Source organism: Aethalodelphis obliquidens, unplaced genomic scaffold, assembly GCF_003676395.1.
Source record: "Aethalodelphis obliquidens isolate GAN/ISIS:26980383/991018 unplaced genomic scaffold, ASM367639v1 scaffold8, whole genome shotgun sequence".
Classification (NCBI taxonomy): Eukaryota; Metazoa; Chordata; class Mammalia; order Artiodactyla; family Delphinidae; genus Aethalodelphis; species Aethalodelphis obliquidens.
The window spans coordinates 1,563,833-1,624,780 of NW_020837952.1; the positions used below are offsets into that span (position 1 = coordinate 1,563,833).

Sequence of the window (60,948 nt, forward strand, 5' to 3'; positions counted from 1 at the left end):
CCACTACTTCCTTCATAATTCTGAGAGTCTTCTAATTTGACCTAGACAAGATGTGTCTAAATTGTCCCATTAAATTGTCTCTGCAGGTGATAAAATGATGGCTCACTCTCTCCCTTTAGCTCTAGAGAATAAGGCAATCATCAATGAGACTGAGTGAAAACATTCCTTAGCTTGATTTCCCAATACTAAATCTCAAGTAATCTTTTTAGGTTTATATATAGTTGTAATAATAGCTTGATAGTGTATCTTTGTAACAAATTTTCATGTGACTAACAAACCTACAACAATTTCCTATTCTCTAGAAGTGTCTAAAAATAATAAAATGTATTACATGATCTTGCCCCATCTGGCCAAGGCTAACAGACCCAAAGGAGAAATTCTAACCCCAACTGGGCCAGTCAGATCATCACTGCCAGAAATTTGATATTTGTGACAATTAAATATAGGGATAGAGTTTTTAGATCTGAGTAATATGATACACAGCCTCTAAGATGGGGCATCCATTGTACCCCTTCTTCTAGTATTCATGTCCTGTGTTCTCCCCTTGACAGTAGGTTGGGCCTAGTGAGTCACTTCTAACAGACTACAGCAAAAGTAATAAGATGTTGTTTCTGAGGTTAGTTTGGAAAAAGACTGTGGGTTCTGTTTTAAGGGCTCTCTTTTTCTCCCTTGCTCCCTTGCTCTGAGGGAAGCCAATTGCCAGGTTGTGCTGCCCTTTGAAGAGGCCCATGTGTCAAGGAACTGCATGCAGGAGGTCTCCAGCTAACAGGCAGCAAGGAACTGAGGCCCTCGATTGAACAGCTGTCCAGATACTAAATTCTGCCAACAACCATGGGAGTGAGCTTGGAATAGAATTCTCCCTCAGTTGAGTCTTCAGATTAGACAGCAGCCCTGGCCAACAGCATGACTGAAACCTCATGAGAGATCTCTTCTGGTAGAACCTATCTTGGCTGCACCCATATTCCTGACCCTCACTTCATCTCTTCAACTGCTTGTTGCTCTAATCTTTCCATTACGGCATTACAACTGATCAGCTTCCTTGGTTCTCACCTTGTTTTCTTGTGTTTCCTTCATCAAGGGTTTCCCCATGAGTTCCAGTATGTAACTCATTTGGTTTGCTTTCTTGTATATTGTCACTGGGCTGGGTCATTCCTTCTGTGATATGCTGCAGCAAGGATTTCTATGAATGCCACCCAGAGTCCTGGGTTTGTCCTTCCTCTCTAGGTCAGACCTTGGATATCTTGGCCTTCAACATCCTGGACACTTAAAGGAACATTTAGCTGTTGTTTCCCTAAATAATGCCTAGTATGGGAGCCAATCTGCCTAGCAGGCCTTGCCTGGGTCCCTGATGTATTCTCTTTGAACTATCTGGGTACCTCACCTGATCTCTTCAAGCTCCTTTTTCCAGGGTTAGCTTCTCTTTGCCGTACTACCTTGGACCCTTCTGATTCATTATGCCTGTTACTCGATAGGAACTAGCTGTCTACAGTATTATCATTATCCTTCCAACCCTCTTCTCTACCCCACCCCATTTATCAGATGGAAGCCATGCCCTATGTCTCAGTCATTTTTTATCCAGACTTTACCCAGGTAGATTGTAGCTCAGGTTCAAATCACACTCACTTCCCACCATGGGTGCACTATTTATGATTACAGTTGAATACATTCAGCTGGTTTATGTATGCAACTATATTTTTACGACATTTTATGGTGTAGAACTTTGGGGATTTTTTTGTTCATTCCTCTGCATATAATTTTTGTGTGTATACTTTCACATGTTCATATGTATATTTTTTTTGTGAAGAGTTTTGAAGAACCTTCAAATACTACGTAAACTTGCTTCAGAGTAGAGGAGGGATGGTCCAGTAAGTTTTCTCATTTTTCGCCTTAGGTTGTCAGTTGCATTAGATTGCTAAAGCATATGACCTTTCATTCAATTGCCAAATTCAGTAGCTATAGTCTACTTACTTAGGGCAAAAGATTATAATCTTAAGCACATTGCTGCTAATATCTATCAAAAACACTGAAAAAACAGAATAATTATCAGCTGTTTCCTAAGGAATATTCAGTATTTCATTCCTCTAGTGGTTTTAATTGTTTTGGAGGATCTAATGAAAACTGTAAGGACTTCCCTGGTGGTGCAGTGGTTAAGAATCCACCTGCCATTGCAGGGGACATGGGTTTGAGCCCTGGTCTGGGAAGATCCCACTTGCCGTGGAGCAACTAAGCCTATGCACCACAACTACTGAGCCTGTGCTCTAGAGCCCACAAGCCACAACTACTGAGCCCACATGCCACAACTACTGAAGCCCGTGAGCCTAGAGCCCGTGCTCCACAACAAGAGAAGCCACCACAATGAGAAGCCTGTGCACCGCAACAAAGAGTAGGCCCCGCTTGCTGCAACTAAAGAAAGCCTGTGTGCAGCAACGAAGACCCAACACAGCCAAAAAAAATAAAAACAAACAAAAAAACTGTATATTTTCTCTCCAGATGTGTGGGTAAGCCCTGTATCAGATATCTATTGCTGTGTAACAAACTACCCCAAAACTTATTGACTTAAAACAACAATTATTTTTTTTTATGGTTACGTGGGTTATGGACAGTTCTGTACCATGTGATGTCATCTGGTTAACTCATGTAATTGCATTCAGCTGGGATTTCAGCTGGTGCTGCAATGCCTAGGACAGTCACATTCCCATGTTTGGGGTCTTTGTGCTCGCTGTTGAATGGGGTGTCCTGGTTTTTTTCCACATGACCTCTCTGAATGAAAACAAGCTGCCAGACTTCTTAAGGGCTTGACCTAGATCTGGTGTAGCTTCTCTTCTGTCACATCCTATTAGTCAAAGCAGTCATAAGGCCAACTGAGTTTTAAGGAGAGAGGAATAGACTCCACCTCTTGATGGGAGACATAGCATGTACCTACAGGGATGAGAGAAACAGTTAGTGGCTATCTTTGGCGATGGTCTACCATGAGTGTATTCACACAGAATTTTGCAAACAACATCAGGGAGTTCACCAACCCATGAGAATCCTTTATGAAGTACCTATGTTTTGTTTGTTCGTTTTTTGCTTTGTTTTTTTTTTTGTGGTACGTGGGCCTCTCACTGTTGTGGCCTCTCCCATTGAGGAGCACAGGCTCCGGACGCGCAGGCTCAGCGGCCATGGCTCACAGGCCCAGCCGCTCCGCAGCATGTGGGATCCTCCCGGACCGGGGCACGAACCTGCGTCCCCCGCATCGGCAGGCGGACTCTCAACCACTGCACCACCAGGGAAGCCCCTGTTCGTTTGTTTTTTTGTTTCTAAAATATTTATTTATTTATTTGGCTGCAATGGGTCTTAGTTGTGACACACGGGATCTTCATTGCCGCATGCAGAATCTTTAGTTGCGGCATGCGGACTCTTAGTTGAGGCATGTGGGATCTAGTTCCTTGACCAGGGATTGAACCCAGGCCCCCTGCATTGGGAGCACGGAGTCTTAGCCACAGGACCGTCAGGCAAGTCCCTAAAATATCTATGTTTTCCAGAGTCCTAGGTTAAGAATCTCAGCTTTAAAATATAAACCAAGGGCTTCCCTGGTGGCGCAGTGGTTGAGAGTCCGCCTGCCGATGCAGGGGACATGGGTTCGTGCCCCGGTCCGGGAGGATCCCACATGCCGCGGAGCAGCTGGGCCCGTGAGCCATGGCCGCTGAGCCTGTGCGTCCGGAGCTTCTGCTCCGCAGTGGGAGAGGCCATAACGGTGAGAGGCCCAGGTACAGAAAAAGAAAAAAAAAAAAAAAAAATATATATATATATATATATATATATATATATAAACCAAGTATAGTGTATCCCAGAAATGCAAGGTTGGTTTCATATTCAAAAGGCAATGAACCCAGTTTACCATATTAGTAGGATAAAGGGAAAAAACCCATGTGATCATTTCAGAAAAAATTTTTGACAAAATCCAATATCTACTTATAAAAATAAAACTTCTCAGCAAATTAGGAATAGAAAGAAACTTTAACCTGATAAAGAGCATATATGAAAAACTGACAGCTAACTTCATGCCTAATAGTAAACATTCTCTAAGATTGGAAACAAGACAAGGATATCTGCTCTCACTACCTGTAGTCATTGAGAATGACCTCCTGCTTTAGATACTCTAAGTTCTAACTCTGAATTAAGCTAGGTTATCAAAGGCCTACTTACCTGGACTGCACGATAGGCTTTTGGTGGAATTACATTTTTTTTCCCTGGAATGTACTCTAGTGTGATGTACAGTCTATATTGAAAAATACATAATATGACTCATATGGTTTTTTTTTCTTCTTAGATTCTACTTTATTTGGCAAAACTCGGAAACTAATAACCAATTCACTTCCCCCTACCTCCTCTTTGAAGAAGGCAATTCTCCAGAGATAAAAATTCTGTGGCTTGGGGATTATCCACCATCTCCAGGCTTTAGACTCAGGCAGCTTATGGCCTGGTGGTCAGGCCTCCAGACCCAAAGCTCTCAGAGGCAATAGAAGAAAGTAAAAGGAAACTCTCATTTCAAAGACAGTGAAGCCTTCCCATTCCTCCTTCCCCCTGCCCACAACCTCCCACACTCCCAACCTAAATAGAAAGATAGTAGAGGACAATGTATGAGTGTGAGAGATACTCACACACAGACCTTCCTTTTAGCTAAAAAGCTGCAAAATCCCTCCCTGGAAGGAGGACAATTAGAAACACCAATCAAGGTTTGGTGGCACAAGGTGATAGTTGGAAACACGTGAGACTGGTAAAAATCCAGGGAGAAAATATTTCACCTTCAGCCCATTCTCAGGAATCTAGTGAACTTATATTAAAAATAATATAAAACTCCAAAACATTGCTGGTGGGAGTGAAAATTCACATCATCAGATAGAATCTGGTAGCACATTAGAAGAATGAATAATCACCATGACCAAGATTTTTGTATTGGAAATGCAGTGATGACTCAGCATTAGAAAAGCTTTTAGAATAATTCATTATAATGTGCTGAAGGAGAAAAATCATGTCAGCCTCCAAATATTACTGGAAACACATTTAATAAAATTCAATATCCATTCTGATAAAAATTCTTAACATTATATAAATAAGATAGAAATTCTTACATTGAGATATATCCTTTCCATACATTTGATTAAAAAAAGTACAAAACATATGTTGTCTCAAGGCCAAGAGTTACATTCCAATTAAAGATAGAGAAAAGGATAGGATGAGCACCATACTTTTTAATATGAAGAAATTGTTACATACAATATAATTATAAAATTTATATAATGGTCTCAAAATATTCTTTTGCTGTCAATTTTTTACATTTTGATTTTCTCAAGTTTATTATAACCTCATAGATTAAATAGCAAGATAAATGTGGTTTTTAAAAAATATTTATTTATCTATTTGGTTGCACTGCATCATGGGGGCTCCTTAGTTGCGGCTTGTGGGCTCCTTAGTTGTGGCATGCGAACTCTTAGTTGAGGCGTGCATGTGGGATCTAGTTCCCTGACCAGGGATCGAACCTGAGCCCCTTGCATTGGGAGCTCAGAGTCTTAACCACTGCACCATCAGGGAAGTTCCAAGATAAATGTGTGTTTTTTTTTTAATTAATTAATTAATTAATTAATTAATTTTTGACTGTGTTGGGTCTTTGCTGCCGCACCAAGGCTTTCTGCAGTTGCAGTGAGTGGGGGCTACTCTTTGCTGTGGTGCGCGGGCTTCTCATTGCAGTGGCTTCTCTTGCTGTGGAGCACAGGGTCTAGGCATGTGGGCTTCAGTAGCTGTGGCATGCGGGCTCAGTAGTTGTGGCTCATGGGCTCTAGAGTGCAGGCTCAGTAGTTGTGGCACACGGGCTTAGTTGCTCCACGACATGTGGGTATCTTCCCAGACTAGGGCTTGAACCTGTGTCCCTTGCATTGGCAGGTGGATTCTTAACCACTCTGCCACCAGGGAAGTCCCAATAAATGTGTTTTAATACTAACAACACAATTTAAGAGTGAGCAAAGGACTTGAATAGACATTTCTCCAAAGAAGATACCAAAATGGCCAATAAGTACATTAAGAGATGCTAAACATCAGTAATCATTTGGGAAATGCAAATCAAAACCACAGTGAGATACCACCTAACACCCACTAGAATGGCTACTGTAAAAAAAAAAAAAAAGAAAAACAAGGGGAGTTCTCTGGTGGTCTAGTGGTTAGGATTCCATACTTTCACTGCTGTGGCCCAGGTTCAATCCCTGGTCAGGGAACTGAGATTTTGCAAGCCGTGCAGTGCAACCAAAAAAAAAAAAAAAAAAGAAAAGAAAACAAAAACAAAATAGAAAATAACAAGTGTTAGCAAGGATACATATAGAAAATGGAAATTTTATACACTGTTGGTGGGAATGTAAAATGGTTTAGTCTCTATGGAAAATAGTGTGGCAATTCCTCAAAAAAAATTAAACATAGAATTACCATATATTATGATCCAGCAAATCCACTTCTGGGTATAAAACTCAAAAAATTGAAATCAGGGTCTGGAAGAGATATTATATACCCATTTCATGACAGCATTATTCACAATAGCCAAAATGTGGAAGCAACCCTAATGTCCATCAATGAATGAATGGATAAACAAAATGTAGTTTATACATATAATGGAATATTATTCAGCCTTAAAAAGGAAGGAAATTTTGAAAAGGAAGGAAATGTTGACTATATTATAACATGGACGAACCCTGAGGTTGTTATGCTAAGTGAAATAAGCTATTCACAAAAAGACAAATACTGTCTTATTCTATTATTTGAGGTACTTAGAATAGAAAAATTAAGAGACAGAAAGTGGAATAAATGGTGTTACTGAGTCTAAGCTTATACTACTTACCATACCACAGGCCAATAAATCAAGAGACACTTTGGTGCAAGGAATAGCGACTTTATTCAGAAAGCCAGCAGACTGAGAAGATGGTGGACGAGTGTCCCAAAGAACCACTTTCCCCCAGTTAGAATTCAAGCTTCTTTTTTACTAAAAGGGGAGGGGGTGTGGTTGGTTGCTGCAAACTTCTCGGTGCCAGAATCCTTTGTTGTTGCAACTGTCCACATAGGTCTGGTCACAATTTTCCTATAAACCTCTGACAAGACAAATATTATTCCTCTGTTATGCAACTTTTTAATTGAAGTATAGGTGATTTACAATGTTGTGTTAGTTTCTGGTGTACAGCAAGTAATTCAGTTATATGTATATATTCTTTTTCATAATGGTTTATTATGGGATACTGAATATAGTTCCCTGTGCTATATAGAGTAGGACCTCGTTGTTTATCTATTTTATATGTAATAGTTTGTATCTGCCAACCCCAAACTCCTAATTTATCACTCCCCCACCTCCTTTCCCCTTTGGTAACCATCAGTTTGCTTTCTATGTCTGTAAGTCTGTTTCTGTTTCATAAATAACTTCATTTGTATCATATTTTAGATTCCACATATAAGTGACATCACATGGTTTTTGTGTTTCTCTTTTTTATTTTTTTTTTCGCTTTTTTTTAAAACTGTTTTTATTTTTGGCCATGCCACATGGCATGTGGGATCTTAGTTCCCTGACCAGGGATCAAACCTGGACCCTCGGCCGTGGAAGCACAGAGTCCTAACCAATGGACGGCCAGGGAATTCCCCTGTCTTTCTCTTTCTGACTTAACATCTCTTAGTATGATAATATCTAGGTCCATCCATGTTGCTGCAAATGACACTATTTCATTCTTTTTTTATGGCTGAGTAGTATTCCACTGTGTGTATATACACCATATCTTCTTTATCCATTCGTCTGTCAATGGACATTTAGCTTGCTTCCATGCCTTGGCTATTGTAAATAGTGTGGCTATGAACATTGCAGTGTGTGTGTCTTTTTGAATTAGAGTTTTCTCCAGATATATGCTCAGGAGTGGGATTGCTGGATTGTATGGCACCTCTATTTTTAGTTTTTTAAGGACCCTCCGTACTGTTTTCCATAGTGACTGTACCAATTTACATTCCCACCAACAGCATAGGAGGGTTCCCTTTTCTTCACGCCCTCTCCAGCATTTGTTATTTGTAAACTTTTTAATGGTGGCCATTCTGACTGGTGTGAGGTGGTACCTCATTGTAGTTTTGACTTACATTTCTCTAATAATTAGTGATGTTGAGCATCTTTTCATGTGCCTATTGACCGTCTGTATGTCTTCTTTGGAGAAATGTCTATTTAGGTCTTCTGCCCATTTTTTGGTTTTTTTGTTTTTTTTTTTTTGCGGTACACGGGCCTCTCACTGTTGTGGCCTCTCCCATTGCGGAGCACAGGCTCCGGACGCGCAGGCTCAGCGGCCATGGCTCACGGGCCCAGCCGCTCCACGGCATGTGGGATCTTCCCAGACCAGGGCACGAACCCGTGTCCCCTGCATCGGCAGGCGGACTCTCAATCACTGCGCCACCAGGGAAGCCCTTCTGCCCATTTTTTGATTCGATTGTTTTTGATTTTTGTTATTGAGTTGTATGAACTATTTGTATATTTTGTTCTGAAACTTTTTATCTCTATAGGAATAGAAAAGATTTATACCTTTGAAAGTAAGAGCATTGAGAATGGGCTATCCTGTATATTTCAGGCTATAGGCAACATTCTTTTTTTTGTTTGTTTGTTTGTGGGATCTTAGTTCTCTGACTAGGGATCGAACCCATGCCCTTGGCAGTGAAAGTGCAGAGTCCTAACCACTGGACAGCCAGGGAAGTCCCGCAACATTTTTTTTTTTTTTGGCTGCGTTGGGTCTTTGTTGCTGCACATGGGCTTTTCTCTAGTTGCGGCGAGTGGGGTCTACTCTTCATTGTGGTGCGCAGGCTTCTCACTGGGTGGCTTCTCTTGTTGCAGAGCACAGGCTCTAGGCGCGCGGGCTTCAGTAGTTGTGGCTTGCGGGCTCTACAGTGCAGGCTCAGTAGTTGTGGCACACAGGCTTAGTTGCTCCACGGCATGTGGGATCTTCCCAGACCAGGGATCGAACCCATGTCCCCTGCATTAGCAGGCGGATTCTTAACCACTGCGCCACCAGGGAAGCCCAACATTCTTAACTTATAGAAAAAATAATATAATACAAAGGATAAAGTAAAAGAAACAGATCCAATATGGAGTCAGGTTTGTTCTCTATTACAGTGGTTGCCAGAGGGTAGGAGAGGGTGGAGTGGGGAATTATTGTTCAATGGGTATAGAGTTTTAGTTTTTCAAGGTGAAAAGAATTCAGGAGATTGGTCGCACAACAATGTGAATGCACTTAACACTACTGAACTGTAAACTTAAATAATGGTTAAGATAGTAAATTTTATTCTATGCGTATTTTACCACAATTAAAAATAAAGTAAAACAGGGAATTCCCTGGTGGTTCAATCCTGGTTGGGGAAGTAAGATCCCACAAGCTGTGTGGCAAAAAATAAAATTAAATTAAAATTTTAAAAATAAAGTAAAATAAATGATATATTAAAAAAGTGTTTTACAGTTATTTAAATTCTAATCCTAAAAATATTTCCTTATAAATTTATAAAATTTATTTTAAATTTATTTGTAGCAGTGTATTTTATGTTGAAAGTAGTTTGTAATTGAGAAAATATAAAAGCCAAAAGTTTAAAATCTGGGCTTCCCTGGTGGTGCAGTGATTGAGAGTCCACCTGCCGATGCAGGGGACGCGGGTTTGTGCCCCGGTCCAGGAGGATCCCACATGCCGCAGAGCGGCTGGGCCCGTGAGCCATGGCCGCTGAGCCTGCGCGTCCGGAGCCTGTGCCCCGCAACGGGGGGGGCCACAACAGTGAGAGGCCCCCGGAAAAAAAAAAAAAAAAAAAAAAAAACAAAAAACATGCTGTGTCATCATCAATGTGCTCCTGCTTACATTCTATTTAGTATCCATATATTTGTTCATTTTTTCCTCAGTTTTTGTTGTTCTGTGTTTCATTCTTTTCATTTTGGATACTTTTTTTGTTATGTCTTCAATTCATTAATCTTTTCTTCTGTGGTCTAATCTACTGTTCATCCCTTTTTTTTTCTTGCCTCACTGTGTGGCATGCAGGATCTTAGTTCCCCGACTCCCTGACCAGGGATCAAACCTGTGCCCCCTGCAGTGGAAGCATGGAGTCTTAACCATTGGACCGCCAAGGAAGTCCCCTGTTCATCCCATTGAGTATTTTTTTTTTAAACCTCAGATATATTTTTCATCTCTAGAATTTTGATTTGGATTGTTCCTCATATCTCTATCTTTCTTGAACATATATCATATAATTATAATAACTTTTAAGGTTTTTGTTTACTAATAACATTAATGAATTATTTCATTTATTCTAATATGTAATAGTTTCAAAATAACAATATCAGTATTATTAATAACTATATGATTACTGAAAACAGCTTGGATTTTTGGAGTTTCTTTTCTTCCTTAGGCTATATACTTACTATGGATATATAACCAAATTACTTTCTTTTTTTTTGGCTGCCCCCCCCCCCCACCTCCCACAGCTTGTGGGATTTCAGGTCACCGACTGGGGATCGAACCTGGGCCCTCAGCAGTGAAAGCACAGAGTCCCAACCACTGAACCTCCAGGGAATTCCCAAATTACTATGTTTTTAAGTCACTTGAAATAATTTTCCAGTTTGTAATTAAGCCACCAACTTCATATTTGGTTAGATTCACTGGTTTCATTTTGCTTTTAATTATTAGATATTTTTTCCACCGTGATTTAATTCTTTTGTATGATACATAATACAGTCACATATTTCTACAGTCAAATGATACAACAAATACCAAAGAAGTCTGGTTAGACCATATTCCCTTCCCCTACAGGTAATTTTTTTTTTTTTTTTTTTGCTGTATGCGGGCCTCTCACTGTTGTGACCTCTCCCGTTGCGGAGCACAGGCTCCGGACGCGCAGGCTCAGCGGCCATGGCTCACGGGCCCAACCGCTCCGCGGCATGTGGGATCTTTCACGGACCGGGGCACGAACCCGTGTCCCCTGCATCGGCAGGCGGACTCTCAACCACTGTGCCACCAGGGAAGTCCCTACCTACAGGTAATTAAAAACAAATTTTTTTGATTTATGCTTCCATTGTTTATTTGTTTAATTGTAGTAAGATATGCAAACATAAAATTTACCATTTTAACCTTTTTAAAAAACTGAAGTATAGTTGAATTTACAATATTATACAAGTTTCAGGTGTACAACATAGTGATTCAATATTTTTATAGATTATAATTCATTTAAAGTTATTACTATATTGTAAATTAATTATACTTAAAAAATAAAAATTAAAAAGTTATTACAGGGCTTCCCCGGTGGCACAGTGGTTAAGAATCCACCTGCCAATGCAGGAAACACGGGTTCGAGCCCTGGTCTGGGAAGATGCAACATGCCGCGGAGCAGCTAGGCCTGTGCGCCACAGCTACTGAGCCTGTGCTCTAGAGCCCGCGAGCCACAACTACTGAAGCCCGTGTGCCTAGAGCCCGTGCTCGGCAACAGGAGAAGCCACCACAATGAGCCTGCGCACCGCAGTGAAGACCCAACGCAGCCAAAAATAAAAATAAATAAATAATTTTTAAAAAAGTTATTACAAAATAATGGCTATATTTCCCTGTGCTGTAAAATATATCCCTGTTGCTTCCATTTTAACCCATTTTTTATTATTATTATCATCATTTTATTTATTTATTTAACATCTTTATTGGAGTATAATTGCTTTACATTGTTGTGTTAGTTTCTGCTGTATAACAAATTGAATCAGCTATACATATACATATATCCCCATATCCCCTCCCTCTTGTGTCTCCCTCCCACACTCCCTATCCCACCCCTCTAGGTGGTCACAAAGCACCGAGCTGATCTCCCTGTGCTATGCGGCTGCTTCCCACTAGCTATCTATTTTACATTTGGTAGTGTATATATGTCAGTGCCACTCTCTCACTTCATCCCAACTAATCCTTCGCCCTCCCCGTGTCTTCAGGTCCATTCTCTACATTCTGCGTCTTTATTCCTGTCTTGCCCCTAGGTTCAATTCAGTAGCATTAAGTACATTCACATCACTGTGCAACCATCACCACTATTCATCATTCCAAACAGATGAAACACTGTATCCAGTAAACAATAACTTCCCATTATATGCTTCCCCCCAGCCCCTGGGAACTCCTATTCTATTTTCTGTCTCTATGAATTTGACTATTCTAGTTACCTTATAAGCGGAATGAGACACTATTTGTCCTTTTGTGTCTGGCTTATGAATGATGTCCTCAAAGTTCATCCATGTTATAGCATGTGTCAAAATTTCCTTCTTTAAGGCTGAATAATATTCCATTGTGTGTATTACATTTTGTTTATTCATTCATCAATTGATGGACATTAGGGTTGCTTCCACCTTTTGGCTATTGTGAATAATGCTGCTATGAGCATAGGTGTACAAATATCTGAGTCCCTACTTTCAGTTCTTTTGGGTATTTACCCAGAAATGGAATTTCTGGATCATATGGTCATTCTATTTAATGTTTTTAGTAATTTTTACATTCTTTTTTTTTTGCGGTACGCGGGCCTCTCACTGTTGTGGTCTCTCCCGTTGCGGAGCACAGGCTCCGGATGCGCAGGCTCAGCGGCCATGGCTCACGGGCCCAGCCGCTCCGCGGCATGTGGGATCTTCCCGGACCAGGGCACGAACCCGTGTCCTCTGCATCGGCAGGCGGACTGTCAACCACTGCACCACCAGAGAAGCCCTACATTCTTTTTTAAATTAAACAAAGCCATTATGATCTCATGGATTTTAACAAATTTTGTATGGTTCAATATATTGCAGCCAGTATTGTTTTCAATACTTATATTGTACCATCAATGAGAGCCCCTTCAACCTGACTCCTGTGTCCCTTTGATTTGACTTTAGTCTTTTATATCCTCCTTGCTTTCTGGAATGAGAAAATACTTGGGCTGAACTTGTATATTTCCTGCTCCAGGCTTGGAATTAGTCATTTCTCTAAAATGTCCTGCTTCCTTTCAGTGAGAAATGATATTTAGTGACCACCATCTGAGTGCTGGGGATACTACTGTTACATTGGTTCTAGGCATTTTCAGTGGACAAAACTATAAAATGTTTTTTTTTTCTTTCATAATAGAGAATATATAACAAATTCACACTGATATTTACAATTGAGATTAGGATCATAGGACTTTTATTTAACTTCTGGTTTTTATATTTGTATTTCTTTTATCCTACGTTTTACTCATTCAACCAATAACCATTGTACATCTACCGTATCCCTTATATTTTGCTGTGTGCTGGGAATGTACATTAAAAAACTGACATTTTATCTAGTTGCCAAATTTTGGGGGGGGCCGTACCGTGCAGCATGTGAAATCTTAGTTCCCCAACCAGGGATTGAACCCGTGCCCTCTGCAGTGCAAGCATGGAGTCTTACCCACTGGACCACCAGGGAAGTCCCTCCACATTGTTTTTTATCTGAATGAGCAAGACCTTTTACTTTTGTGCATCAGATCTCTTTGCATTAGCTTTAGTTAAAACTACCGAGCAATTCTGAATTGGCTTTCAAATTAGTTGATCTTTTTCTTTAAAAAATATTTATTTATTTGGTTGCACCTGGTCTTAGTTGCGGCAGGTGGGCTCCTTAGTTGCGGTTCGCCAGCTCCTTAGTTGTGGCATGTGAACTCTTAGTTGCAGCATGCATGTGGGAATCTAGTTCCCTGACCAGGGATCAAACCCAGGTTCCTGCATTAGGAGCGTGGAGTCTCATCCACTGCACCACCAGGCAAGTTCCTCAAATTAGCTGATCTTGGCTTATTTCTTCTTCTTCATTATCTCCATTAATTTACATTAAACTCAGATTCCAGTACTACAATTCTATTACACCCCTTAGTTGGCAGTGCCAAGGAAAAAAAAATTAAATAGGCAGTTAATACCAAAAAAATCTTTTCATCATCACTGGATATTATCCCAGAACAAGGTAATGTGATGGCACAAAACAACTTGCAGTCCTTGGGTTCTTAGCCTTTTGGTCATTTGGACTGGCAGCTGAACTCTATTGTTGACAAAACCCCTTGGTCCAAAACTGTTTCATTCACTGTGTTGGTTGTTGATGCCTACTATTACACTGTTAGAGTTTTGTTCTTTGAAGTTATTGGCCCATATTAAAATAAGAATATCCTTGGAGAGTTAAAGTTCAGACATATAACTAACACATTAGAGTGAATAAGTGTATCAGGCTTTTCCAGTGTGATATTCAGCTGAAAATAACTTTGGAGAGAAGAAAGTAAAAAACTAGGTCTAGCATAGTAGGAAATTGCTTGGAGAGAACAGACTACTTTTGAGAACCCAAGGCAGAGGAAGCATGATGGCACTAGACACTTGCCAAGGAGATGAGGGGCATGAAAATAAGCTTATAAGACCTGATGATGCATTTGGAATATTCACCATTTTATGTTAGTTGTATGAGACTCAGCAGTCAACCAGATTTTGGTTGTGCATTAGCAAATATCAATTCTCAAAGTACTAGCAATTTAAGTAACTATTATAATGGAGTCAAAACTTAAGAGTAGCATGGATGTTATCTAATGGTAATCTTTACCGCCTTTTTTTTTTTTTTTTTTTCGTGGTACGTGGACCTCTCACTGCTGTGGCCTCTCCTGTTGCGGAGCACAGGCTTCGGATGCACAGGCTCAGCAGCCATGGCCCACGGGCCCAGCCGCTCTGCGGCACGTGGTATCCTCCCGGACTGGGGCACGAACCCGCGTCCCCTGCATCGGCAGGCAGACTCTCAACCACTGCGCCACCAGGGAAGCCCTACCGCCTTTTTTTTAATCGATTTTTAAAATTGAAGTATGGTTGATTTACATCTAATAGTAATCTTTAGATATGCATGTTATATTTTATAAATAAGTTTTATAATATACTAAGACAATTTAAAATTAAAAAATAAATCATTGCATAGAATATGTATAAACCACAGTCAATAGTTATTCTTTCTTCTCAATCTACTGAAGAGATGAAAATTTTCAGACACCCAAATAGAAAGCACAAGACTGAGCTCATTTAAGACAGGGAATACTTTATTCAAACCCATCAGAGAAATGGATAGCCTGGATCTATAACAAAGCGTCGTGTTTTAAAGCATAGGTCAGTAATTGTACATGAGAGTATACACTGCTACATACAAATTAACTGATCAGACCACAACTTTTCAATGTTTAAAACAGAATAAGCTTCCCTGTAAAAGCAGCACCTTTGTGACATTTTAACTTTAGTACTCCTCTCCTTCTTCCTCTCCCTCTCCTTCAACAGAATCCACACCAACCTCCTCATAATCCTTCTCAAGGGCAGCCATGTCCTCACGGGCCTCAGAAAACTCTCCTTCCTCCATGCCCTCACCCACGTACCAGTGAACAAAGGCACGCTTGGCATACATCAGGTCAAACTTGTGGTCCAGGCGAGCCCAGGCCTCAGCGATGGCTGTGGTGTTGCTCAGCATGCACACAGCTCGCTGTACTTTGGCCAGGTCTCCACCAGGTACCACAGTGGGAGGCTGGTAATTAATGCCAACTTTGAAGCCAGTGGGGCACCAGTCCACAAACTGGATGGTACGCTTGGTCTTGATGGTGGCAATGGCAGCATTGACATCTTTGGGAACCACATCGCCACGGTACAACAGGCAGCAAGCCATGTATTTACCATGGCGAGGGTCGCATTTCACCATCTGGTTGGCTGGCTCAAAGCAAGCATTGGTGATCTCTGCTACGGAAAGCTGTTCATGGTAGGCTTTCTCAGCAGAGATGACAGGGGCATATGTGGCCAGAGGAAAGTGGATGCGAGGATAGGGCACCAGGTTGGTCTGGAATTCTGTCAGATCAACATTCAGGGCTCCATCAAATCGCAGGGAAGCGGTGATGGAGGACACAATTTGACCTATCAACCTATTCAGGTTAGTATATGTTGGGCGCTCAATATCGAGGTTTCTACGACAGATGTCATAGATGGCCTCATTGTCTACCATGAAGGCACAATCAGAGTGCTCCAGGGTGGTGTGGGTGGTGAGAATGGAGTTGTAGGGCTCAACTACAGCTGTGGAAACCTGAGGAGCTGGGTAAATGGAGAACTCCAGCTTGGACTTCTTGCCATAATCGACAGAGAGACGTTCCATCAGCAGGGAGGTGAACCCGGAACCAGTTCCCCCGCCAAAGCTGTGGAAAACCAAGAAGCCCTGAAGACCTGTGCACTGGTCAGCCTGTTACAAAAGAAGAATAGAAAAAACATAGTTATTGCTCTTTGTGATACCCTCACAGTAAACATAATAAGTATTTTCACTTTTCATATTAACTCCAAAGACTTAGGTTGTATTCTGACAAGAAACACTTTTTAAAAAATGTAGACCTTCCTTAAATTACTCAGCATTACTTTATTAAAAATATCTCCATTAATATTTATAAAATGACATCAATAGTTCATATTTTAATTGAACTTTAAAAAATCTTTAAAGGAATAATTAACCTTACTATTACATTTCAATTCTGTGTGAAAAAAAGAGCATATTCCAAATATCTCCCTTAGGTTCATTAATTTACTTTATTCTTGAGAATAAACATACCAGTTTCCGAATTCGGTCCAAGACGAGGTCAATGATCTCCTTGCCAATGGTGTAGTGACCTCGGGCATAGTTATTGGCAGCATCTTCCTTGCCTGTGATGAGCTGCTCAGGGTGGAAGAGCTGGCGGTAGGTGCCAGTGCGAACTTCATCTGGAAAAGGAAAATGAAGCAGCCACCCATCATTAACAACCTGCACAAGTCTGCTTGACCCCAGGGCATCAGTGGAGCCCCCAGGACACACCTTCTGTCCCAGACCCCCAGGATCTCATTGGGGTTACTGAGGTCAACTCACCAATGACCGTGGGTTCCAGGTCTACAAACACTGCCCTGGGCACATGTTTGCCAGCGCCTGTCTCACTGAAGAAGGTGTTGAAGGAGTCATCTCCTCCCCCAATAGTCTTGTCACTTGGCATTTGGCCATCAGGCTGGATGCCGTGTTCCAGGCAGTAGAGCTCCCAGCAGGCATTGCCGATCTGGACACCAGCCTGGCCAACGTGGATGGAGATGCACTCACGCTGTGGGAAGGAACAGAGAAAAACTGTAAAATTAGTTATATTAGCATTTTCAGTTTTCAGTAAATTTCTAAAACTAAGAAATATAGAAGTATTCTTCAAATTTATTTGAGGTCATATTCATAACACAATAGAAACAGTTAAGGAAAACCACCTGCTGTAAATGCTGCAGATGCGTGTGATCTGAATAATAATGTTGCACTGTTTAGCACATGGTGCAAGCCCATTGTTCCAAAAGCCATGCTTGAATAGAAGATTTCTCATATTTAAAAAATATTCAAAGCACAGAATTTGTAAAATGAAGTAAATTCAATCAGTAATTAACTGTCATCAATATTACTGCCTCCTTTCCCTTTAAATAAAGATGAGCATTTCTGCTAAATAGGACTTGGTATTCCAACATGGACATCTGTACTGCAGCTGAGGCTGGAAGCCACACCCTTTTGCAGTCTTTCTGCAGAATCCATCAGTACTAGCGGATTAGAAGCTAAACAAGGAATGTCTTCTGCATTGCTGCATTGCTGCATTTGCTGTGCCTGGTGCCAGCCTGTACTGTCTGCTACATTATTTAACAGAGCAAGCTCTATTTCCAGCAACTGTGCCTACATGATCTCATTGTGCTATTCTGCCAGTTTTCCTCCTCTGACCCAGCCTGGGACCATATGCCTACATTGAAATGAATTAATTAAGATGCACTAGAACAAAAGACAGCTGCACAAGAGTATGTCTTCTTTGTCTGCAGCATTTTCATTTCTTAAAAAAAAAAAAAAAAAAAGTTTTCCCAGAATCTTCTCCACTGCAAAAAAACTGAAAAAATTATTAGTATCTTTAAAACAACGGTTCCTAAATTACAAATAAATAGCACATGAGAAGCTACCAAACAAGGAAAAAAAGCCCAGTGAAAGGATAATGAAATATTATTTAAAACAACAAAATAGTATTTTCATTCTGAGATTCTGTAACCGTCACAGAATACAGAACATTCATACTCATTACATTCAACAGAGAGTGTCTTCTCAATGGCTTCTATGGCTACAGCTTCTTTCGTCTATCCGTTGTCTATTCACTGACAAATGGGGGCGGGGGGGGGCGGAGGGAAGGGCGTTTCCCTGGGTCCTCCGCAATACAGCACCCTGGCTCACAAAATCGGCTTTCTCTCTCGCTGAACGTGCGGCCAAGACGGACACACACGAGTCAGTCAGGGCTGGGCGGCCCCACACCAGACATTAAAGGGCTTGTCAAGTGAATTGTGATTTTGCTCCTCAAGAAAAAAAAAATTCATCGAAGTTTTAACAGTGAATGAAAAACCTTTTAACGCCTACGGTTCTGCAAAGATGAAAGGCTTATTAAAAGTCTTCTCCTGACAGAGGAGGCTTAGTGAGGGCGAACCCCGCCCTGTGGTTCCAAGGCCAGAGAAGCAAGAAACAAACAACTCCGCCCCTGCGCCGCCTTGACGCCGGCCGCCACGGGTTCCAACAGAAACTAACCATTTTCCCCGTTAATACATGGGTATCTTTCTAAAACGTCAACGAACTGGCGAGGGATCTTTTTATATTAAGCCGAAGCTCCGCTTTGTCCCTTTCCTTCTCTCCCCCTCTTCTTCCCAGCAACACCCACCGACCCCCGACTTTTTGGTCGACTCCTCCTCTCCCTGTCCCTGGGGAACAACGCGAGGAAGGGCTCTTCGAGTCGCACGAATACCGTGCGCACACATAGGGGCCGAGCAGGCGACGCCAATACCGCCTTCCCTGCCCCGTGAGCTGCTTGCTGCAACGAAGGGCTCGGATAACAAAAACTCACTCCGCGCCGCCTTTGTTCTCCCTCACTGTTCCGCTGCGCCCTGGACGCGGTTCTGGCTGGGCTCCTGCACCCCGCACTGCGGCGGCGGCCGGGCTCAAGGATTTGGGGCAAATCTCAACCTCGCAAATAAAGCGTAAAGCTACACTGATCCAAACGAGTTGTAAAGGAAGAAGATTTTCCAAGTAGACCCTGAGAGGCTGACCCCACCCAACGGTCACAAAGAGCCGGAGAAAACATTCTTACCATAGTTGCTGTTTTGTGGCTGCCGAGCAGATGGCGGAGAGGAGGAGGAGAGGTTGTTGCTTCTTACAGCGCGACTCTTAGGCGGTCGATGTAAGAGAACCTGCGGCACATGGGCGGATGCGGCTCCCTATATACAATTCGGTCACCATGGGGATGGGCTGGGGCCTTTTCCTGTTGGTCCAGACCCCTCAATCTGCCCAGAGAAGCCACGACAGAAGAGTGGTGATTGGTGCAAGCGACATGGGATGAGGTAATCTCTCACCCACCCCTTTTTCCCTAGCATCCATAGACTGTTTGCATCCTTCAGACAAAGAGACCGTGCAAAAACAGTCAGCCGAACATCCATTATGGGGTGGGGTTGGGAAGGGGTGAGGGGAGGGAAGAAAGAGAACTAGAGTTGGATGGTTTTATGTTGTTTAAACCTCAAACTACAGTTAAAATTACCAATGTAAGAGGTTTTTTCCCCAACATGTAATCGCAGAATTTGAGATGAGATATTTAATGGAAAATTATTCCCAGCCCCTCCCTCAAAGTATACTAAACTGCATTCGGTGAGGATTCAACATCTCTAATTGCTTTAAAAATAAAGTAGAAGAGAAGATGGGAATGTTGCTTAAAATGGCTTGGGTAAATGTAATTTTTTTTAATTTAAAAAAATTCAATAATAGGACCATCCAAAATGGTTTCTCAGGTTCAAGTAATTTATTTTCAGATCTTCTTTTGCAACCCTCTCCCTAATAGTTAAACAAAAACAGAAGATGGAAAGCATAATCATACTAAATACGGAAGCACACAAGTAGTTCTAACATGAAGATAATTAAGATCTAATGAACATACCATACTTAGTCTGCTAGAAATATTCCTTTACCAGAAGTCTATGTAATATATTTTATGTAGTGTATTGTTCCTTAAAATGAATCATATTGCCTAATATAGAATTGAGAAAATACAAAGAGAAAGAACTGAGTTCAGAAGCTAGTACTACCTGTGCATGCAGTTATATTCTTCATTGTTCTCTCTTCCGGAAAGAGAAAATTAAAAAGGAGGAGCGCTGTATAGTGTAAAAAAGAAAACCATTTTGTAATATTGTCTCCTTCCACAGACGACCGTGTAGATGTCAGCTCAATAACTGCATTTCTTTTTTATGTAGCTCTTATGTGAATTCAGTAAATTCTCCTTCTCTAAGATTAGGCTTTTAACTGTGGGAATTGTAGCCAGCCTCATACTGTTGCTATTCAACTAGAGACTCTGGTGGTTGCTCAATTGCCTCTTGGGACAAAAGGCTTTGCTTTCAGCCCTAGGAAATGGATTGCAGTAACATTCTTTTGCTATTTAGAAAGGTTCCATTACCAACAAGGATGTGGTATGCGGAATATGACTCTGACTGGGTACCATTTGACGTTGCTAATGAAATTTCATAGGTAAAGAAGGTTGTTATTGCCACCGAAGTTGAAAATTTGTATTTTGGTGGATAATTTTTCCTTTTGGTTTTTAGCAACAGATTTTCAGCGTCTGCAGCACCATTTATAGTGCTCTGCAGAGCCCATTCATTCCTGCTGGGCTGGCAGTCAGTGCTTGGGCGTGGGAGGGAGGGACTTGAGACAGCTGCTGCAGGTTGTGGTGTGACAGTGGCGACCATGGATTTTTCTAGCCTGAGAGCCACAGCTCTTGCTTTACTTGTTCAAATTTGCTGCGGTAGTCATCCCTAGAAAAAAATGAGACCCGACATACAAATAATTTTATCTACTTCTTTCATATTTTACAGGAAAAATAATTTTCATTATCTTGTCTCTATACCTTTAGCAAATAAAAGTATATTTCAGTAAAGAGACAGAAGGGTTAAGGATGACTTGAATACTTTTTACTGAACCAGAAAATACACTTAACAAAAGTAAGAATTAAATGGCATAGGGAAGTATAAGGATTAATAAGTAGCTCATTGAAAATACTTCTTTCAAAAGTTTAATAAAGAAATAAATTGCACACAACTGGACCATGGTAAAGTGTACACATCTCCTTTTTTGGAATAAGAGGCACAGTCTTGAATTTTATTTTCTTTACAATATGAAAGCAATATGTCATTTCCCCAATAGTCTCAGTTCTTTACTGCAATTTACAGAGGATTAAATAAAAGAGAGGAGGGCTCATGCAATTGATACTTTGTAATTCTATCTCAGAAGCATTCATGAAAATAGGGATTTTTTTCCCTCCCCTCGGACATAAGTAACAATAAGATCTAGGTCAGAAATAGACTATGTGAGCACTGTTAATCTTAAATATATAAATGGGAGAGGAGGGGAAATAATAATCTATTCTTTTTGTTCCTGATTATCTGACTTAATAGCATACAAGCTATGGGAAGCAAAAAAAATTTTTTTAATAGATCATTTTTTTAAAAATTTTATTTAATTTTGGCTGCGTTGGGTCTTCGTTGCTCTGTGCAGGCTTTCTCTAGTTGCAGCGAGGAGGGGTTACTTTTCGTTGAGGTGCAAAGGATTCTCATTGCAGTGGCTTCTCTTGTTGCAGAGCATGGGCTATAGGTGGGTGAGCTTCAGTAGTTGTGGCTCGTGGGCTCTAGAGTGCAGGCTCAGTAGTTGTGGCACACGGGCTTAGTTGCTCTGTGGCCTGTGGGATCTTCCCGGACCAGGGATTGAACCTGTGTCCCCTGTATTGGCAGGCGGATTCTTAACCACTGAACCACCAGGGAAGTCCTACTAGATCATTTTTTTATATTTACTGCCAAATTCTTTAACTTACATCAGTATACATGTATAAATATTCTACTAATGTATTCTTTCTAGTCCACAGTAAAATTAGGATAAAACATTTTTTCTTTCATAATATTTGTGGAATTTAAATTATTTATTTGGGTGTCTACATCTCCTCTTCATTAAAATGTGAATCCTGGGGCTTCCCTGGTGGCGCAGTGGTTGAGAGTCCGCCTGCCGATGCAGGGGACACGGGTTCGTGCCCCGGTCCGGGAAGATCCCACATGCCGCGGAGCGGCTGGGCCCGTGAGCTAAGGCCGCTGAGCCTGCGCGTCCGGAGCCTGTGCTCTGCAACGGGAGAGGCCACAACAGTGAGAGGCCCGCGTACCGCAAAAAAAAAAAAACCAAAACCAAAACCAAAACCAAAAACAAAAAAAAATGTGAATCCTAGTCACAGATTGCCTAGCATATGGTAAACATCATATAGATGTTTGTTGAATTAAATGAATGATTTCTGTCTGTGCATATTTTCATAACTATTATCATGGTTAATAATTTAAAGGTATTTAATAAAGTATTTTACCTTACTTATTCAATAAGCATTTACTTGCTGTCTGCAATAAGCCCTGGACCATCCAGTGTAGCATGGAGAATTCAGAGGTAGTAACATGGTCTCTTTTCTCTAGAATCTTCTGGTCCAATCAAAGTAATAAAACAAGTACAAGTATATAGTTTTGAGAATGGCATGTGTTTCTGTGTGTGTATGGGGAGGAGCCTTGTAGAATCCATTGCATGACCCCATGTATCTAACTTATGTAGGAAACAAGGGAGTTGTTTAACAATTTTTCTACTTCTTCACCTCCTATTTATCCCTAAATGCATTTCAGTCGATTCTGCTCCTACCACTTCTTGAAACCAAATGCCCTCTCCATTTGTTGCTAAATCCATTGGACACTTTCTGGTTCTTGTTGACCTGTGATAAGCTTTGTCACAGTTGACTGTTATCTCTTTCTTTTTTTTTTTTTTTTTTTGCAGTACGTGGGCCTCTCACTGCTGTGGCCTCTCCCATTGCGGAGCACAGGCTCCGGACGTGCAGGCCCAGTGGCCATGGCTCATGGGCCCAGCCGCTCTGCGGCATGTGGGATCTTCCTGGACCGGGGCACGAACCCGTGTCCCCTGAATCGGCAGGCGGACTCTCAACCACTGCGCCACCAGGGAAGCCCTGTTATCTCTTTATTGAGACGCTTTGTGCCCTTGGCTTCAAAAATTCTCTGTTTTCTTGTTTCCCTCCTACTTTTTTTGTTTCTTCTCAGTTTCTGCTGGTTCTTCCTCTTCTCCTAATCTTTAAATGTTGGAGTTCCTCAAGGTTCGGTCCTAGACTTTTTCCTAATTTTATTCTATGGATCTTGCCCTAGTGTCTGGTAAGTGTGTTCATTCCCAACGCTGCAGATCCTTTCTATATGCCGATGGCTCCTTGACATCTTCTTCTTTTTTTAAATTTTTTAAAACATCTTTATTGGAGTATAATTGCTTTACAATGGTGTGTTAGTTTCTGCTGTATAACAAATTGAATCAGCTATACATATACATATATCCCCATATCCCCTCCCTCTTGCATCTCCCTCCCACCCTCCCTATCCCACCCCTCTAGGTGGTCACAAAGCACTGAGCTGATCTCCCTGTGCTATGCAGCTGCTTCCCACTAGCTATCTATTTTACATTTGGTAGTGTATATATGTTAGTGCTACTCTCTCACTTCGTCCCAGCTTACCCTTCCCCCCCCATGTCCTCAAGTCCATTCTCTACGTCTGCGTCTTTATTCCTGTCTTGCTTGACATCTTTTAGATCCAGATCTTATAGTAAACTTCCAGTCTCTGGCTGGGTTTCTCACATGTATCCCAAACTGAACTAGTTATCGTCTCAAAAATATGCACCTCCTACAAGTTTCTCTTGCTCAGTAAATAGAGCAGCACACATCTGGTTTCTCAAATCAGAAACAAGAATTACTCTTGACATCTCCATCTCCTTTTCTGAACACCATAGAATTAATTATTAAGTCCTGCCAAGTCTACCTCCTAAATATCTCTCAAATATTATTCTTTTCTTTTCATCTCTATTGCCTCCACTCTAATAAGTACATCATCCCTTGCCTGGAAAACCTCAGTACCCTTCTAGATTTCCTCTACATTCACTCACTCTTACCCCTCTCCAGTTCAGTCTCCATACAACAGCTGGAGTGATCTTATTGTAATACATATCACTGATCATGTCATAATATAGTTATAATATGTTAATTTTAACAGTATAAACTCATGAGTTCATAAAGTTATCCCCAAAAAGCAAAAGAAAATTAAAAAAAGATAAAAGTGAATTAAAAATAATCATCTGATACCATTGCACCATTGGAAATAACTGGGGCACCAACTGCATATTCTATACACTGGCAATCGTATAGTCAAATAAAGAATTGAGCATTTGTCCTGCATTTCCTGTACAAATTGTATTTCAAGGTGACCAAATGGCCCTAGTTAACCAGAGAAAATCATTCTTTAAAGAGTAATGCCAGCTTGTAAATATGGAAGTAATAACAGAGTCAGAAAAATCACGCTTTATATCCTCTAATGAAATAATTTATTAAGGCAAAGATTATCAGTGGATGAAAACTCAGATAAAATATTGATGGGGAATGTTTTAATGGAAGGATAGGCTGTTGCCATCTGAACTCACTAGTCAATCATAGCATCACTAAAAGCGGGACAATCACACCCTGTGAACCTAAGATGTGATCCAGTAAGAGGTACACAGCATCACCTATGAAGTGATGTAGCAGAAACAGTTGTGCTGAATCTAATTAAGCCTTTAGAGCCAACTTCCGTTTAGTCTGACAACTTCAACTTCTGGGAAGTAAGATGACATCACGAGGAGGAAAACAGACAACTGCAGAGTGTAGGACATTCTACAGCATAAATTATCTTGTTTCTGCAACAAGTCAATGGTGGGATGGGTGGAAAACGTGGGAAAGTGGGACAGCTCTAGGTTAGAAGAGATTTTGGAGACTAACTACTAAATATAACAGCAGATGTTGTTTGGATCCTGATTCAAACAAACCAATGTAAAACATTTTGAAGATAACCAGGGAAATTTGAATATGGACTAGTTATTAGATAATACCAATAAATTATTATTAATTTTATTAAGTGTGATAATGGTAGTGTGGTTGTGTAAGAAAATTTCCATAATTTTTAGAGATGCATGCAGAAGTGGTAGGTTAAATGAAATAAGGTCTGAGATTTGCTTTAAAATACTTCAGCAGGGCTTCCCTGGTGGTGCAGTGGTTGAGAGTCCGCCTGCCGAGGCAGGGGACACAGGTTCATGCCCCGGTCCGGGAAGATCCCACATGCCGCGGAGCGGCTGGGCCCGTGAGCCATGGCCGCTGAGCCTGCGCGTCCAGAGCCTGTGCTCCGCAACGGGAGAGGCCACAGCAGTGAGAGGCCCACGTACCGCAAAAAAATAAATAAATAAAAATATTTCAGCAAAGAAAAAGGGAAACGATGGTAGATAACAGATTGTGGCAAAAATCTTGATAGTTGTTGAGTTTTAATAATGAGTATATGGAGTTCATTATACTTTTTTCTCTATTTCTGAGTATGTTTGAAAATTTCTTAATAAAATTTTAAAGGATATAAAAAAAGAAATTGTGAATGCTGAAGACAAATTTTATCTACTTCATAATTTATTCTGTACTGCCTTAAGTGAAAAGTTATAGAAATTTAAGAGGGAGGAAAAAGTCTTTATATTATAATCTATGGTTTATCGTGAAAACCTTTATTGGGAATGGTGGCTTTTAACTGAATGGGTTGGGAGTAGAGTGAGTACTTTATTATTTTATTTTAAAACTTTATTTATTTTTGGCTGCGTTGGGTCTTCGTTGCTGCGCACGGGCTTTCTCTAGTTGCGGTGAACGGGAGCTACTCTTCGTTGTGGCGTGTGGGCTTCTCATTGCGGTGGCTTCTCTTGCTGCGGAGCACGGGCTCTAGGTATGCGGGCTTCAGTAGTTGTGGCACGCAGGCTAAGCAGTTGTGGCTCGTGGGCTCTAGAGCACAGGCTCAGTAGTTGTGGCACGCGGGCTTAGTTGCTCCATGGCATGTGGGATCTTCCCGGACCAGGGCTCAAACCCGTGTCCCCTGCATTGGCAGGTGGATTCTTAACCACTGCTCCACTAGGGAAGCCCAGAGTGAGTACTTTAAATAGGGAAAATAATATTAGCAAAGACATAGTATGATGATGATATGGTGCCTCTGTAAGGGAGGGCAAAGAAATTAACTTGATTAGCGCATGCAAGAGAATTGTGGGTGATGTGTTATATGAGGAGAGTGGAGCATTTTGAACCCCAGTCTGAAGAAGGAGTTTGGGCTGAGTTCACACACACAGACAGTGTGAAGCCTTTATATTCTTATAGAAAAGAGTGGAGGGAAAGGAATAGCATTTTTGTAAAATTAATCTGACAGGTAAGTGGAGTAGGGAAAGAGACTGGGGATAAGTGGATCAATAAGGAGGTTATGGTAATAATCTAAGCAGAAGGTGTCAAACCATTGTAATTACAGTAGGAATGGGTAGAAGGTAATAATAGAAGAGACCATCCAAAGGAAGAATCCCACTGGTGATTGGCTGGACATGAGGTAAAAAGGAAAGAGTCAAAATTAACCCTTAAAGTTTTGAGCCTGGAGAACTAAGAGAATGAAATGGTAGTGCTGCTTTTTACAGAAATAGGGAAGTTGAGAAGGGATACACGTCTAAGCAGGATACATGCATTTGTGTGTGTGTTTTGGGGAGGGTGTTAAGGGCAGGACCCATCAGTCAATGTGATCTTGCAAGTTGAATGTTATACTGTTTGAGGTGATAGGTGGATTGAGTGGAGAAGTCGTAGAGGCCACTGGGAATCTGAGATTGGCACTGCTCAGAGAGAGGTCAGCATCAGAGGTGTGACAATGTATATTTGGAACCTAATGACAACAACATTATGTGCCAGTGGTGTGGTATAAGAATAGAGTTCTCCAAGTGTAACCCAGAATTTCAAGTTATGCTGTTGAATGGGCAACACAGGTACAGCTATGTTCACCAAATGAAAAGCCTTTCTTTCTTTTTTATTCTTTATTTTGAAAACTTTTTATTGAAGGATAACGTACGTACATAAATTTTCACCAATCATAAATGTACAGTTTTGCAAACTTCTGATTACTAGTGTAACCAGTATACAGATCAAGTAACAGAACTATCTGAGAGGCCTCCCTCTGGTTCCCCTACCCTGTCACTATCTACTCTCAGTAATCCCCACTGACTTTTAGCACAATGGGTTTGTTTTGCCTGTTTTTGAAGTTTATATAAGTGGAATATACTCTTTTATATGTGGGTTCTTTTATTCAATGTTATGTTTGTGAAATTTACTCATACCACTGAATGCAATTGTAAATTGTTCTTATTTCTATTTATTTAGAACCACTGGACCACCAGGGAAGTCCCATGACTTTAATTTTTTATTTACCCTATGGTATGAATATACTATAATTTATTTATCTATTTCCCAATGTTAATGGATATCTGCATTGTTTTTTGCTATTACAAATGGCATTGCTATTAGCATTCTTGTACATGTGTTTGGGTGAATATATTTACAAATTTCTGCTGTTTGCATTTCTGCTGCTAGGAATTTCAATTCCTAGGAGTGGAACTGTAGGGTAATAAGGCATGTATATGTTCAGTTTAGTAGAAAAAAATGTTAATTTTTCCAGAGTGGTTGTGGTTATGTACACTCCCACTAGTAGTATGCGAGAGTTCTGGTCATTCCTCATCCTCCTTCACTGTAGCCATTAGGAGAGTTTATAGTATATCTATCACATTGTGACTTAAATTTTTTTTTAGTACTTATTTATTATTTTTTTGGCGGTTTTGGGTCTTAGTTGCGGCACACGGGCTCTTCGTCACGGTGCATGGGCTTCTCTCGAGTTGTGGCACGTGGGCTTAGTTGCTCCACGGCATGTGGTATCTTAGTTCCCCAACCAGGGATTGAACTGGCATCCCCTGCATTGCAAGATGTATTCTCAACCACTGGACCACCAGGGAAGTCCCATGACTTTAATTTTTAACTAATGAGGTTGACACCTTTTCATTTGTTTATTTATTTGTTTATCTGGATATCCTGTCTGCTGAAATGCCTGTTCAAGTCTTTCTCATGTTTTCTCATGGGTTGCCTGTTTTTACCAATCTTAAGCATTGGTAGGAATACATTATATATTATGAATAAGAGTCCTTTGTTGGATTTACAGATGGAAAAAGAAAATCTTTTCCCACTCTGTACCTTGTCTTTTCACTCTCTTAATGATGTCATGTGATGAGCAGACGTTCTTAATTTTAATGTAGTTCAATTTACCATTTTTTCTTTATTGTTAGCAATTTTTGAGTTATAATTAAGAAATCTTTGCCTACCCACAAGGTCATTAACATACTCTCCTGAAGGATTTATTGTTCAACCTTTTGTATAGTTCCACAATACACAGGGAAATTGATATTTTTGTGTGTATGGTGCAATGTAGGGATTAAGATTATTTTTTTCTCCATATGGATATACGGTTGATCCAGCACTATTTATGTAGGAGACCATCCTTTTCCCACTGGACTGCAGTGACACCTTTGTCATAAATCAAGGTACCATATATATATGGAAAGCCTCCTTTCTTTCTAGCGTATACATATTCCAACTTAATCATTTTCTAAATTATTAAAATCTTTTTTTAACCCAAGTGATTAACTCATATGGATGAACAACCGTATAGGCTTCATATGTTGATTCATTTGTTTTCTTCCTGACAACATACTGATTGCCTTCTAAGGTGCTCATATTGGGCCAAGCATACTCTAGGGTATTAATAGGTGCTTGTTTGGCTAAGATTTAACTGGACATAATGCATTCTGATAAGTCCCAAGGAAGAGGCTTGGCATGATCCTGTGCAAAGAGATATGTATTTCTTATAATCTCCAGATCTTTGGGGGGTGGTGTGGTGTAGAGGATGCAGGAAGGCTTCCTGGAAGAGGTGATACTTGGGGCTGTCTTGAAAAATGAATAGGAGTAGTAGGTACAAATGCGGAGGAGAGTCCACATGCAAATACACAGACAACTGGGTGAGTTTCAGAAACTGGAAGTGGTTTGTTATGGTTTGTTACATAAAGTATAAAGGGATTGGGGAGTACTAGTCTGGAGAATTATGCAAAGAACTGATTATGAAAGGACCTTATTCCAAACTCAGTGAGAGCCATTAAAGGAAAGAGGAATAATGAACTTTGCATTTCAGCAAGATCCTGACTGCTCTGTGGAGAGAGAATAGATAGAACAAAGTTGGGGATGGAGGAACACGAAGCAGGGAGACTGGTTAGAAGATGGCTGGTTAGTTGATGATAACACTGATTTAAGGAAGTGGTAGTGGCAATGGAAAACAGTGGATATATTTGGGAAATATATGGAAGGTTGAATCTAGAGGAGCTGCTGATATGTAGGAATGAGGAGCAGCAAGGAATGAAGGATGGGGCTGCTGCCTCCAGAGCCAGGCAGCCTTGGGCTTAATTCTCCTTTTTGTCATAATTTAGACCAGATTAGAAAGACCATTATGGATTTAAAGAATGGATTGGAAACGTTTGAGATGGAAGACAAGGAGACTAATTAGGAGGCTATTGCAATCATCCAGGCTTTATGATGAAAGTCATGGGGATAGAGGGAAAGAGAGTGGTTGGAAGGAAAGTGATGGATTTGGGGGATATTTGGGAGTTTGACTTACCTGATTTGGGAATAGACTTAGTAAATTAAAAACAGAAACTTTCCTGGTGATGCAGTAGTTAGGAATCCGCCTGCCAGTGCAGGGGACACGGGTTTGAGCCCTGGTCCGGGAAGATCCTACATGCTGTGGAGCAGCTAAGTAACTAAGTCTGTGCGCCACAACTACTGAGCCCGCAAGCCACAACTACTGAGCCCGAGCGCCTAGAGCCCGTGCTCCGCAACGTGAGAAGCCACCACAATGAGAAGCCCCTGCACCGCAACAAAGAGTAGCCCCCGCTCGCTGCAACTAGAGACAGCCTGCACGCAGCAACGAAGACCCAACGCAGCCAAAAAATTTAAATAAATAAATAAATAACAGTAAAGGACTTCAAGAGAAAGCAGTGTCAGAAAAGGGCACACAGATGCACTGGCCAAGGAGGAGAAAAAGCAGAAGACATTGATGTTGTAGAAACAAAGGAAGGACAGTGTCAGGATAGAGTGCTGAGTAACATCAAATACTGTAGAGGGGTTGTTAATAAGGACAGTAGAGTGTTCGTTGGATTTAGCTACAAGGAAATAAGTATACAGCAAGGGCTTGGCCAAAAGGCATAAAACATGTTTTCTGTTCCAGAGGAGTTCAAGGTCCCGAGAATGGACTGTGTTGAGTGCTGTGAGAGAGAGGTCAGCGCAGGAGCTTTCAGACACAAAGAACTGTGTCACATTTCCCCACTTCATCCCACTATGGTGTACACTGCCTCTGCATCTTTTTGAAATGACCATACCTGTCCACCTCATGCTGCCCTCCTCATGTAGGTTTGATTGTAAATGGATAAATTCAAACAACTAAGTTTCCCTTGAATTCCACAACAAAAACACACCTCAAATTCTAAATTTAAGCAAGGAGATGAATATGATTATGCTGACATGCTGAATTTACATTTCTCTTTTTTTTTTTTCTACATTTATCTTTATTTTAGGGTTCAGCACTGATCAAGGTATTGAGTGAACTGGCTGGCTCTCACTAAGTATGGCCTTTAAGGACTATCTACTGCATTCCCCTTGGCAAAATTTCAATGGTAAGGTCTAGGTAAGAATATGACCCCACACCTGAATTCAGAGTTTTATTTAAAGCTTAACATTCACTTTTTCAACCTCTGGTCAACAAATGCACTATTACTAAATAATAGTTTTTTTCTGGATAATGGTGGTTAAGAATTATCTGTGGTGATTCTGGTACCTGAGTTTCATCTATTTTGGGAAGGACGTTTATATGTAGTATAGCAGAGGCAAATATTAATGAATTTCTGTTCCAGAAGTAAGACTTATAAAATAACACATTAAACACGTGTACTCTGTAATATGAAAAATACGTCTCTGGTATTGTAGTGCAATGTTTTGAGGTCACTCATTGATGTTCAGTCATTTACTGAAACACTGTTTTTAACAAAATATTTATGTACTGAGATACACATTTTAATTTGTAATTTTGCTCTGGTACATTGAGGAGGTGCTTTACCCAAGTCTACTGATGGAATCTGACATTTGGAAAAGGGGACAAAACTTGAAGAGGCTCAAAGGCATCCTGAGAAGAGAAGAAAGAGAAGGAAGTGTAAAAGACAGTAGGTAATCTCAGTTTTCCATGAAACACAATTTATAATTTAGTTGCATTTCATTAACCCAAATTACATACACTCACAAGAATGCACATTGAACTGCTTCAGTCCTGCCCCTCCTTTACCTCAAAGCAGATGGAAATTAGGTGGCAGACTGGGAAGGTTGCCATGGTGTACTGGCTACAGGGATTTAGTAGCAATCAAAAAAAGGCTCCAGAGTCCCTTCCCCCAACCATCCAAATGTGTGTTTCTCTTTTTTTCTCTCAAGTCCTTGTCTTAATTAATTCCATGTTATAGAGAAATCAGGGTGAGATTGATTTACTAGTGAGAAAAAATTTTTACTGCCTCCAAAATTGTTTATAGATGCATTGATACTGTTAGAAGTAAAATACTGATGAATTATAACTGGTCCATTTTTATGTAGAGCTAGCCACACAAAAAGTAAGAATTTATTTTTTAAAAGTCTTATACAACATGCCCCCCATCTTTGAGACTTATATTTCTTACTGGTTTTTATTCCCCTGGATGACCTGCCGGCATCTCAAATTCAATATATCTAAGTGAAATTAGTTATTTTTCTCCATTACCCTCCTGAGTATTCTATACTCTCAATTATTCTATTCTCAATATCAGTTCATTGTCACCATCTTTCTAGTCTATCAAGCTAGAGTAAAATAATAATAACTTCATATAATATTTACTATGTGTCAGGCGCTATTCTTAGCACTTTATATATATTATTAACTGATTTAAGTTAATCCCAATTAATCGCTAAATTCTGTCAATTATATTTCAAAATTGTCGTAATAAATATTTGCAGGATGAACAAATGACTAATCATCTAAAGCTTGACCAATTTTATTAGCCAAAGGGCTTACTTAGCTCAAGGGGAGGATGTGGCAGAATATTTAGGAATTGCTCTTTGAGTTTCCTCTTTAAGCATTACATGTATAAATCCATGAGCCAAAATAGTAGAAGATAACCCTTTGTAACATATTGGAATCATCCATTACACCAGTGTTTCCTAAATGTGCTGAAGTAACTAGGGTGCTAGTTAAAAATACTGATTCCAGTTCCGGCATTGAAGAGTCTGATGCAGTAGGTCTAATTCAGTAAATAGTGTTCTCTTAGAATTAATAATTTACTGCTTGGAACTAAAGAGTTTCAATGCTTTGGAGTAGTGTGATTCAGTTACTTCTAAATTCTGATAACCCCCAGATAAATTGACAGAGAATTACTCTCCAGACAGTCATAATTCTGAAAGACGCAACTCCCAGTGATGTCCAGCTGCAAAAGGTTTTGGGAAACATTTCTCCATTTTCCTTTAGATTTAAAAATCAATTATGCATGTGCAGAAGAAAGGAAAGGCTGCTCAGCCTAAAGATCATTTCTCTATTCCCCTTAAACATTGATTGTGCATGTATTGAAGAGAAAGGATTAGAAAAGGCTGCGGTTTTTTTTCTTCATCTGCTTATAAGAACAGCAACGTGTTATTTAGTATACAGATTATAAGAGATGCAGAGGTTTACTCAAGGTAGCATGCCCTGAAATAAGTCCCTCCTCATGGTAAGATTGTCTCTGGATTTAGCATACTTTACTAAATAAGCTCAGTATTAATATTTTTAAATGATTTCAGTATTTTTAGGTATGTAAGAGAGACTTCACTCTCACCCTTCGTGTTACTAAGCAACGTATCATACAGTTGCCAGGAGACAGACTAGCAAGCTTGGGGGTAGTTCAGTTTTCCCTCATCACTTTGCATACCACATGACTGTACCCTAGAGAGTTTTACAGCCTTAGAGAAAAGAGAGAAAAGTTAATGGCCCATAGAAAGGATGGAAAAAGAGACCAGGATGAGGGAATAGAATAAGGAAAACAGCAAGGTATTTGAGAAGAGTGTGTGAGGTTGGATGAGGAAGGCTATTATGCAATTTCCTTAAATGAGTCATGAAAAAACCTTAAGTTGCCAGTGCTCTATTTCATATTCTGTATGCTTCTATCTTTTCTAAAAGCATATTAGACAGTAAACTTGGAGAAGAGCTTTCAGATAATATTCCTGAATATTTTCAGAAGGGTGGAAATCAATTGTAACTCTTACAGAAGACTGCCAATTACAAACACATTAAACAAGTCATACATTATTTAAAATTCCAAAGTCAGATATACAACACTATTTCCTTCCATTTCTCCCTGAAAATAGTAAAAAAAGATAGTTCTAAGAGGGAGGTTATAATATAAATGTTCTTGGACAAATTTAGAAAAAAGGTGGTTATATAGGCTCCTGGGCGGTATGTATTTCTGTACAAAATTTAACAAATCTAAATAAAGAAGGGAAAGAAGAAGCTATTGTGCTCTACCTAGAGGACTCTTGTATCTGAAATAAGAAACCAGGCTCTAGGTTTCATTGTGTGCATGTGAAAGGTTGAGTCTTTGTGTCTCTGTGGTATTTACTGTTGCTGGCAACCAGGAAGCTCCCTAGCGATTGTTGCTAGGTCCTCAGGGCCTCTGTTTGCCTGAAACCTTAATCAATGCCAGAAAGACCAGAGATAGAAATCGTTGCGCAAAATCCAGAGCCTGTTGTCCCCAATGGTCCTGCTGCAAACAGTCCATCTTGTGTTCAGTGAAAATCAGTGTAAAATGGAGACTTCACACAAAGAGTTCATCCTCAGCTTCCTCTTCACGAACTCCAGTGCTCTCAGTGCAGAGCACTAAGAGGACCCTGGGGGGATGCTTTAATAAAATAAGGTTTATATTCTGGTGTCACCAGCTTTGACTAAATACACAGTAAAGAGTCTGAGACAGGGAGCACAGACAAGAAAGATTTCGTTAGATTTAGATGACTTCCTATTCTGAGGTAGGGTGGCCCCCTTAATGTTTGCTGACAGCATGACACTGTAGTGACCACAGAAGCCATGGTGCAAATGATAGCACCATTTCAAATAGGAATCCAGAAGATTCTGATAAAGATCCATGCCAGCCATATTCAGTATCTTGTAAGAATATACATATACATCGATCTGAATCACTTTGCTGTACAGCTGAAACATTGTAAGTCAACTATACTTCAATTAAAAAAAAAGATCCATGTCAGCATCATCCCCAGAATAACGGACACTGTCTCTTGAAATTAAACATCAGCTCTTAGATGAACCTCACAATCAATACAGCCCACTTACTTAAGCCATCCTGTACAGATGCAGGCTTTAAATTTTGTTTCCTGTGTAACACCTGCCCAGTCATAGACAGTTTTAGCTCTGAATTTACCTGGAAACAACTATAAATCTGGGGTGAGATTTATTATAAAGCTAAGACATAATATCTACTTAAAACCAGGTATCTAGCCTCCAAAAGTAGGACTGAGAGTTACTTATTATTGTCATTATTACTAATTTTTGAGCACCTAATCAAGGCTAAGGAGTTTGTATGTATTATCTAACTTAATCCTTAAAATAATTCTAGGAGGTAGGTATAGTTATATTCACATTTTTCCTCAGTTGAGGAAACTGAGGTTCAGAGAAGTTAAATAATATTCCCAAGGTCTCTCACAGCTAATAAGTGGCAAAATGATAATTTAAACCTGGACCTATCCTGCTCCAGCTTTTGACTCTGAACTACTATTCTATGTATTCCATTTAATAGAGAATGCTTTTCATGTGGGAATAAATTGTGTAGTACATCATTGTGTCAAGGTGAAGAGTATAGGCTCTGATGTTCCTCTGTCCCCTTGTAGGGTAGTTGAAACTCAGAACGTCTGCTCTCTCTGTGGTTGGCTTTGCCACAATGGCTCTACCAGGACAGTCCTCCAGAACCCTGCAATTCCCCATCCTTGCATTTCCCCAAATCTAGTTATTCCATATGTAATAACACCTAGTGGAGTCTTTAGATGGATGGCTCAGATTGGGCTCTGCAGTCCCAGTCCAGTCAAGCTGGCAGTTCTTTTTCAGTGTGAGGAAGGCTTGCCTCTAGAGCCTTCCTGTACTCACCTGATCTCTTCTTCTCATTTCCTTATCTAATAAGAACAGGAGATCATTTTTAGGGGCTGTTTAGTCTGAATTCTAATTTAGAAAAGAAAGCCTTTTAAAAGAACAATCTGGATAGCTGTAACATTTTACATTGTCCAGAGTGGTTTAGTGCCTTGGAGCCACATTGTCTCAAACTCTTCATTCCAGGGACCTCCCTGGCAGTCTAGTGGTTAAGACTCTGTGCTCCCAATGCAGGGGGCATAGGTTCAATCCCTGGTCAGGGAACTAAGATCCCACATGCCGCAAGGTGTGGCCCAAAATTTTTTTAAAAATAAAAGGAAAATATTTTTTAAAATCTTCATTCCAGAATAAATCTTGCCTTTCTCTTTGCATAACCAACTTCATTGAATTGATATTTCAAAGCAAAGAAATATTTGATGATTAAAAAATATTTTATTTAAATGGGCTTCCCTGGCGGCACAGTGGTTGAGAGTCCGCCTGCCGATGCAGGGGACACGGGTTCGTGCCCCGGTCCGGGAAGATCCCACATATCGCAGAGCGGGTGGGCCTGTGAGCCATGGCCGCTGAGCCTGCGCGTCCGGAGCCTGTGCTCTGCAACAGGAGAGGCCACAACAGTGAGAGGCCTGCGTACCGCAAAAAAAAAAAAAAAGCTTTCATTCTTCCATATGCACTGGGCAAAAAGCTTGAAATAGTTACATTCAGGTGGTGTGCGGTGGTCTGCTTGTAAGGGCTCGTGAGAATTGATTGTATGTACCTCTTCCCAGTTCTATATTTAGTGATCAGAATCACATTGGTAGCTTGAAATTGGTCATGAGGGAAGAATTTACACATGGAAATTGGCCAGTGCTACAAATCGGGGCTTTTTTCCCTCTCTGAGAGCTAGTTGTTAAACATTTACTAGAGAACCGCTAAGAGAGGAGTTCTCAAAAAGCAATGCATCAGCTGTTTAACTTCAGTGAAACATAGTCAATCCTTGTGTTACTGGCATAATGTTGCTGAACTTCTCCTGTATTGTGTAAATGAAGTCCTCAGCTCAGTGATGTGTACTAGTACAAGTATTAAATGAGGGCATACAGCTTATACCCTTCAAGCATAAGACTTGGTAGAAATTATGTTCGATATTTGACATAAGGCAGGCTATGGTACGATACACATCTTGTCAGAATGTTGGGTATATCTGGGAATGTCTAAGAGTGAAAGTAAAAGCAGGTTGCAGGGACAGCATAATTTCTCATAACAGCATCTGTAGGTAGCTTTTGGATTCTGAGATGATAGCCCAAAGAGTCTTTATTGAAATCTATAGATAATAGGCCTAGTCTATAGATGATGGGCCTATGTGTGAGAAGCCTATGACCCAACTTAGAATGGTAACTGTTAGAAAAATGGAATTTTCTATTGCTAAATGATGTGAGAATATTTATTTCTTAATTTATTACTATGTGCCAAATATGCACATTTTACAGATGACAAAATTGAGGCACAAAATGTTTATAAGTAAGTTTCTGAAAGATACCAAGTATATATTAGAGCCAGAGTTCAAACCCAAGAAGTCCAAGTTCTAATCCTTTATAGGCCTTCTGGTATATTTTTTTATGTTAAATGTAGATCAAGATTAACATTTAGGTTTAACATAATATATAGAATACCACTAGTTCAGTGTTTTCAACCTTTGACCATCGATCCCTTGTAAAAAATACATTTTGCATTCATATTATATATCCGAAACAGAATAATACTCTTACTATGCATAATGTCATCTGGTATTTTCTACCTAAAATTCTATTCTATTTCACCTTTTAAATGCTGGCCACAATTCACTAAATTGATTTCTTGACCTACTAATGAGTAGTAAACCTACTGTTTGAAATTCACTGTACCAGATTTTTGTATATGTGGCTTCATGCCATGGCTCAGTTTACTACTGGTATCTTATTTTATTTTATTTTTTATTTTTTTATTTTTTACGGTACGTGGGCCTCTCACTGTTGTGGCCTCTCCTGTTGCGGAGCACAGGCTCCGGACGCGCAGGCTCAGTGGCCATGGCTCACGTGCCCAGCCGCTCCACGGCATGTGGGATCTTCCCAGACCAGGGCACGAACCCATGTCCCCTGCATCGGCAGGTGGACTCTCAACCACTGCGCCACCAGGGAATACCTGGTATCTTATTTTAAAACAGAATTTCCAGTACTCTTATTTCCTTTCCAGTTACCCTATGGTCTAGTAGCAAAGTCCCTTGAAGATGGACCTATGATGTGAAAGATCTAAGAGGTAATGAAACGTAAATGAGGCTGATGGCAGTGAAAATGGAGAGGAAGAATCCAACATGAGAGATTTAGAAGCAGATTTTTCAGGATTTGGTAACTGATAGGACTTGAGTGTCTAGTGTCCCTCCCCAGATGGTACAACTCATAATGTCCTAAGTGTCGAGGTGGGGCAGGGAGGTGAGATATAGGGTGTGGAGTCATGGGGCAATAGCCAGATGCAGTGACCCATCAAGTTTCCAGGCAAGTAGAGCTTAGGTTACTACATTCTAAAGCTGAATTGCTAAATCCAAATGGGTGAAACAAGAGGGGAGGCAAGACCTGAAACAAACTAGATGGAAACCCAGAAGAACCCCTGCCTGCAGAAATTCTAATGATCTGAGAAGACAACAGAAAAGTGAATACTGAGGAAAAAGCAAGCAGATGATTCCTATCTATGGGTCTGAGTGTTCCCTGAGAGTTTAAGTGAAGGAGAAGGTGGTAGGCTCAAGATGTGCTGGACACTGTCCAGGACTCAAAGATTAATACATGGTTTCACTCCTTTAGGAGCTCAAAGTCTAGTGCAGCATCTTATAAAGGAGCATCATTAAGGAAAACTTTTACTTTTTTACCATCCCACAGTGCTAGGAATAATGAATTTGTGTAGTGCCTTATAGTTTACAGAGAGCTTTCACAATTTATCTTATTTAATCCATTCAACAACCTTGTGAGATAGATATTCTCATTATCTTCATTTTATATATATAAGAAGGCAGAAACTTAGGTCTTGAGCTTAAGTATATCTAAATTTAGGTTTCATTCTCTTTCTACTAATTCAGAGCTATTTATCAACAATAAACTGTAACCATTAAATGAAATTTACCTGATAAACTTTCCTACCATAGAATATGTGTTGGGAAAAGAGCATAGTTGCTAGAAGATTCTATGATTAAAAACAAATGTCTGATACCATATCACACATATTAGGATGGCTATAATAAAAAACGCAGATAATAACAAGTGCTATTGAGGATGTGGAGAAATTGGAACCTCATACATTGCTGGTGGGATTGTAAAATGGTGCAGCCACTTTGGAAAACAGTTTTGCAGTTCCTCAAAATGTTCAACACAGAGTTACCATATAACCCAGCAGTTCCACTCCTAGCTATATACCCAAGAGAAAAGAAAACAAATGGCCACGCAAAAGCTAGTTCACAAATGTTCATAGCAGCATTATTTGAAATAGCGAAAAAGTGGAAACAACCCAAATGTTAATCAACTGATGAATGAACAAATAAATTGCAGTATATCCTTATTATGGAGTATTATTCAACAATAAAAAGGAATGAAGTACTTATACATGCTACAACATAGATGCACTTTGAAAACATTATGCTAAGTGAAAGAAACCAGACATAAAGAGCCACATATTGTGTGATTTCATTTGTATAAAATGTCCAGAATGGACAAATCCATACATACATAAAGCAGATTGATGGTTGCCTGGGACTGGTAGGGAGAAGGGGTATGGGAAGTGGTTAGGGGAAATGGAGAGTGACTTCTAATGAATACAGAATTTCTTTGCAGGGTGATGAAAATAATCTAAAATTGATGTGACAGTGGTTGCACAACTCTGTGAATATACTTAAAACCATTAAATTGTGCACTTTAAGTGGGTGAATTTTATGGGTTAGATATAATTGAATGGGTTGATTATATCTAAATAAAGCTTTTTTAAAAAGAAAGATGATAGCCATGAAAAAAATTATTTCCTGGTTCTCACTGAATAGGTCTAGAAATAATTACATGCTAGTAGCAAAGAGCTCCCTTAGCACCAAGATTGTAAGTTGGAAAAACTATTTCAGAGCATTTAGGAGGTCAGAGAATCCTAGAATAGAATGTGATAAAGGGATCTAGCTGTATGACAAATGTATGAGCCAACCTCTCTGAAAAGCATGGGGAGAAAAGGTGCTGATCTAAGTAACTTTGGAAATGAGTGGAGCCTGTATGACTAAAAGTAAACGGAGTCATACATAAGTACTATACTCTAGTCAATAAAGTTGTTTCCCACAAAGGTACAGGTTAACAATTCTGAAACCAGTATACATCCATACTGGAACTGAACAATCAGGTAAATGGATGGGGAATGGTGAGAGCCAGATTTCTTCCTTAGTGCTGGAGTTGGAGGTTACAGACAAGCAAGAGGAGAAAACGAAAATGATCCATGTGATAATGGATTAGAGTTCAAGACATCAGTGTGAACCCATTTTTAGCTTGATATAGATACAATTGTTACATATAGAAATATTAATAAATATGTGTGTATATATACAGATTAGTATACATACATATATTTCCTTTCTCTGTCAGCTGAAAGTGCCTAGAAGCAATGACACACCCCAATATGAACAAGCACACCTATCTTGTATTTCTAATAACATTCTCTTGTAAAAGGAACCAGAGCTCCATGGAGAAATGGCTGATTCTAAGACTAGGACGGTAGGGCTTCCCTGGTGGTGCAGTGGTTAAGAATCCGTCTGCCAATGCAGGGGACATGGGTTCAAGCCCTGGTCCGGGAAGATCCCACATGCCGCAGAGCAGCTAAGGCCGTGTGCCACAGCTACTGAAGCCCACGCACCTAGAGCCCATGCTCCGCTGCAACAAGAGAAGCCTCTGCAATGAGAAGCCTGCGCACCGCAAGGAAGAGTAGCCCCCGCTCGCCGCAACCAGAGAAAGCCCATGCACAGCAACGAAGACCCAACACAGCCAAAAAAAAAGGCTAGGGCAAGAAATATACAAGATGATCCTGGAGCATCTTGTAGCGCCAGAAAGTAATAAAGTGCTCAAGAAACCCCACAATGATGGGGTTATGTCAAAGGGACACAGGAGTGGACCGAAAGAGCCCAATGGCCGAAGCTGGAGCAATCTGAGCACAAATAAATAAAGTAATATTGGATAAAATCAATATCTGATAATTGAATGAATAAATAAATGCAGGAGAATAGACAAAATTCCTATGCAGAAGAATTCCAAAGAATTTATGTAGATACTCCTCCCTTAAGGAGATGGAATATACCTTACCACTCCTTAAGTGTGGGTTGTGCATAATAACTTCCTTCCAAAGAGTACAGTATGAAGAGGGAGGAGAGGAGTACCTTTACAGTGGAAAAACCTGACAAACATTACCTCAGCCTAGTGATCAACGTTAACATCATCGGTGATAAGTCATGTTGATAGCATGAACCTCTGTTACAATGTGATGAGAACTGCATTTTACCACTGTGGTCTTCCTCTTCAAGCCCCACAGTCCCAGGGTAATCATGAGAAAAACATCAGACAAATCCCAATTGTTGCACAGTCTATAAATATCTGACCATAACTCCTCAAAACTGTCAAGGTCATCACAAAGAAAGTCTGAGAAACTGTCATAGCCAAGAAAAGTCTGAGGAGACATGTTGACTAAATGTAATGTGGTATCATGGATGGGATCCTGGAACAGAAAAAGACATTACATAAAAGCTAAGGAAGTCTGAGTAATGTATGGACTTCAGTTAATAATAATGCAGCAATATTGGTTCATTAATTGTAACAAATATATCATACTAATGTAAGATGCTAATAATAGGGGAAACTGTATGGTGTATATGAGATTTTTCTTTATACTATCTCTACAATTTTTTCTGTAATCTAAAACTATTCCATAACAAAAAAGTTTATTTAAAAAAAATACAATTTCCTACTAAAAAGAAGCAGAGCTTTTTGGAGAAATGGCTAATTCCTTGTCTGGGGAATAAAATGTACAGTATGAGCCTGAGATACCTTGTTATTCCAGAAAGCAAGTAAGTTCTCAAAAAATTAGTTGGATTGTGTCAAAAGGACACAGGAGCTAACACGAAGAGACTCTTCTTGGTAAAAAATCAGACACCATAAGCATTCAAAAGAACAATTACTGCAATTGATGGAAACACACTGGTCATATTTTTAAAATCACGATTTCATGAAGAGATTTTACAGAGAGAAAGTGAGAAACATTCATCGCTATATTCTGAAAATTGGCAATATAAAGGTAAAGAATTAAGCTTTATCCTATCTTTTCCATATAAACTATGTTTCAGGCAACCAAATAGCACTTCTTCACAAAATAATTTTAGCTGATAAATGTAGGGGAAAGTCCAGGATTAGAAAATCACTCTTGCAACTCACTGTCACATCATTGCTTCAGGCAAAGATCACCAAAGGATGATACAATTACAGGAAAGACTGATGGGGAATTTTACGATGGAGGGCTCAGATAGTCACAGCCTGAACCTACTGATGAGTCTTAGTGTCACTAACAGTTGAGTAACCAGAAATTGTGTGCTTTCTGATGTGGTGCGGTATGAAGCACACAGCACTACCTGTGATCTTTGAACCTGGATCTAAGCAAGCATTAGCACTGGCTTAAGATTTACAGGAAACATGGAGGATAGAGGGACAAGTTAAAAGAACCATTAAGAAGCAAATAAACAAGAATGGCCCACATTCTTTTAATTATTCAACAGGACAATGGCATGGAGATAAAGGGGAAAAGAAATGGCTTTAGATGAAAAGAAATGAGACATAACCAAAATAATGTGTTCCCCTTATTTGGATTCTAGTTGAAACATGCTGATTATAAAAATGAATTTTTTTAGATAATTAGGGAAATCTAAAAATGGACCAAGGAATTGTTATAAATTTATTAGGTATGAAAATGGCATTGAGGTTATGTAAGAAAATGTTCATATTTGTTAGAGATGGATATTGAAGTATGCAGGGGTGAAATGACATGAAGTCAACTTTAAAGTAATAAATCAAAAATGAGAAAGGGATAGATGAAGCAAGTGTTGCAAAATCTTGATAATTGAAGTATCTAGATGATGGGTATATAGCAGTTAATTATACTATTCTCTCTACTTTGGAATTGTTTGAAAATAATCATTAACATTTTTGAAAAGCAAGTTGCAGAAGACCTACACCATATTCCATTTTTGTAGCCAGTGTTGTGGGCTCTATGATACACTGCCCAGATCTCCCTTTACTGAGGGCTTGTTGCCCCAGCTGCTGGGTGTGCTGTTGGCAGATGCCCTCAGCTGTCAGCCGCTTCAGAGACTGCCTCAGCTATAGAGAACTGCCTCGCCCAAAGTCATGCCACTTCCTGAGGTGGCTAGGTCCAATGACTGACTGATGTGGCAGTATAAAGCCCTGATCATCTCAGCCCAACTTAGTACAACTCTGAAGGGCCATTCTTGCTCCAGAGAGCTCTGTGGGGTTGGCTAAGGCAGCTGTGGGGCCTGCATGACAACTTGACATCCCTCTGTCTAATCCTGCCTGCTTCCTTTCCCCCACTTCCCCAGTTGTTGATCCCAAGGACAAGCCTCAATAAACACTGTGCATGCACTATGTACAATAGTCAAGACATGGAAGCAACCTAAATGTCCGTTGACAGATGAATGGATAAAAAAGATGTGGTATATGTATATACAATGGAATACTACTCAGCCATAAAAAAAGAATGAAATAATGCCGTTTGCAGCAACATGGATGGACTTAGAGATTATCATACTAAGCGAAGTAAGACAGAGAAAGACAAATACGATATGATATCATTTATATGTGGAATCTAAAATACGACCCAAATGAACTTATCCATGAAACAGAAACAGACTCACAGACATAGAAAACAGACTTGTGGTTGTCAAAGGGGAGGAAGAGTGGAGGAGGGATGGACTGGGAGTTTGGGGTTAGCAGTTGCAAACTATTATATGTAGAATGGATAAACAAGGTCCTACTGTATATAGTAAAGGGAACTATATTCAATATCCTGTAATAAAGCGTAATGGAAAAGAATATGAAAAAGAATGTGTGTGTGTGTGTGTATAACTGAATCACTTTGCTGTACAGCAGAAACTAACACAACATTGTAAATCAACTATACTTCAATAAAATAAATTTAAAATTAAAAAACAGAAAAAACACTGTGCATGCTAAATTCCGTCTCAGAGTCTGCTTCCCTGGGAATCCTACTTGTGACAGTCTAATGGGTTGAACTGTATCCCCCCCTAAAATTCATATGTTGAAGTTCTAACCTCCAGTACCTCAGAAGGTGATCTTATTTAGAGATAGAGTCTCTAAGGAAGTAATCGAGTTAAGGTGAGGTCATTAGGGTGGGGCCTAATCCCCTGGTATTTTTATAAAAAGGGAAACTTGGACATATCTGAATTGTGGGAACATGTGCAAAGTTCTCTTGCAGAGTTTGGCATTACAAGTGAGGGAAGTATGGAGGACTTCCCTGGCAGTCCAGCGATTAAGACTCTGTGCTTTCACTGCTGAGGGCGCAGGTTCAATCCCTGGTCCGGGAACTGGGGAACTAAAATCCTGCATGTCACACAGCGCGGGGGAAAGAAAAAAAAAAAAAGGATAATAACAAGAGAAGGAAGTATGCACAAGCACAGAAATCTATGTCCCTTCATAAGGACCAAAGTACAGATAGGAGACTTTCTTCGGTAACATTCACTTCTGGTCCTTCTGGGTTTGTTTCATGGCCAATGGAATGTGACAGAGGGGAAAAAAATCCCTGCTTCCATTTTTAATGCTTCAGGAAACATGTTGCTTATATGAACTCAATGGTGAATCACCTGAAATGACTCATTTATGTAGTTTTGAGAAGAGATTCAGATTTCTTTAATTCTAATGTTGACTGCAGTAGGAAACAATGTGCTTGACCTCATTCTACATCTTACCGGAAAATAAGATTAATGTTTACCTCAGAACAGTAATATGAGGCTTAATGTTTCAGAGGAGGTTTGTGACGAGTAGTGTTTAAGATATCCAACCTGTTTGGGCTGCAACTGAGTTTGCCTGTTTTCTTGTTTAGCTAAACAGGAACCCTATTTTGTTCTTCCTTTAGTACCAGCCTGGGTGCCTGGTATTCCCCCAGAGGCCAACAGTCCTGGACCTCTCACCTTTTGAGGATGATAATTAGGGTTCCTGAAGCCGTAGCCAGGTAGGTCACTGCCTCTGCCCCTTGTGTGGTTACATTACTGGAGGGTATGCCTTCCCTGCTGCTCAGGTGAAGAGCCCTTCTTCCACAACTAACACTTTTCATACCCAGGAGGATCGCTTAGGGCTGAGCAGCTTCAAAAAGGCAATTAACATAAAGTGGGAAAGCAGTCCAGTCTCAGAAACTTGGCAACCAGAGGGACTGCAACTCAAATTACACATCTAAATGTTGGGAGTAGGGAACAATGAAAAGCAACAATTGCTTAGTGGACATTTAAAACCTATTTTCCTAAAGCAACAATCATGTCTCTTTTTTTTTAACCCAAGGTAAAGGACACTGTTGAAGCTCTTCTCAGAAAACAGGTGGGATTGAGGAGATTTATTTATGACTTACTGGAAGCACAAACAGAAGCTTTTATTGTTGATAGCTAGGCTGGGTGGATGCCAGGAGACACATCCCAGAGGAGCTGTGCTGCCAAGCACTGACACAGAGAGAGCTGACCTAGTCCTTTTTTATGCTGACTGCCTACCCAGAAATTATATTAAAGAACAGTATTGGAAGACCCAGTCATTTAAAATAATTATGGAGACTTTAGAGCAATCCTAATTCTAAGGAACCATTTGAAGGGAAATAGAGAAGGAATATAATCATTAGCTTTATGTGGAACTACTGTTCAGCTTGTGTAGGGAAACTGCCTTGAGACAGCTCTACATGGCCAAGCATTCAGTATCATCATCCTTCCTGCTCCTTTGAAACTACAAATTTAAATTCAAGCTTTCAACAAATGCCTCGTAGACACATCCAGGGGAAAACATTGTTGTAACCAATAATTTTAGGTTTGGGAATATTTTTCAGATTCTGAAGTGAAAGTCAGAGGGGGAAAGGGACAGTGTGTGCATGCTGGGAGGTTTGGGGGAGAAGGGAGAGGGAGGAGGAGAGGAGAGAGAAAGATCAACTTTTTAGGTAAATAGTAATTTACAATGCAGGATAATGCATACATTTTCTCAGATTCAACAGAATCATAAAATGTCAGGGCTGGAAAGAGTTTTAGCGATGATTTTCCTGTCCCTCACTGGTCATCTTACTGATGAGGAAAAGTGGAGTGACCTGTCCAAAGAGGCAGAGCCAAGTGGTGGCAGAACTGGGCTGAAAGCCAGGTGTGCTCACTCTTCTCCTGGCATCCTGACCTCCCATCACATCTGCATTTAATTCCCACCTTGCCTGACAGCTCTGGCCCCTCAGCCATCAGAAGTTTTGGACAAAGGGAACAGTCAGCAGATGGGATTGTGATTCAGTGCAATTGCCTTCTAGCCTTGTCTTGTATCATCACATCCTAAAATAAATAAATCAATTCTGATTTTCAACCAGCTCTTATTTTTTTAATCTTTCATTTGGAAAATGTGACACTTAAGTGTAAAAGAAGAGGAATAGCCCCAAAGAATTTTTTTACAAAGCAATTCACATTCTATGATCTTTTTTAATGGTATGGATCACACACACATCCCACAACTGTCTAGGTAGTATCATCTGCTGCAGTCTCATATCCCCTCCCCCCCAACAATAATTTTTTTCTCTGTAGCCACCTGAGTCCCAAGGATTTTACCAGGATGCAGTCCAGGGACCACATGGGACTTAAGGTGTTGGCTCTTCCAGATAAGCTGATTGAAGCCATTTAGCTTGTAGAATATTGGGGGGAGGGGCATGCATGGTAATTGGTATAATATAAAATATAATAATAGTGTGTGTCTAGAGCTCAGCCTTGGGTCTTTAATTACCTTCTTCTCATCTTTATTATTGTCTTGTACTCTACTAGACATACTGTCCCCTCAACTACCAACAGGCCAATACAGTAATTTATGTTTATTTCTTTGAGGTACACACAATCAAAAACAAAAAAACTACGCAAATATGGACTCTTTAGTATGAATTCTTAGCAGGTGGCTGATACTTGGCACCCAGAATACTCCAAGCATCTGAGTTTTATCTTGTCATCTAATGCTCATTCCCTATTTCCTTATGAAGTGAGGGAGATAATCCTCTTGCTTTCCTCACCTGGTCTCCAGGACCCAGGTGAGAGCATATATGGGGGCAATGGTGAGATGCTCCTCAAAAATGGGGAAGTAAAATTTTCCAGATAAATGTTTAAAAATAATTAGTGTCTGTACAAATACACCCTTTTTGTCTTAATACAAGAGTTTCTGATTCTTTTAGGCATCTAAAAGAAATTTATATGTAACCTAATAGATCAGCAACAATTAATTTTTAGGCATCTACTCAGTGTTCACTGATATGCTGAGCAATGTGGAGGGTAATAGTAATAGCTAATGTTTATTGAGTTCTTACAACGTGCCAGCCATCTGCTGAGCATTGTACATGAGCTGCCTCATTTAGCCTTATAGCCACTCCTATGAGATGGGTACTTTTACTATGTCCGTCTTAAATATTAGGAACTAAGGCACAGAGGAGTTAGCCATTTGCCCAATGTCATACAGCTGGCAAGTAGGAGAGCCAGGATTTGAGCATATTTTGATTCCAGAACTTATGATCTTAAGGAACTATAAATCATGGTTCCTACCCTAAGTAAATTTATAGTCTAGTTGGGAGAAACATGACTAATACACCAAAAATGTATACCACATGTGTATTGTGCCTTTGCCAAGACTGTTCCCTCCACTGAGGAGGCCAAATCGTGTGTTCAAGGCCTGGCTCATATATCATCTAAGGGCCTTTTGTCTCCACCACGCTGGAGGTGGTCTGCCTTCCAGGGTATAAGAGGTGACATTTTTTTTTTAGAAACAGACTTTTAATAGATTTATTTATTTTATTTGTTTATTTTTGATGTATTAGTCAAAAATAAATACATTAAAAACAGAAACGTTCCTGGTGGTGCAGTGGTTAGGAATCCGCCTGCCAATGCAGGGGACACGGGTTCGAGCCCTGGTCCAGGAAGATTCCACATGCCATGGAGCAACTAAGCCCGTGCACCACAACTACTGAGTCCGCACTCTAGAGCCCACGAGCCGCAACTACTGAGCCCGCGTGCTGCAACTGCTGAAGCCCGCATGCCTAGAGCATGTGCTCCGCAACAGGAGAAGCCACCACAATGAGAAGCCCACGCACTGCAACGAAGAGTAGCCCCCACTCGCTGCAACTAGAGAAAGCCCACGTGCAGCAACGAAGACCCAACACAGCCAAAAATAAATTAAAATTTTTAATAAAGTCTGTTTCTAAAAAAAAAAAAGTCACCTCTTATACCCTGGAAGGCAGACCACCTCCAGTGTGGTGGAGACAAAAGGCCCTTGAAGAGATGACATATGAGCCAGGCCTTGAAAACACAATTTGGCCTCCTCAGTGGAGGGAACAGTCTTGGCAAGGGCACAAAGTCTGGTGGCATGAAGGACAAAACTCCTAAATGTCAGACTAAGCTCTGGGAAGATCAATCTGTTTGGGGGGTATAGGGCACTGGGAAATGCGCCTAAGTAGGGATAAACTACATTTAAGGATAAGACCCATTTGGAAACTATTATTTTAGAGATATGTTGAAGAATGAAGTAAGTAAAACTTTTAAATTATCTTTCAGAGTCCAGTGAGAAGTTAGTCCTAGTTTTTTTAAACAATCTTATTGGGATATAATTCATATACCATACAATTCATCTTTTGAAAGTGTACAATTCAATGGTTTTTATTTTTATATATTTTTATTTTTTTATACATTTATTTATTTATTTTGGCTGCATTGTGTCCTCATTGGTGTGCGCGGGCTTTCTTTAGTTGCAGCAAACGGGGGCTACTCTTCGTTGTGGTGCGCGGTCTTCTCATTGCGGCAGCTTTTCTTGTTGCAGAGCACCAGCTCTAGGCATGGAGGCTCAGTAATTGTGGCACATGGGCTTAGTTGCTCCTCGGAATGTGGGATCTTCCCAGACCAGGGCTCGAACCCATGTCCCCTTCACTGGCAGGTGGATTCTTAACCACTGCACCACCAGGGAAGTCCCCTCAGTGGTTTTTAAATATTCACAGAGTTGTGCAACCATTACCACAATTAATTTTAGAACATTTCATCACCCCCCAAAAGAAACCCATACCCATTTCCACCCTTTGCCCCAGCTCCTGGTAATTTACTAATCTACTTCTATCACTATGGAGTTGCCTATTCGGGACATTTCATATAAACGGAATCATATGATATGTGGTCTTTTGTGACTGGCTCCTTTCATAAATGCTAGATTTTGCAACTCTATGATTTGTCATTAAATAACCAATGGTTATACATTTTCAATTGTATTAGGAAGGAATAATAGTAAATATTCGGAAAACAGTCAGTGGGGCAGGATGGTAGTGTAAGAATAAAGACCCTGGGCCAGGAATCAGGAGCTTTGAGTTCTAGACTTGTTTCTGCTTTTAACCAGGTGTGTGATCTTGGGCAAGGCAGCACCTCTCTGGGCCCCAGGTCACCATCTGTAAAATAAGAGGAATGGGATTAGAACAGTGATTCTTAGCCTTTAATGTACAGCAGAATTACATGTGAAGCTTTTTGAAAAATATACAACCCTGGACCTCATCCCAAGATGTTTCAAGAGTCCTGAGGTAAGTTTGTTGCTTGACAAAAGTTAAGAATTTCAGGGCTTACATGTTCTTTAGGTTTCCTTCTAGATCTGAAAATTTGTTTACCTGTGAGGTTAAATTTATTTACCAAAGCATTTTGCCTAGACCCATACCTGTGGCTTTTGGTCAAGTCCCTCTGTCTGTGGTCAGTAATTACATCAAATGGAAGGTGCTTATGATGATGCTCTGGATGCAGCAGTTGCTGGTGGCAGTGGTCCTGGGCGCCTGACTTGAGCTCATTGTGAGTCATAGTAAAACTAAGAGCAGTTTGCCTTTCCGAATGCTTCCCACTTTACCACGGACAGAAATAACTGAAAATAAGGAACAAGCTATGTGAGTAAATAGCATACGTATAGTGTATTGCTAAGAACTGAAATCTGTGAATGTGAATGTGTGTGTGTGTCTGTGTGTGTCTGTGTGTGTGTGTGTGTGTGTGTGTGAGAGAGAGAGAGAGAGAGAGAGAGAGAGAGAGAGAGAGAGAGAGAGAGAGAGAGAGAGAGAGAGAGAGAGGGAGAGAGAGAGAGAGAGGCAGAGGCGGGGGGAGGGGAAAGAGAGAGAGAGAATGCTTGACATTTTAAAAGCCCATTTCCCGATAGACAGCTGGTCAAATTCCTAACCGGTGAGGCTGGGAAGAGATACTGAACACTCTTTTTTTTTGTTTGTTTTACGCGGGCCTCTCACTGTTGTGGCCTCTCCCGTTGTGGAGCACAGGCTCCGGACGCGCAGGCTCAGCGGCCATGGCTCACGGGCCCAGGCGCTCCCCGGCATGTGGGATCTTCCCGGACCGGGGCACGAATCCGTGCCCCCTGCATAGGCAGGCGGACTCTCAACCACTGCACCACCAGGGAAGCCCCTGAACACTCTTAAGGGGAAGTCTTGAGTTCCCTATATTCTGTTTACATGAAAAATGTAGACATTTGACCTTCTCCTTGAGTATTAGCAATTTGTTGCTCCCGTTCTTTTTTATCTCTCTTCAGCTGCCAAACACCTTCTTAAAGCAGAAGGGGAAGCTAAAATTACAAGCTTGGCCTCCACTTAAGAAAAAATAGAGAAAGAAACCTCACAAATGTAAATGAATTAACACTCACTATTACCTAATATGCAGTGTTCAAATTAGCAGGGAGAGTTACTTGCTTCCTAATTTAGATTAGCTACAAAATCAACCTTCAGTGCATGTTTTTGTGGCCATCTTACATCCCTCCTCAAAGCTTCCTTTCACTAGGTATAAAATAGTTTTATTCTATAAACCTTATAACACTTTTCCTTTTGAGTTTACTATGTCTGATGATTTTCATGTCCTATTTCCCTTCATCCCATTTATCTCTATGCACAATTTTCTGCTGTATAGTTTTTCACATTTTTTTTTTCTTTTTTTTTTTTTTTTTTTCGGTACGCGGGCCTCTCACTGCCGTGGCCTCTCCCATTGCGGAGCACAGGCTCCGAACGCACAGGCCCAGCGGCCATGGGTCACGGGCCCAGCCTCTCCGCTGCATGTGGGATCCTCCCGGACCGAGGCAGGAACCCGCGTCCCCTGCATCGGCAGGCGGCCTCTCAACCACTGCGCCACCAGGGAAGCCCGTTTTTCACATTTTGATATCTCTGAAATCAGGAAGCATCTCACAACCAATGGTATCTGAAATTCAGTGAAATATCGTAAGTTCTTTCTGAGTGAGCTTTTCTACCTCCTACCAGCCACTGAATGATGTTCTTCCTTACAACCATTTGGTTCTGATTCATAAATTGTGTAAAAGTCTTGCCTTATTTTTGTGAAATGATTTGATATTAATATAATTCCAATAGCACTCTGATGTATATATTCATAAGAATTGGCACATAAGTCTACCTTATTTTAATGACTATATGATATTCCATTATTTGAATATATCATAATTTTATTAGCCAGTCCCTACTGATATTATAAATAATGTTCAGATAAACATACTTTGTATACTTACCTAATTATTTCCCTAAGATACATTTCTAAAAGTAGAAAATTACTACTAGTATTAATAGTAATACGAGTGCAGCAAGCTTTCCTGACACTATGTTTTCATGTGTTAACTGGGCTATAAACCTTTATTTCTGGTCTAATGATGATCATTTCCTTTCTCTTATTCATTTTTTTAGTGTAGTAAAACATATAACATAAAGTTTACCATTTTAACTATCTTTAAGTATACAGTTCAGTGACATGAATTATATTCACATTGTTGTGCAAACATCACCATCATCCGTCTCCAGAAGGACGATCTTTTTTAAGGCTATATATTGCCAAATTGCCCTGTAGAAGTAAATAACTGCTGTTCCTCACAACAACTTATTTATCTATTAAATACATTTGTTGAATAGTCTCATGTGTCGAGCAATGTACTAGATACCCATAAATATCATATTAGTTAAGATGGTTTTGTTGCAAATGACAGAAAATCCAACACAAACTGACAAGCAATAGTTTTCTTTCCAAGTATGGCTGAATTCAGTTCTTTTTCCATCACCAGGACTCTGTTTTTTTCTCTCTTTCTCTCCTGGTTGTGTTCTCTCCAACTATTGCCTTCATTTTCAAATATATTTGTCTCTTGTGGTATGAAAATAGCCCTGCGCCCAATGACCATGTGCGGAAGAAAGAGGGTGAGAGAGAGAGAGAAGAATTCCTCTTCCAGTAACTGAAGACAGTCCTGAGATTTACTATGATTGGAAAGGCTTAGAGCACGTGGCTCACCTAAACCAGTGAGGCCACAGGAAATGGAACAATAACTGGCTGATTTAGGCCTGTGTCTTGTCCTCCACCCTGGGGCAAGGTGTTGGGGGAAGCCGCATCCAGATCACAAAGACCAAGAGCAGAGAATTCACAGAGAAAATCAGACATGTTGCCAGAAGAACAGGAAGGGACACTGGTGACAAAAACAATGTCCACTTCCATTCAGGAGTAGAGTGAGGGTATCATATAAGAAACCATATCACACATCTATAAAAATGCAGTTAACGAAGAGAGGAAGTGAAGTTTTGTTCAATATATCTTTTTTTTTTTTTTTTTTAAGGCATATATAGTGCCATGTACTGTACTAGGTACTGATGCTATAAATGTGTTAAAAAAAAATTCAGCCATGGCCTTCAGGAAATTTATACTCTAATGAGGAAACAGACATATAAACAGATCTAATAGGCTGAGTGTCAGGAGAGATGGGGGTGCCGCAGAAGCCCAGACAAGGGCACCCACAGTCCAGCCTGAGAACACAGGAAAGGCTTCCTGGAACAGATGACACCTGAGCTGAATCTTGCCGTGTGACATGAAGAAAGGTAGAAAGAGACTTCAAGGTAAAGAGAACTTCATGAAATGGTTGGAGGGGAATTATAAATAGTTCAGTATCCAAAAACTAACATCTGTTGAATGCTACTATATGCTAGACACTACTATATGCCCTTTTCCTATAATATTGATGTTTCATATGATTAATATGTTCAGAGAAGAGTGAATACCTGGCATCCTGGAAGGAAGGTTCATGAAAAGGAAAACAAAATAAAACAAAACATAACAAAAACAAACAAATAAACCCAGAAAGATCAGGCTGATAAAAGCAGGTTGGAATCAGATTATGGAAGGGCTTTCAATATCTACATTATACCTAACTCAGTAGGTATTAGGAGCTAATGAAAGTTTTAGGGCAAGGGTTTGACATGATCAAGGCTGTACTTTATAAATATTTTCCAGATTTGATACCTGCAAGATGGGAGAGAATGGAGAAAATTGTATTTGGAAGACTATTGAAGAGGTTGCTAAAATATTCCAGCCAGAGGACAAGAGTCCCTTTCTACCCTCCTGACTCTCAGACACTGCTGACCTTCTTGTAAACTCTCTCCACAATGCCCTCTGGAATCTTTGCTTCATTAGACCAACCTTATATTCTTAATCTCTATAGAGTATACCCTTCTCCTCCTTGCCCTAACTGAAACTTTTTTTTTTTTCTCTCAGGAATTCACTTCTACTGAGCCCCCTTGAGCAGAGGTAATTGATCATCCCATTGGACCAGAGCTTGCCCATTTGCAAACCGTTTCTAGCCATCTCGCTCCTCCTGTGAGGACCATCCACCCCTCCCTCATCTTCCAGGCTTCACTTACTCTCCCCTCTTACGTTATACTCTACTGAAAGTTCTTTGGCAATTGTCATTTAGATGCTAAATCCAATGGGTTTCATATTTTAACTTGGGGTATTTGATTCTATTGACTATTGTTTCTTGACAGATTCTCTAGAAATTATTTTTTCCTGTTTCTCCTCATACCTGACTGGCCATTCTTCTTAATCTCTTTTGCAAGTTCTTCCTATCCCCACTTCTTAAATTTTATTTATTTATTTATGGCTGTGTTGGGTCTTCATTTCTGTGCGAAGGCTTTCTCTAGTTATGGCAAGTGGGGGCCACTCTTCATCGCGGTGCGCAGACCTCTCACTATCGTGGCCTCTCTTGTTGCGGAGCACAGGATCCAGACGCGCAGGCTCAGTAATTGTGGCTCACGGGCCTAGTTGCTCCGTGGCATGTAGGATCTTCCCAGACCAGGGCTCGAACCCTTGTGTCCCCTGCATTGGCAGGCAGATTCTCAACCACTGCGCCCAGGGAAGCCCCCTCTATCCCCACTTCTTAAGTGTAAGTGTGCCTTGGGCTCCTTCCTCAGCCATCTTCCCTTCTCACCTGCCATGCTCCTCTAATGATTTGAATCTCCACCCAAGTGTTGGTGAGCTGACAGCTCACAAATCCACACCACCAGCCCCAGGCTCTCTCCTGAGCTTTAAAAATTTACGTGTCCAACTGCCTACTAAGCAGCACTAAGTCAATGTTTCACTGAAAGTCCAATTCCACATGCCTGAAAGAGTAAACTCTTTCCCGTCTCCCCAGGCACCCAAGCAAAACCTAGAAGTCACTTCAACTCTTCAATTTCACTAATCACTTATAATCAGTCACTGAGTATTGTTAATTCTGCCTTTTTACTGTCTCTCATAGCTCTCTTCTCTCCGTTTTCAGTATAACTTCTTATTTGTTTGTTTATTGGCTGCATCAGGGCTTAGTTGCGGCACGCGGGATCTTCGTTAAGGCATGCGGGTTCTTCATTGTGGCATACGGGCCTCACTCTAGTTGCAGCACACGGGCTTCTCTAGTTGAGGCGTGCAAGCTCAGCAGTTGTGTTCTGCAGGCATAGTTACCCCACCTGCATGTGGGATCTTAGTTCCCTGAACAGGGATTGAACCCGAGTCCCCTGCATTGGAAGGAGGATTCTTTACCACTGGACCACCAAGAAGTCCCCGTTTTCAGTATAACTTCTTTAATTTAGGATCTCATTATCCTTTGCCTAAAATGTTAGCTTTTTATTTTGAAGATTTTCAAATATACATAGAGTATAACAAACTCCTACATATCCATCATCTGGATTGAATAACTATTAACTTTTTGCCATAGCTACCTCATCTATTATTTCTACAATGTTTTAGAGCAAATCCAGACATCATGACAACTCACCCATAAACACTTCAGTATGCTGTTTTATTATGTTACCACAGTAGCATTTTCACACCTAACAATATTAGCAAGAATGCCTTAATATTACCTAATACTCTGTTTTTCTTCCAAATTTTCTCTTTACAGCTGGCCTGTTTGAATCAGGATCCAAACAAGGTCCACACATTTCATGTAGTTGAATCCTCTTGGAAAGTAAAACCGTTCCCTCTCTTTGATCCTTCCCATTGAAATTTTTAAAATTTAATTAATTATTTGGCCACACTGTGCAGCTTGCAGGATCTTAGTTCCTTGACCAGGGATTGAACCCAGACCCCCTGTAGTGGAAGTGCAGTCTTAACCACTGGACCACCAGGGAATTCCCTCCACTGACTCTTTGAAGAGACTGAGTCAGCTGTCTTGTCTCACCTAAATTTTTGTATTGTCTACTTGCCTTGGGTCTTGCTTCTTCCTACCTCTTCCCCATTCTATCTTCTACACTGCCATTGGAGCCATCTTTCAAAACTGCAGTTTAGATCACGTTACTTCCCTGCTTGAAACTCTTCAAAGGTTCCCATGAGCTGCCACAATAAAATCTAAACTTCTTCCTTTGTCATATAATGTTTCACATCATACTAACTTTCCAATTTAGTATGATGCTTCCTCATACGATGCAGACCAAAATTTTCTTTCTTTTCCCCCCAAACGCCAGGCTCACTCTCTGTCTGAATGCCACGTACTTGCCTCACTTCCACCTGGAAAATAACCTTCATTTCCCAAAGCTCAGCTCAAGTATCACCTCCTCTATGACATTTTCCTGATTCCTTAAATCCCAACCCAGGCAAATTGACCATCTCCTCCTTCCATCCTAGTCCCCACAGTGCTCTACTGCACATAAGTGTTTACACTGCTGGTTCCTTCTGAGGCTCCTTGTTGCTGGGTCCTACTCCTTGTAGCAGTCTTATCAGCTCTCAGGGGCTTAGCAAAAAATGGGCTTTTATTAAGTTCTTGTGCGTAAGTGAATGAATGACAAATGAATGGGTTTACATTCCAACCTGGGAAACACTAGATCTGTTCAAAGAAGAAATTCCTAACAATCTCTACTGCTCACAGCTCTTGAGGCTGTGCGCGCACAGCCAGGCTTAAGTCAAAGACAGGCCCACTCACATTTGAGAGCAGACCCCAGACCTTCAGCCTGTTGAATTTCATCCTGTGTCCCTACGAGAGGCACGTGGCATTGGGTGACTCAGGTTCTATTACAAGACCATTGGATTCTTAGTAAAGGGAAACACTTCTGAAAACATAGTCCTTGGGTGAGGGGAATTCCTTCCTTGGAGAAAGAAAGTTGCTTTCCTGGCCAATAAGGCTTATTATCAAGCATAGGATAAACTAGGAAAAGGCACGTTAGTGACAAAGCTGATTAGCAAGCTGTTGTTCAGCATCGTGTGTTTAAAGTCTATGAACTAATTTCATAACACTGCATGTCACTTCCTTCTTTTGGCCTGTGTTTTTCAGTCTTCCAAACAAAGACACTGGACTAGGTGATCTCTAAGATCTTTTCCAGCTCTATAATTTTATTATCTAATTCTTACATAATACCAGTATAACATGTTTTTGATATGATAAAGGTTCAAGAATTATTGATGGAATTTCACAGACGGAAACTGAGGGCAGCGGGGCGAGGGATCTGCTTCAGAAACATGCAGGCAGTGCCAGGGCCTGAATCCTTCCTGAGCTCTGTTTTATGAAGCAATCGATATTTCCTGCTGCTGGGTGGAACTGCAGTATCTTTCCCTTTAGAAAAGGTGATCTGTTTTTCCCCCTGGGCCTGCAGAGAAAAAAAAAAAAGGTCAGAATATTACTATGAAAAATTTTACCATACGCTTATTCCACTCCCACAGCCTACTAGGGTTTGAATCTCACGGTATTGAAAGTAAGAAAAGTCAGTGGTGCTGAGACTGCCAGGGGTTAAGTAAGAAGGAGGCTGGAGGAGAAGGGGAACAGATTTGAGCTGCTGGGGATACCTTTCTGTGTTTGTGGACTAGGATGGGGGATGGGGCACTAATCCCAAAGGCATAAAGACAAGATCAGCCTCATCTCTTCTCTCTGTTCTTGGCAAGGGCCCGTCTAGCTAGAAAGAGCAATCTGTCAGGTCTAATTAGCATAGAAGAAAGTGAACAATGGGCCCCCAGCTCTAAAATGACAGCCCAGTTTAATGGTGTGGAGGAGCCTGGGAGGGATGTGTGCTTTGTGTGCTTGGAATTGGTTCCTTTAAATGAATCCTTTCTGAACTCAAACTGCAAAACAACTTAAACTGGATTCTTATTTAGTTGACCAGAAATCTTCAGGTCCCTGCGCCTTTTAACACAGGCACATCCAGCAAAAGCAGATGAGAACCCAGCTCTGTTTCAAAGGTGAGGCTGTAATTGGAAATAGTTACGTCATGCAGTGTGGACACGGTGCTGTGTGTAGGCAACTGATATATTTTTTTAATTTGTTCATATTTCTCTTTTGTGTTTAATTATATTGGTGATAGTATTTCTCTTATTATTTTTGCAACCCTTTTTACTGTAAGGTTTATAATTAGATTCTCAAATTTCAGAACAGCCTGAAATTTTAGTAGGACCACAAATAAACACATTTTAAGGTGCAAAAGTATTTAATGCATTTTTGGCTTATACTTTAAATGGCCCCTCTGATTTGTATATTTCAGTTCTTGCATCAAAAGTAGGTTTTACAAGAAAAGAGTATATTTTATAAATAGAATCAAATAGATATATTCCTTAAAATAAATACATGAATACAGGTTATTGAAGCCTAAAAACTATGCATGTGCATAATCTAAAGCTTCAAATAATGGAGGCCCATCTATTATCAGCAAATATTGTACTGAAGACTAACGGTTTGTTAATTTAACTCTGCCTCATTGTGGGACATTCAGACATCTTAAAGGTGTGTAAATAAATAATTCTCTGAAGTGGAGGAGAGAGAATGGGAAGAGAGGAAACACAAACACAATTCATAAGTCTCAGTCTGCATGATTTTGCTGTTCTTTCCTGAGCATTATTTCGTTTAATGCTCAAAGCACCCTCTGAAGTATGTAACTATTATCTTGATAGTTAAGGAACCCTGAGAGATTAGCCCAAGGTTACAGAGAAATGCAGAGTCATGCCCTGAACCCAGGTTATCTGGCTCGAAGCCTAATGTACTTCACAGCTCTGTATTTCTGGTAGAGTCAGACATTACATGTTAAAAATCATCCAATTGATAATAATAATGCCAACATGAGGACTCTCTTCTAATCTCTCGGTCTCTTATGAACATGAATGTGGCAGTGGATTTTAGTTTGTGTATTTGTACCACTTGTTTTACTGCATATTGCTAACCTTTTATGTTCTAACACCATCACTTGTTTCTTTCCTGTCCTTTCTCTTTTTTTTTCTTACATACACGTTATTTGAATAAATTATCTCGTAGAAAGATAAAGTCTGCCAATGCTATGTACCTCACCCCGGACCCAATCCTCTCCCCAGAGAAATCGGTTATCAATTTGGGGTGTAACCAACTGTTTATATGTATGTTTGCATAGATGTGTGTGTTTGTATTATACTGGTTTGTATCTTTCCAAAACATAAATGGTACCATTGTTGTACTTTTTACTCTGCAACTTGCTTTTCTTTCTTTCTTTTTTTAACTTACTATGCCTTGTGGAGATCTTTTCATGGCAGTACATTGAAATCTAATTCATTCTTTTTAATTGTTACATCACTTAGCATTCCATGCACTCTCACTTTTACTGTTTCCTCTCTACCTTGCCTCTGCTTTTGGTTTTTTTTTTTTGCGGTACGCGGGCCTCTCACTGTTGTGGCCTCTCCCGTTGCGGAGCACAGGCTCCGGACGCGCAGGCCCAGCAGCCATGGCTCACGGGCCCAGCCGCTCCGTGGCACGCGGGATCCTCCCGGACCGGGGCACGAACCCGCGTCCCCTGCATCAGCAGGCGGACTCCCAACCACTGCACCACCAGGGAAGCCCGCCTCTGCTTTTGAAATGGCTTAGTGGCATGGCAAGTCAACATTTAATCATATTTGTATGTAGAGACAAGCATAAGCTTTATGACTCACTGGAGTGTTAATAAGTAAGAAAGGAAGGAAACATAGGAAGTGCGTACCAACACTGAGCTAAGAGGCCTAGGGTAGGCACAGTGTTAGAAGATTTGTTGCCTCTCAGCTTCTGAATTTTAGCATTTACTTTTTTAAAAGACCCACCCATTCTCCAGAAATCTATTCCTTATATATAAGAGATAACAGTAACATACTTGACAGCATGCTGTGAGGATTAAATGAGATAACATATAGGAAAAAACATCAAAACCATGCAAACTGAAATGTGTACGTTATGAACTGTGTTTTCTTAGCATCTTCCCTCTTTCCCTCCCACTTCACAACATTATGTTGTGAGGCGATCCCTCAAAGAAGGGCAGTTAGTAAATGGAACCATGAATGTCATTATTAGCTATTCTGGAGCAGGGATGTACCTGAAAGCATGCACCTTGGAGACTAATCTCTGGATTCAAGTCCTGATGTGGTTATTTATTCGTTGTGTGACTTGGGTAATATCTTGTCATATGTCAAATAAGAGTAGTAATCCTGGTAAACTTAGCCTGTGAGATTGTGGTGAGGTCTAAATGAGTTAATGTGTATAAAGTATACAGTTTCTGGCATACAGGGAAGGCAGCTGCTGTCATCATTATCAGAGAAGTTGCAATATCCCCACTTCCATTTTCTGTCTACAGAGTATCACTATCCATTTTCTTCAGATGTGACAATAAAGACAGGCCTGATCTCAGGATTAAAGCACAGCCATTGTTCCATATATATGTATATGTATATATATATGTATATGTATATGTATATGTATATATGTATATATATATTTTTAAGCAAGTATTCCCTGAGTACCTACTGCATGTCTAATACCCTGCTGGGTATGGTGTGAAGCATAAGGGAAGTGCAAGACAGGGCTCTTGCCCTCAAAGTTCTTGTTAGTTATTAAACCGAAGTACCTTAATGTATGAGGTTAACACTGGAAAGAACTTTGAACCTGTCAGATGAAAGGCATTCCGTAATATGCTCTCCGGGTAACAGATAATAACATAAACACAGGGTAGTATTATGACTATACACGCCCAGTGCTATTTTGTCAAAATTTTCTGTTAATGACAAAGGTATATATAACCTTTAACACCTGCTTATTCGTTTCTTGTCTAGCCTCAGAATCATTTTAGAAGCTTACCTGTAGGACGTGAGCCATCAGATCATACACTTATGCTGGGTGGTTTCCTGGCTGGGGGTTGCTCTCACTTCCTCTTGAAAGTGCTGGAAAGAATGAGGTCCCCAGGAGCTGGTAGAGAAGAGCTGCTCTCCACAGGACCCAAGGCTAGGCTGAGTACAAATGTGCAGATATTGTGTTACTCTGGACAACATAGCTGATATTAAGTGGGCAGATAAAATCCCCAAAGAGTCAGAATTGTCTTAAACAGCCTGAGGATGCCACTTGAAGGGACTGAAGGGACTTTATTTTGGGGGGTGAATTCCCAGGAAATGAACCTACAGTATTTCCAAAATGTCAGCCTAGTCTTTAGCCCAGTAAGCTTTCTCTGACCAACAGAGCCCATTTTCTGTTGTGTGTGCAAACCCATTCCAGCCGGCCCAAATTGAAATTCCAACTGGATATAAAAGGTCACCCCAGCTGTCAAGCACAGAAGCCACGTGTGGCTTTTGGTTTAAGAATCAGTCCGGGGAGCAGATGCTCTGAGTGCTTGGGGAGCGGCAGGCCTATTCCTGACACAAGAACAAATACCCTTTGTCTTGATTCCACATGTAAGTCAGGGATAGAAATTTTGAATGTGTTTACCTTTAAAGGAGCTAGAGTAAATCATTCTTATGAGGAAAAAATCACTTGTAGTGTAAAAAAGTGTGGTTTCTCAGAGAGCCGTTTTACTGCTGAAGGGATTTCCTAGCAGACAAAAGAGTATGCTCATTAAATCATACACCTCTGCGAGGAAGAGATTCTTAAGAGTAAAGGTGCAGGACATCTATTATTAGGTTAAGAAGGATTCAAAACACTGTCTCTACCACCCCTTTCTGAAGGTGATCTTTTTACTTTTATTTGATAAAGAGAGGCACCTTTCTGAAATTTTTGCCTAGAAACCCAGAATAAAACTTACAGCATGTTAGAATTCTAAAAACAGTTTGACTGTGCATTTCACAGAGTTCAGGGCTCCAAAATATGCTGTCCACATCTTTATTGGGAATTAACTTCTTTTACCCTCCTCTG

At 40.4% G+C, this 60,948-nt stretch overlaps 1 protein-coding gene and 3 long non-coding RNA genes across 6 annotated transcripts; 1 reads left to right on the plus strand and 3 right to left on the minus strand.

Annotated features, from left to right (window-relative positions):
• Window positions 1-15,054: 15,054 nt before the first annotated feature.
• LOC113620406 (tubulin alpha-1A chain) lies at window positions 15,055-19,508 on the minus strand. Its single transcript, XM_027106158.1, has 4 exons — window positions 19,162-19,508; window positions 16,899-17,121; window positions 16,608-16,756; window positions 15,055-16,247 (listed from the first exon to the last, which is right to left on the minus strand). Exons 1-4 carry the CDS (start codon window positions 19,162-19,164, stop codon window positions 15,267-15,269), a joined length of 1,356 nt encoding a protein of 451 aa, XP_026961959.1. The 5' UTR covers window positions 19,165-19,508; the 3' UTR covers window positions 15,055-15,266.
• Window positions 19,297-45,929, plus strand: LOC113620407 (uncharacterized). Of its 3 annotated transcripts, XR_003432761.1 has the most exons (6): window positions 19,297-19,411; window positions 27,364-27,417; window positions 30,651-30,749; window positions 31,178-31,296; window positions 44,438-44,533; window positions 44,857-45,929. It is a non-coding gene; the product is annotated as an uncharacterized LOC113620407 (long non-coding RNA). The 3 variants fall into 3 exon arrangements; XR_003432762.1 differs by lacking the exon at window positions 27,364-27,417 and having other exon boundaries at window positions 19,298-19,411; window positions 31,178-31,292; XR_003432760.1 differs by lacking the exon at window positions 27,364-27,417 and having other exon boundaries at window positions 19,298-19,411; window positions 44,857-45,928.
• Window positions 45,930-48,573: 2,644 nt separating this feature from the next.
• Window positions 48,574-49,863, minus strand: LOC113621294 (uncharacterized). Its single transcript, XR_003433118.1, has 3 exons — window positions 49,750-49,863; window positions 49,246-49,443; window positions 48,574-48,985 (listed from the first exon to the last, which is right to left on the minus strand). It is a non-coding gene; the product is annotated as an uncharacterized LOC113621294 (long non-coding RNA).
• Window positions 49,864-54,914: 5,051 nt separating this feature from the next.
• On the minus strand, window positions 54,915-60,639 carry LOC113620409 (uncharacterized). The gene is made up of 3 exons (XR_003432763.1): window positions 60,526-60,639; window positions 59,905-60,053; window positions 54,915-56,440 (listed from the first exon to the last, which is right to left on the minus strand). It is a non-coding gene; the product is annotated as an uncharacterized LOC113620409 (long non-coding RNA).
• Between the last annotated feature and the right edge of the window lie 309 nt (window positions 60,640-60,948).

What these genes read in the sequence shown, in the direction of transcription:
- LOC113620406 (XM_027106158.1), bottom strand. An exon ending in CCTGGAACCCACGGTCATTG is followed by an intron (nt 16,757 to 16,898) that starts GTGAGTTGACCT and finishes TTCCTTTTCCAG; the next exon opens with ATGAAGTTCGCACTGGCACC. An exon ending in TGGACCGAATTCGGAAACTG is followed by an intron (nt 16,248 to 16,607) that starts GTATGTTTATTC and finishes CTTTTGTAACAG; the next exon opens with GCTGACCAGTGCACAGGTCT.